General features: G+C 38.9%; 1 protein-coding gene across 1 annotated transcript; it reads right to left on the reverse strand.

The window, feature by feature from the left end:
- Window positions 1-7937: 7937 nt before the first annotated feature.
- Window positions 7938-46162, reverse strand: CHRNA4 (cholinergic receptor nicotinic alpha 4 subunit). Its single transcript, XM_053693125.1, has 3 exons — window positions 46077-46162; window positions 23274-24654; window positions 7938-8063 (listed from the first exon to the last, which is right to left on the reverse strand). Exons 2-3 carry the CDS (start codon window positions 24582-24584, stop codon window positions 7938-7940), a joined length of 1437 nt encoding a protein of 478 aa, XP_053549100.1. The 5' UTR covers window positions 24585-24654; window positions 46077-46162.
- Window positions 46163-72089: the final 25927 nt, after the last annotated feature.

Here is a 72089-nt window from a genome sequence, read left to right on the forward strand (position 1 = left end):
GTTCAGCTAGGTCTCAGTAGTGCATTGTGGCTCCTTCAACAAAGGATACCAAAATAATGAAGCAAATTTTACAATAGAAGTAAATTGGAAATATGTTTAAAAATGTATGTTCTATCTGAATCATAAATTAAAGTTATACTGAATTCAGATACAGAAGTGCTCAGATGAGGGATCCATGGAGGAAACCTAAACTGCAGAGAGAACCTGAAGAACGATGGCCATGAAGAGCGTAAAGAAATTAGAGTTTTTCACAGTACGTTGAAGGGCATCTTTTCTACAAAATTAAAGGAACATTACATATTTTTTTTTATTCAGATAGAACATTCAATTAAAAAAAAATATTCCCAATATCCTTCCAATATCCTACTTTGTTCTCATATTATCCTATGTTGAAAAGCAAATAGTTCATATATATTTATATTTAAAATAAGCTAATAGCTGCGAAGTGATGCAGGAGACAGGAAAATTGAAAATTGTTTAGAAGAGGGTTGTGTTTAAAGGGACAGTCTACACCAAAATTGTTCTTATTTGAAAAGATAGATAATTCTTTTATTACCCATTCCCCGTTTTTGCATAACCAACACAGTTATATTAATATACTTTTTACCTCTGTGATTACCTTGTATCTAAGCCTTTGCAGACAGCCTCCTTATCTAAGTGCCTTTGACAGACATGCAGTGTAGTCAATCAGTGAAGACTCCCAAATAACTTCACGGGAGTGAGCACAATGTTATCTATATGACACATGTGAACTAGCACAGTCTAACTGTGAAAAACTTTCAAAATGCTCTGAGCTAGGAGGCGGTTTTCAACTGTTTAGAAATCAGTTTGAGACTAGCTAGGTTTAACTTTTCAAAAATACCACCAAGGGAACAAAGCAAATTTGATGATGAAAGTAAATTGGAAAGTTGTTTAAAATTGCATGCCCTATCTGAATCATGAAAGTTTAGTTTTGAGTAGACTGTCCCTTTAAGGAGGTATTTGAAGGAAAGCATGAAAGAAGTTCGATTTTTGTTGGAAGTTAATGGATTAGGGGGTTGTATACAAGGAATTTGCCATGGGTGGATGCTGGTTAGCGTTAAATGGTGTGTTCTTGGGGGAGGTTACTTAGCGGATCCAGGTCAAGTTAGTTGGAATCATGGTTAGGGTTAATAACTGTTTGGCGGCAGGGTCAGACATGACTAGCATTTATTGTGATGGAGCGGTCACTATATTTTTTTAGAGAGTCTCCATTTCAACAAGTCAACTGATATGTGAAGGAATGGAACTGTTTTCAAATACATAATTTCCTTCTTAATATGAGGAGAGTCCACGGCATCATTCCTTACTGTTGGGAAATACTGAACCTGGCCACCAGGAGGAGGCAAAGACACCCCAGCCAAATGCTTAAATACTCCCCCCACTTCCCTCATATCCCAGTCATTCTTTGAATTTTGTCACAGGAGTTTGGCAGAGAAGTGTCAGAAGATTCGGAGTAGTTCCTTATGAAGGGTATCTACCCTTCGAAATGGGACTGGAGTTTTAATTAGTCTTGTCAGCCTCTTAGTGAGAGCATTGATGAATGTTAGAGTCTGGAGATGCAGGGAAAGTCTTTCTGCGAACCCATCCAGACTCGTATTAACAGCTCCTAAGCAATCAGTGTTGACGAGTTTCACTGCCTGCTTCCATCTCTCAAGTCCATGTCAGGAGCGATGCTACAAGACTGTCAAACTTGAGAGGCTGTGTTTCTGTTCTACAGCATAGATTCCGGTAAGATCGTTTAATTTTTTATAAATATGATAATGCCAGAAGACAGGGTCACAGTGTGGCTCCTTTTATCTGTATAAGAATTAAGGGTTAATATCTCATGAGGGGGGTTTATTGAACAGTGGGGATTAATCACATACATTTATTTGATTATGCTGCCACATGTGTGAGATGGTTATTGGGCTCAGGCAGACGTTGGAACGTACAGGTTTTTACTTTCGTTTTGTGAGCTGCGCAGCCTGAAAGGCTTGGGGCTTTTTTTTTTGCTAGTATAGCAGGGGCGGTCCTGCTGCAGTGGAACCAGACTTTAGATTTAGGATTGAACATTTACGCATTCTGTTGAAGGAAGTTTTGGCTACGTTAGAGGTTCCAGAGCCCAAATTGCCTGAGGATCCTTTGATTCCTAAATTAGATAAGGTCTACGAGGACAGGGTTGTACCACAAACTTTCCTGGTTCCTGTAAAGATGGTGAACATTATTAAGAACGAATGGGAAAGGATTGGTTCTTCCTTTTCCCCTTCGTCTTCCTTTAAGAAATTGTTCCCGATCCCAAACTCTCAATTGGAGTTGTGGAGTTCCATCCCTAAGGTGGATGGCGCTATCTGCACCCTTGCTAAACGCACTACTATCCCGCTTGAGGATAGTTCGTCATTTAAAGAGCCCATGGATAAAAAGATAGAAACTCTGTTAAGAAAGATGTTTCAATATACGGGATATTTGTTTCAACCGGCAGCGGCTGTTGCTGGAGCGACTACCTACTGGTGCGACTGCGTCTCTGATTTGATCGAGGTGGAGGGTCCCCTCGATGTGATCCAGGAAAGAATTAAGGCCTTAATGGTGGCTAATTATTTTATTTGTGATGCAAATATGCTAATTATTCACCTGAATGCTAAGGCTTCAGGTTTTTCTGATCAAGCCCGTGGGGCACTCTGGCTAAAGTCCTGGTCTGCGGACATGACTTCTAAGTACAGACTTCTTTCCCTCCCCTTTAAGGGCAAGATTTTATTTGGTCCAGGTCTGGACTCAATTATCTCCATGGTTACTGGAGGCAAAGGTGCCTTTTTACCGCAGGATAAGAAGAACAAGCCTAAGGTATAAGGTCCTAATTTTTGTTTCGTTCTGATAAATCCTTTTGTTCTGATAAATCAAATCGTAAGCAGCACTCTGCAAAGCCCAAGCAATCCAAGGTTACTTGGAAGCCGACTCAGTCCTGGAATAAATCCAAGCAGAGCAAGAAGCCCACTGAGACAAAGTCGGCATGAAGGGGCGGCCCCCGATCCGGTTCTGGATCACGTAGGGGGCAGACTGTCGCTCTTTTCAGATGCTTGGTTTGGGGACGTGCAAGACCCGTGGGTCCTCAAGGTCATTGCTCAGGGATACAAGATAGGTTTCAAGTCTCATCCACCCAGGGGCAGATACCTCCTATGAAACCTGTCTTCCAGGCCAGAAAAGAGAGAAGCCTTTCTGGGATTCATGAGCGATCTCTCCTCCCTAGGAGTCATTGTCTCGGTACCGCTTGCAGAAAGTTCAGGGAGGACAGTTCATGACCACTATAGATCTGAAGGATGCTTACCTTCACGTTCCAATCTACAAGGAAAACTTCAAGTTCCTAAGGTTTGCGTTCCTGGACCAGCACTTCCAGTTTATTGCACTTCTGTTTGGTCTAGCTACTGCTCCAAGAGTTTTTACAAAGGTTCTAGGGGCTCTGCTTGCAGTTGCCAGAACCAGAGGTATAGCAGTAGCTCCATACTTGGATGATATTCTGGTTCAAGCACCATCTTTTCGTCTGGCAGAGGACTATTTGAAATCTCTTCTGTTTCTTCTTCGATCTCATGGATGGAAGATAAACTCAGAAAAGAGTTATCTTATTCCCAGTACCAGGGTGGAATTCCTGGGTACTATAATAGACTCAATATCCATGAGGATATTCCTTACAGACCAGAGATATTACAAGCTAACTTCCACTTGTCGTGCCCTTCAGACCTCCTTAAGGCCCTCTGTGGCTCGGTGTATGGAGGTGATTGGTCTCATGGTGTCCAGCATGGAAATCATTCCTTTAGCCAGATTCCATCTCAGACCACTACAGCTGTGCATGCTGAGACAGTGGAACGGCGATCATTCGGATCTGTCTCAACAGATTTCTCTGGACAACCGGTTGAGAGAATCGCTCTCCTGGTGGCTCTGTCCAGATCACCTGTCCCAAGGGACATTTTTCTTGAGACCATCCTGGGAGATAGTGACTACAGATGCAAGTCTATCAGGATAGGGAGCTGATTGGGGTGCCAGGAAGGCACAGGACCTGTGGACTCAAGAGGAATCCTTCCTCCCGATCAACATTCTGGAACTTAGGGCAATCTTTAAGGCTCTGAAGGCTTGGCCTCTTCTGGGTTCGTCCCAATCAGACAACATAAACTTGGTGGCTTACATCAACCATCAGGGAGGAACGAGAAGCTCCCTAGCTATGAGTGAAGTATCTCGAATTCTGGAGTGGGGGAAAGCCCACAACTGCTCGCTGTCAGCGATCCACATTCCGGTTGTGGACAACTGGGAAGCGGATTTCCTCAGCACACAATCCTTTCATCCGGGGGAATGGTCTCTCCATCCCGAGGTGTTTGCATAGATTTGCAACAATTGGGGGACGCCGGAGATAGATCTCATGGCATCCCATCTCAATTCCAAACTACCCAGATATGGGTCGCGGTCCAGGGATCCTCAAGTGGAGATAATAGATGCATTAGCAGTGCCTTGGAGGTTCAACCTGATTTACATTTTCCTGCCGTTACCACTTCTTCCTCATGTAGTGGCCTGGATCAAGCAGGAGCAGGCATCAGTGATACTGATTGCTCCATCGTGGCCATGAAGGATTTGGTTTGCGGACCTGGTGGGGATGTCCTCATCTCCTCTGTGGAAGTTACCTTGTCGCAGGGATCTGCTGGAACAGGGTCCTTTTGTTCATCAAAATCTAGATTCTCTGAGGCTGACTGCGTGGAGATTGAACGCTTAGTCCTAGCCAAGAGAGTTTTCTCTGAGAGGGTTATTGATACTCTCATTCAGGCTCATAAGCCTGTTACTCATTGCATCTATCATAAGGTGTGGAGAGCTTACTTATTCTGGTGTGAAGAATGTGGTTTAGCCTGGCATAAGGTTAAGGCTACCAGGATACTTTCTTTTCTCCAGGGGAGTCTGAAGAAGGGCCTTTCTGCCAGTTCCCTGAAGAGACAGATTTTGGCCCTATCTGTTTTGCTTGCAGAGCTCCCTGACGTGCAGTCTTTTGTTAAGGCACAGATTAGGATCAGACCTGTGTTTAGATCTAATGCTCCACCTTGGAGTTTGAATCTTGTTCTTAAGTTTTTGAAACAGGCTCCGTTTGAGCATATGCATTCGGTTGACATCAAATTGTTGTCCTGGAAGTTATTTTTCTATTGGCTATTGCGTCGGCATGCAGAGTTTCTGAAATAGCTGTCTTGCAATGTGAGTCTCCTTATCTGGTGTTCCACACTGTCCTACGTACTGGCTTGGGTTTTCTCCCTAAGGTTGTGTCTGATTGCAACATCAATCAGGAGATTGTGGTTCCTTTCTTGTGTCCTAATCCTTCTTCTTTGAAGGAAAGTTTACTTCATAATCTGGATGTGGTTCGAGCTTTGAAGTTTTATCTTCAAGCTACTAAGGATTTTAGGCAAACTTTTTCCTTGTTTGTTATCTACTCTGGGAAGCGTAAGGGTCTGAAGGCTTCTTCGACTTCCTTATCTTTTTAGTTGAGGAGTTTTATATGCTTTGCTTATGAGTGAGCAGGGCTTAGACCTCCTCAGAGGTTTATGGCTCATTCCACTAGAGCAGTGGTTTCCTCTTGGGCCTTTCAGAACGAGGCCTCTATGGAGCAGATTTGTAAGGAGACTACCTGGTCCTCCTTACATACTTTTTCTAAATTTTACAAGTTTGACGTTTATGCTTCAGCTGAAGCAGCTTTTGGGAGAAAGGTTTTGCAGGCTGTGGTGCCCTCAGATTAGGGTCCGCCTCCCGTTATCATTCAGTGTCCTGTAGAGCTTGGGTATAGTTTTCTCAGCAGTAAGGAATGATGCCGTGGACTCTCCTCATATTAAGAAGGAAAACATACATTTTGCTTACCTGATATGAGGAGAGTCCACGGCAACCGCCTGTATACTCTGATGGGTGGACCAAAATTAGGTTTTCTCTTCTGGCACCATTTATACCCTGATATTTCTCCTACTGTTCCTTGTTCCCTTGGCAGAATAACTGGGATATGAGGGAAGTGGGGGGAGTATTTAAACCTTTGGCTGGGGTGTCTCTGCCTCCTCCTGGTGGCCAGGTTCAGTAAGAAATGATGCCGTGGACTCTCCTCATACAGAAGGAAAGGAAATTATCAGGTAAGTATAATTTATGTTTTTAAAAGCTATAGTTTCAGTTCTGTTTACAGAATGAATTCTGCTAATTAGCATTCCAAGTTTATTTTACCAGCAACAACAAAGATGGCAGCTCTAACCTCACTCTCTTTCATTTTGTTACCACAATGGGTCAAAAAAGATCAATGTGTTGCTAATCTCTTGGTAGCCTAAAGGTTAATTTCAAATTGCAAAAAAACAAAACAAATGCAGGCTGCTTGAAATTCTCCATTAATTCAGGCCTGGAGATGCAAAAATAATCACTTTTATAAAAGAGACAACATGAATATTAAACAGAGAACATGTTTTTTCATGATTTAAATATGTTTTTACTATTAGTTGTGCTGCTTTATCACAGCCCTTTGTGCCTCCTTAAAAGGAAGTTGTTTTTTTACTATGTGAGTTTTATTTAGTATCTGTTCTGTGACAAACTGAGGAAACTAATGGTGAGATTAAGGATGTTTCACACTAAACACACTCATCTCTCAAATATGCAACACTTGATTATTTCAATTTCTCACTCATTCTGGCAATAATAAAGCTACTGGCTACTCTTTATCAAGAGACACAGTGGAAATTCAGTCCAAAAACATGTTTATTCATTCACCAGCTGGGCCCCAGCTTTTCTACATGTTTAGCAGAGTGCAGCGAGCTGTGTGAGTATATAATAAGGCAAGGCTAGAGTTGCCTCCAAAAGACCTCTGTCGTTCCTCGGGGGATTCCCAAAGAGTTTTAAGCTCACCCATGCGTTTCAAACAGTCTTAAATATTTATACACTGCAGACAGTCTATCACCCTTTAGCCAGGACAGTGTTCAGGACACCCTTACATAACTTGGCTGGCTCCAGTTGCTTTATCTCTCTGTTCTCACTCTTTTCAGTCTTCCTGTTTTGAGATCTTGTCTACACTTGACACACTTTTATCCCAAACCCTACTATGTTGCCATTATCCCTACTTCTCTCTGACCTTGGGTTTTACCTTTCTCTAATGCTAACTTCTCTGTCCTCATTATGTATCTCTCCAGCTATTTGCTTCAGTTTCTAATGCTAATCTGTATCTCTCCCAACCTCTGACTCTCCTTCTCCGGCCTGATATGTATGTTTCACCCTCTCTAACTCTCCTCTTGTTATAAACTGTAATGGTCATACAGTGGTCACATCTCCCCTCAAGCTCTCTCATACCCTCTGGCACACCCCTTCTCCATCTATTCTGTTCCTCTCTCTGTACCTCTCAGTTACCCTCTACATTTCATGCTTTAATCTGTAAATGTCCCTCTTTTGCCTTATTATGTTCCTTTCACCTTATGACATATCATCTGTGCCTCTTCCTTTCTGTGTCACATTATTCTATACCTCTTTGTCCTTCTTCTCACACTCTAACATGCCTGTCTACCTTCCCTGTCTCATTCTCTGAATGCTCCACTTGCCAGCCTGACACCACTCTAAATATGCTCTCATACCCCTTATATGTTTTATCTTAACCTAATTATTATCCTTTTCTTTTGCTTCACCCATAAACTGTACCTCTCCTCTATTTGTTTCTTTGGTGTTCTGCCCATAATCTGTACTATTCCCTTAGATTCCATTCCCTAATCCTAACCTTTCTAACATATCAATCTTCCCATCTTATTCTGCCATTGTCTCTCCTCTTCCCTTACAGTAACCTGTACGTATACACGTTTTCTCACCCCTTTCCAAAATAACCATTTTATGCCTCCCTTGGCTCTAGATCTCATTTTCTTTCTCACCATGCCCCCCTCGCTCTTACACCTCTTTTATAGGCATTTCCCGTGTTATATCATCCCAGCCAGCCAGGGTGGGAGGAATAGTCCAACAGTCCCCAGCAGGCAGACAATAATGAACATCCACAGGAAGATACGATCAATGACCATTGCTACATATTTCCAGTCTTGCTTCACCTGTAATTAGAAAAACACAAATATCATGGCCTTGCACAAAACCCTGAAAAATCAGGACACTATCAAGTAATTAATATGGGTCATTAGAACACTGCTACAACGAATCCAAAGACTTTAGGTTAATTTCAGTGCTAACAGGAAACACTTTACTTCTAACATAGAAATGATCTCCATCCTAATACGATACAACAACCAAAATACAAAGATACATGGACAATTATTTAGTGATATGAAGTAAACAGTAGACTCTTAGGGCCCGGTTCTAAAAAAAAAGTGCTGGCCTAGTGTGGTTTTCCAGTCCAACACTTGCATGAGCAGCCTTCATGGAATTCTATAAAAAAAGGGGGCTGTCCTTGCAAGTGGCGAGCTGTCTCCCATAGATATAATAACTAAGAGCTCTCTGCTATGTAAAAGTTTGCAATGGAGAACAAAGTATACAGGGAGAACCCTGTGTATGTTTAAATTTTAATAAACACAGAATACAAATCAAATTACGCTGTTTTTAGTGCACTGTACTGTAAAATTGCTGTTATTTTCGTATGTATAGCTTTTACTTTTTAGAGTAATTAGTGTTTTGAATATTTTGATTAATATGGTGAAGAATTTTGTTACTATTTTTGTGCACCTTAACTGTACAATTTTTTCCTACTTATATTTGTGTGAATGTTTCAATATTCATTTTGTATGATTGTTAAATTACATTTTCATTGTGCACTTTTCTCATGTATGCATCTCCTTCCCATACAAAAATGCAGCACTGTATATGCCCCTTAGCGAGACACCCTGTTTTCAGGGTAAAAAGTGGCTTTATATAATTCCACCAGGGAATAGAAGTACTGGTGAGCACTCTTAAATAACATACCTCCCAACATTTCAAAATTCAAAAGAGGGACCCCCGCGGCAAAAAAATTGAAATGTGGTGGGCGGGGCTTAAAAAATCATAAGATTAAAGTAATATAAATAAAATTCTAAATAAAGTCATATCTTTTAATACACTTAGGCAGCAAATCAAACACAAGCTCAAAACACTGGTATGGCTATGTGAGCGCTGTATTTAATTATCCTTTGCAAAGACAGTGCTAAATATTGTTATCTTAATTGGACATTTAATAATAAATTCTTTAAAACTGCTCTCTGCATTCCCCATTAATATTCTAGATTCTGGCCTTTAAAGTCAGCAAAAATGCACAGTAGCACACTACATAGCATACACTTACACATGCAGATACACACACACTACATAACATACACTTATGCATGCAGATACACACTCACTACATTGCATACACTTATACATGCAGATACACACACACTACATAACATACACTTATGCATGCAGATACACACTCACTACATTGCATACACTTATACATGCAGATACACACAAACACACACACTTATACATACAGATACACACACACACAAACACACACACTTATACATACAGATACGCACACACTACACAGCATACATTTAAACATGCAGATACACACACTACATAGCATACACTTACACATGCAGATACACACACACTACATAGCATACATTTATACAGGCAGATACACAGACACTACATAGTATACACTTATACACACACACACGCACACATTACATAGCATACACTTATACATGCAGCATACACTTATACATGCAGATACACAGACACTACATAGTATACACTTATACATGTAGACACACACACACACTACATAGCATACACTTATACATGCAGATACACACTTATACATGCAGATACACATGCACACACTACATAGCTTACATTTATACATGCAGACACACACTACATAGCATAAATTTATACATACAGATACACACACACAGTTATGGATACAGATAGACACACACTACATCATATATGGGTATCTGTAATTAATTATATGGGATCCTGGGGTTGGCAAGCACATTAGCTGGCAGTCTGCGGCTTCCACTGTTCGTTAACCTGGTATTAGCACTGCTCATTGTATAAAAATGAAGGCATGCTAGTATTATCACCAGGGGTTAGACATCATCACTACCAGAGGTAGGTTAGAGAGGTCACCATTACCTGTGGTCATAGTGTATACAGCCTTCTTACTCCTGCTTACTCCTGCTTTTTTTTTTTTAATGCATGGGGCAAGTCGGGACAGATGGCTAGCAACCCAGGACAGGGGGACAGACCCCTAAAATCGGGACTGTCCCGCGAAAATCGGGACTGTCCCGCGAAAATCGGGACAGTTGGGGGGTATGAAATAATCTTGCCAGCCCAAAGACCTTTATAGAATAGGGCCCTTAGTGATAAATACAGAACACTGTAAGTCATTTATATATTATAGAGCCACAAGGATATCCTTATCTCAAGGTACAGGCACCACAACACTCCTAGTTCAACTCTTGCTTATACAAAGGTACATGTATAGTTTTTGCTGCTAATAAAAAGACACAGACACCCTTTCCCTCCACTGCATGGACACTGGGACACTGTCTTCATATGGAGACTCACAGTAATACATTGTTTGTACAGGTGAAACTCGAAAAATTAGAATATCATGCAAAAGTTCATTTATTTCACTAATGCAACTTAAAAGGTGAAACTAACATATGAGATAGACTCATTACATGCAAAGCAAGATAGTTCAAGCCGTGATTTGTCATAATTGTGATGATTATGGCTTACAGCTCATGAAAATCCCAAATCCACAATCTCAAAAAATTAGAATATCACATGCAATCAATAAAACAAGGATTGTACATACCTGTAGAACAATATCGGACCTCTGAAAAGTATAAGCATGCATACTGTATGTACTCAGTACTTGGTTTAAGCCCATTTTGCAGCAATTACTGCCTCAATGCGGCGTGGCATGGAAGCTATCAGCCTGTGGCACTGCTGAGGTGTTATGGAAGACCAGGATGCTTCAATAGCGGCCTTCAGCTCTTCTGCATTGTTCGGTCTCATGTCTCTCATCTTTCTCTTGGCAATGCCCCATAGATTCTCTATGGGTTTCAGGTCAGGCGAGTTTGCTGGCCAATCAAGCACAGTAATCCCACGGTCATTGAACCAGGTTTTGGTGCTTTTGGCAGTGTGGGCAGGTGCAAAGTCCTGCTGGAAAATGAAGTCAGCATCCCCATAGAGCTCATCTGTGGAAGGAAGCATGAAGTGCTCCAAAATCTCCTGGTAGACGGCTGCGTTGACCCTGGACTTAATGAAGCACAGTGGACCAACACCAGCAGATGACATGGCTCCCCAAATCAACACAGACTGTGGAAACTTCACACTGGACTTCAAGCATCTTGCAGTGTGTGCCTCTCCATTCTTCCTCCATACTCTGGGTACTTGGTTTCCAAATGAGATGCAAAATTTGCTCTCATCAGAAAAGAGGACTTTGGACCACTGAGCAACAGACCAGGGGGCATATTTATTAAAGTCTGGCGGACCTGATCAGACAGTGTGGATCAGGTCCGCCAGACTTCGCTGAATACGGCGAGCAATATGCTCGCCGTATTCAGCATTGCACCAGCAGCTCTCAAGAGCTGCTGGTGCAACGCCGCCCCCTGCAGATTCGCGGCCAATAGGCCGCCAGCAGGGGGTGTCAATCAACCCGATCGTACTCGATCAGGTTAATTTCCGGCGATGTCTGTCCGCCTGCTCAGAGCAGGTGGACAGGTTGTGGAGCAGCGGTCTTTGTGACCGCTGCTTCATTACTGCTGTTTCTAATCAAGCTACATTCGGAGCTTCATACATATGCCCCAAAGTCTGTTTTTCTTTAGCCCAGGTAAGACGCTTCTGATGTTGTTTGTTGTTCAGGAGTGGCTTGACAAGAGGAATACAACATTTGAAGCCCATGTCCAGAATCCGTCTGTGTGTGGTGGCTCTTGTGAAAGTCCCCAACACTTTTGAATGTCCTTTTCCTGACAATCCTCTCCAGGCTGTGGTCATCCCTGCTGCTTGTGCACCTTTTTCTTCCACACTTTTACCTTCCACATAACTTTCTATGAATGTGCTTTGATACAGCACTTTGGGAACATCCAACTTCTTTTGCAATTACCTTTTGAGGCTTTCCCTCCTTATGGAGGGTGTCAATGATGGTTTTCAGCACAACTGTCAGGTCAGCAGTATTTCCCATGATTGTGATTCCTACTGAACCAGACTGAGAGACCATTTAAAGGCTCAGGAACCCTTTGCAGGTTTTATGGCTTAATTAGCTGATTAGAAAGGGACACTTTGAGCCTAGAATATTGCACCTTTTCACAATATTCTAATTTTCTGAGATTGTGGATTTGGGGTTTTTATGAGCTGTAAGCCATAATCATCACAATTATGACAAATCACGGCTTGAACTATCTTGCTTTGCATGAAATGAGTCTATCTCATATATTAGTTTCACCTTTTAAGTTGCATTAGTTAAATAAATGACCTTTTGCATGATATTCAAATTTTTCGAGTTTCACCTGTATATACATCAGAAAATTCTTATGCACAAATAACAAACCTCTACATCAGGGAATTCTTATGCACAAATAACAAACCTCTCACCTCCACCTAATACAAAGACAAACACAACAGGACATATTCCTCTTATCTACCAATTAACAGACAGAAGGGAAAATATGTCTAACCTGCTCATTATACAGATAATGATGATAAATGTCTCATTAACACTGAATATATAGACATCAGTACATGATTCTTTCTTGTTACCTATATTTAATTATTAATTCATTTGTGGCAGGTGAGGTGATGTGCTTGACAAATGGAATAGAATAAATGTATATATTCATTGAAGTAAAATAACTGAGCATCGATTTGAAGCCGGACAAAGCCCCTGGCCCCGACGGCTTTTCAAATAGATATTATAAAACCTTTAAGGCCCAACTCATTCCGCACCTTCTTAATCTCTTTAACTATGTTTCAGTCTCCAATAACTTTCCGGACACTATGATGCAGACACATATCTCGGTTATCCCCAAATCGGGCAAGCCACCAAACTCCCCGGCAAATTTACTAAATGTAGACCTGAAGCTATATGCAAAAATTTTGGCAAATAGAATTAACAGTTTCTTTCCAAATTTAATTCACCACAATCAAGTTGGGTTTGTCCCACAACGGGAGGCTAGAGATAATATATGTAAAGTACTAAACCTTATAGAATATGTTAAAAACTTAAACACCCCCTCGATACTTCTATCAACTGATGCTGAAAAAGCATTTGATAGATTAGATTGGACTTTCCTTCAGGCCACCCTTCAAAAATGTGGCTTTCCCACCACATTCGTAAATAAAATATTAGCTCTTTATTCTAATCCCTCAGCCCAGGTTAGAGTTAATGGGATACTATCAGAACATTTTGAAATTCGGAATGGGACTCGCCAAGGTTGCGTTCTATCCTCTCTTTTATATGTTCTTTCTTTAGAACCCTTAGCAGAAAAAATACGCAACAATCCCGAAATACATGGCATTACAATAAGGGAAGAAACTTATAAATTAGCAATGTTTGCCAACGATATCTTAATGATACTGTCTTCCTCAACTCAATCCTTACCAGCTGTCCAACGCGAGTTGGAAGCCTTCGGTGAGATCTCCAATTTTTTAATCAACAACAATAAATCAGAAATACTCCCAATAAACTTACCTGCTAAAGATGCTTTAACAATTAGTCAGCAATACCCATTTAGAATCCAAAATCAGGCCTTAAAATATTTAGGGATTTTCTTAACGTTAAAATTAGAAGACCTATGTAAGTTAAACTATGGACGGTTAATGGAGGAGTTTGCATATTTGACCTCCTCCTGGCTCCCAAAGAATATTTCTTGGCTGGGAAGAATAGCGGCGGCAAAAATTACCCTTTTACCAAAAGCTCTCTATGTCTTGCAAGCCCTCCCAATCCCTGGCACTAACGTGTTTATAAGGAAGCTACAATCTATTATTGACACATACATCTGGCACCGTAGACCCCCTAGAATAGCCAAAAATACCATTTATAGCCACAGAGAAGAAGGAGGCTTGGGAGTTCCTAACATCCTCCTATACAAACTAGCAATATCACTAAACGTGTGATTGATTAGTGTAGGCAGGGGGAGAACTCATATAAGAGTTGTGTACACTTAGAGTCACAATTATTAGACACCCCTTATTTGGGCGGTATCTGTTGGGCCCCTCAAAAACCTCCATGGGAGAGTCTAGCTACTTACCCCGATCTTAAAAGAAATATGGTCAGATTGGGCACTCATAAGAAGTAAATTCCAACTAATCACCTCAAACTATTCACCGTTAATGATCTTACGCCCCAATAGGGAGTTCCCGGCAAACATACAGGGAACAATAACTAATAGCTCCAACCCAGCTTCCTTAACAAAATATCTACCCATATATTTACTACTGACACAAGGCCAGTTAGCTCCTAGAAATATATTGCTAGAAAGGGAACTAACCCAATTTAATTCCTGGTTGTATTACCATCAAGTAAGACACTTAAGCAAAGATATGCTACGACAACTCACTGTATTCGAAACTCTGTGTACATCACAACTGCATCCAAAAAAATAATCTCCCTGATGTATCAGAACCTTCTCAAATCATATTATCATACGAAACCGAACTATACTGTTAAATGGCAAAAATAAATTAATTTGCCCATTTCCACTAAACAATGGTCCTCATGGTTCAAGGCCACAGCTAAATCTGTCCACTCCGCAGCGGGTCTAGAAACTAATTTGAAGATTATTACTAGATGGTACTTAACCCCTAGCAAGTTAAAACATATGTTCAAAAATGCAAGCGATAGATGTTGGAGGGGCTGTGGCCGAGCAGGCACTATGTATCAAATTTGGTGGGAATGCGATGCGATCAATCTTTTCTGGACACAAATCCACTCACTGGCCTGTGATATCATAGGTGTTCAATTTGATCTCTCCCCAGAAAAGATCCTGTTCAATGCTTTATTTGATATCCCATGTAAAATTAGAAGACACCTATACCAAATCTTGATAAATGCATCTAAAAGGCTTATTCCTACACTTTGGAAAAGTCCCCAGATACCTACCATCCCTCAATGGATTGATCTAGTAAAGAATACCTTAACCCTAGAGAGGTTTCACTATTTTAAGATAGGTCGGATGAATTTTTTCCAGGACATGGTATTCTTGTAGGAACAATACCTTCATGCTAAACCAATGTCTTCTTGCTCAACATGTAGTGATCCATTGTAATAGGAGTACCAGAGGTCATTGTTACACAGAATCTTATAGAATGTCAATTTCCAGACATGTCTTGTTTTAACATTGTTTAACATGAAACTTTTGTATTGTAATTCCCTGGTTGTTTTGTTGTTGTTTGTTTGCCTTTTGTTTTTGTTTAAATAACTATACAGCCATTACTTGGACCGCAGAAGGAATTTGCTTCTTTCTTAAATATGAAACAACTAGATTCATCACATTTGGACAGTTTCCTTATAGTTATGTGATGTCTTTTGCATATGACATTTTGAAATTGGCTGTGCTTTTACTTCTTATCTAATGTATAAAATGTAATGTGTTTATGGAGCTTTGAAAATAAAGATACAAGATATAAAAAAATAAAAAATAACTGAGCATCACCCTTTTATGCAAGGTAGAATTAGAAGAGATCAAACTGGAACGATTTTTTCCCAGCAAAACAGTTTATGATGCTCAGTAAGAAAAGAACAGAAAGAATACAGCAAAGGGAGAAAGTGCTATAAGCTAAGCAGGGAAGACTTGGCACAGAAAAACGAAGGAACAGGCAGGTTTGGAAACCACCAAGAGAGACAGAGCAATAAGACAGATAACATACACTTGCGATGGAAATAGACTAAATGATTGCAGGCTGTGCACTCACTTTATCACCCCAAGAGCTGAGCTGTCACAATGGCCTACTTTACAGTTATCAGAAAGCACAGCTTGTACCAGCCTTATAATGACTGCGGCTGAATCATCCTACAAGATGGTCAATCTCAGATACCAAAAATGAAAAGACCCTGAACGGACAGCTTCCTGGAAATAAGGCAATGTACAGATATCAAGCAAATTGCCCTTCTGTAAAAATAGAGGACACATAGCTTTTATCTGTTAAAACATAGACAATAGGATATGTATTATTACATAAATCTGCATATGTACCTATCAGCTCCTCCTTATAAACATACTTGTTACCTCCTCCTAATAGACAGGTAACATAATTTGTATGTCTCAGCATCACAGAATACACATACATCAGGGCATACACTTCTTGCCTCCTCATAGCACACATACATTAGAGAATGTACGTCTCTAAATCACAGACATAAGTACGTGCACCTCTCACCTTTTAATACACAAGCATTAAAGGGACACTAAACCCAAATTTTTTCTTTCGTGATTCAGATAGAGCATGCAATTTTCTTCATAAATGGAAAGAGTCCACAGCTGCATTCATTACTTTTTGAAATTTAGAACCTGGCCACCAGGAGGAGGCAAAGACACCCCAGCCAAAGGCTTAAACACTCCTCCCACTTCCCTCATCCCCCAGTCATTCTTTGCCTTTCATCCCAGGAGGTTGGCAGAGAAGTGTCAGAAGTTTTCGATAGTCTCTTATGGAGGCTAGTACTCTTCGACATGGGACTGGAGTTTTAAGTAGTCCTGTCAGCCTCTCAGTGAGAGCATGGGTGAAAGGTAGGGTCCGGAGATGCAAGGAGAGTCTTTCTTTGAAACCATACCGACTCATATTAACAGCTCCACAAGCAATCAGTATTGACGATTTTCACTGCCTGCTTTTTTCTCTCAAGTCCATGGCAGAGGCAACGCTACTATCTGTCACACTTGAAGGGCCGTGTTCCTGTTTCATGGTGTAGATTCCGGCAAGATCGTTTAATTTTACTTTCATCATGGATTAGTTGTAATTTCAACTGTTTATCCGAGAGAGGCTACAACCTTTGGGGGATAACTTTATAACATAGGGTCTCAGTGAGGCTCCTTTTTGTATCTAGGAATCAAGGGTTAATATCTCCTGAGGGGGATTATTGAACAGGGTGGTTTATAATCATGTTTGTTATGTGATTCTGTCTGCTACTGTGTAGTGTTGCTTCGGCTCATGGCTATTTTGGAACATAACGGCCTATGTCTAGTGACGCGGCCTTTTCAGTCGGGCACGCTTTTGCATGGACTGCACGGTTTACCTTGTGATCCCATTTCCATTTTTCTGACCGTGTGGCAACGGAAAAATCCTGGTCCGCTGGTGTCTGGTTCTCTGGAGGCGGCAGTGTCCCAGTTATGGAGGATTCTTGGAGACAGGTGTCTCTGATTCAGACTTTACTTCTTGCGAAGAATATGAATTGGCCCGGGTGATACATGCCCATCAGTTATGTTCCGAATGCCATTTTAGAGTGCTCTGTTCCTCGGGATCGGGGAATCGGGTGCCCACTGAGCCATCCGTCTCTGGGGATTATATTTCTCACAAGACGAGTTCCCTACCATCAACTCTTACTACGCATGCAGGTAACCCAAATGCTACTTATCCTTTCTAGGAAGTTTGGCCTGTTCCCACCGGAGGTTACAATACGGTTCTGCATAGCCATATCTTTGACGCTGGTGCATCTGCACCTCCCGGGAGTGTGCTTATGATATTGTCCATGTTTCGTTAACCGGGGCTCGTCAGGCATTGGATTGCCTGGTCCAGTTCAGCCTTCCGGGGGAGCGACTGCCCCTGAGGCCTCAGGGGGTCAACCTTCGGGGGCCGGTGTTTCCTTTTGTCCCGGTGGAGGTATGTTGTGCCTTTCGTTGTAGACTGGTGTGCATTTGTGTCCTACGAAGGCACGTTTTTGGCGTTGCTGGAGGATCCCACTCTTAATGGGTCTGGGGATTCTCAGTAATACTCTTCGACTGGCTTGCATACATAGACATAAGGGGATGAAGTAATCTTCTTATAGTCTTTGTTATTTGTGTATCTATTTCCATTTCTGAGCCTGGAAGTCTCAGATCCCTGTTGGGCTGGTCCTGCCGGTCTGTCCGTTCTTCCTGGACGTTAACCTATGGGTTGCCTTATCTTTTGTTTTCATCCGGTGAGGATGATTTTTATTTGGTTTAAAGCTCATGTTGTGGTGTGATGTTTCCTTCAGGAACTTTCCTATCTGGAATTGATACTCGCGATTTTGTTCGCTCTGTTTACAAAAGTCTGTCTGACTGTTCTTTATCCCTCCATTATCAGGGGAGACTCTATGTGGCCTTGACAGTGCTGGGGCCCTTGATTCCAGGCTGGTCCTGACTGGGTACAAATTCTTCTGTCTTTGAGGCCTAGTTCAGACACGTGGCACCCTTTTATGTCCAGTTGGTCTGGTGAGGGCGCTCAGTGATCACAATATGATTGTGTGATTGTCTTGTTTTACAAGCTTCAATTAGCAACCTGAGAGCACTTGAGGGTCTGTGGTTGCTTAGGGGCATGGGGGATTGGTTCAGTCCTCATTCGTCTTTTAATCTAGTGGGACGGGACTCCGTCTAGATCCGCGGCGACATGCTCAGTCGTTTCTGAATTTTTCTGGAACTAGATTGTTCCTTCCCGTTGATGGTTGGAAGCTTGGAGGATTTAGGTCCTTCATACCGCCATTCTTACGGTTTTGCCTTTTATGGTCTCTTTGAAGTGTCCTTTAGGACTTATTCCTTTTAGAGGTCATCTTCCTTTGGGTCGAGACTTTCTGGACTTTGTCTGTTTTTTGTGGCGGCTTTGGCTGCTTGATTAGGAAGTGAAGGCCGTGAGGCTCTGTCTTCCTTCGGGAGTTAGTCGTCTCCATATCAGGGGCAATAGGAGGTGTTGTCTCTTAAGCTTTTTGCTTAGGGGATGTTTTTCTGCCTGGGTTCGGGATGCTTTGCATTCTTCTCCCTTGGGTGTGGTCCTCTGGAACGTTAATCTGAAAGGATTATGGAGACTAGCCTTTCTTCTACTCTCTTTCGGGTGACTCTGTTCTCATTTTCATTTCCATTAGTGCTGCCCTTGGGCCTTTGGACTCTAGAGAAATTGTGTGACTTTGTCGCAGCTTAGTACCTTACTGGGGGGGTGTTGACCTCTGGCTAAGGGTGTTGTCTTCCCTTTGGGCTGGGAATTACGAGTGAGTCCTGTACCCGTTCTCCAGGTTTCCCAGTTCTCATCCCCTGTGAGGTCTGATTGCTTCAGACAGGGTATCTTGTGTTCCCTGAGGGTCTCGTTCGTTCTAGGACAATTCTGGGTCCTGGGTCTGGAGTTCTTGTCTTGGATTCTTCTTGGATGTCTGGAGACTTATGATTCGATGGACTGGTCGGGATGACCCAGTTTTTTTCAGGGACCCTATGTTGCGACATAGGGGCTAGCTCATTGGGCTTGCAATCAGGTAGGCCAGAGTTCTCATCCACCTTCGGGTACTGGTTATAAACTTTAAGGCCTGACTTGTCCTTTGGACAGAGTGTGCTCCTCTATGGGGAGTTTTTTTCTCTGTTGGGTTAACAGTGGTGTCTGAATAAGTTTTCCTTTGGTCCATGTTTGGATCATATCATGGCTTCATGTCTTGTGGACATGTATGCTGTTCTTATCTGTGCCCTTCCCTTTGGAGGGGATAGTTTATCTTCCTTATGAGTTGGGGTTTCCTCTCTCTGGAGGGTCCTTGTCCTGCCCTGTGTGTAGGAGGTTGGATCAGGTGGCTTATTTATGTAAGGGGCAGCATCTGTTGCTCTGTGGGCTCTGTTCCACCTGTTTGAAATTGGTCTCTCTACGTAGAGACTGTCTAAGAGAGTTGTGACAGGTCTTCCTACGGATCTATTGCACTTTTCTCTGTTCCAGGTCCTAGGGGGTTCTCCTTGGGAGTGCCTTATTTTGGAGGAACAGATTGGGTTGGCACCCGAGCTCTGTTGGAGTGGGTGAGTCCCCCCTTTTTTCTTCCATTCCCTGGGGGCTTTTGGTTGGGGTCTTCTGTCCTCCTGTCTATCGGACATGTCTGTCACTTGGGCTGGTCTGGTGTTGGAGCAGGATCTGAGATCTGTTGCTCTGCTAATTCGTCCTCGGAGCATTCGAGGTACATTAAGCCTTTTTGAGGTTTCTCCTTTCTCCACATTCAAGATTTGTGGGAAGGACTGGCGGCTCTTAGATAGCCTGCAACGTTATCCGCTGGTTAGTGGATACTTAGCAATCTGAAGGATCCTATCTTCAGCTGCTTTCTACTTGCCCTGCAAGTATTTAAGTTTCAGAGTCTTTTTAGATGACTGCAGCGTGCAGTGTTTTTGCTTCAGGTGTTGTTCGTCAGACCTATCTGAGCTTGCTGCACGAGGTTTCGTTCTGAATATTTCGGTATTCTGAGATACCTTTTTGCGACTTGGGGACCTTTGTTTTCAGTTGCTTTCTAGAGTGTGGTTGCACTGTGTTAGGGGAAGATCCTCTCTCTGTTTCAGACTCCCGGCCTTATCCTGTGGTTTCTGTATTTCTGGGGTCTGGGCGTTGCCTCCCCTTGTTTCTATGAGACTGGTTGGGTCTCTGTTAGCCTGACCCGGTTTCTCGGGTTATTTGCTCTGTGTTTTTATTTAGGACTTGTTGTGCCCTTTTTAGGGTTTCTTTGTACCCTCCCGTTTTTGCATTCAGTGTCCTCTATAGCTTGGGTATTGTTTTCCAAAAATAAATGAATGCAGCTGTGGACTCTTTCCATTTATGAAGAAAAACTTAAATTATGCTTACCTGATAATTTTCTTTTCTTCAGATTGAAAGAGTACACAGCTCCCCTCCCGTATTTTTTCTGTGGGGTGTCCGTTATTTTTGTTCTTCTGGCACCTTTTCATCCTGATGTTTCTTCTACTGTTCCTTGTTCCTCGGCAGAATGAGTGGGGGATGAGGAGTATTTAAGCCTTTGGCTGGGGTGTCTTTGAACATTCGAGGTACAGTAAGCCATTTTGAGGTTTCTCCTTTCTCCACATTCAAAATTTGTGGGAAGGACTGGAGGCTCTTAGATAGCCTGCAACGTTATCTGCTGGTTAGTGGATACTTAGCAATCTGAAGGATCCTATCTTCAGCTGCTTTCTACTTGCCCTGCAAGTACTTAAGTTTCAGAGTCTTTTTAGATGACTGCAGCGTGCAGTGTTTTTGCTTCAGGTGTTGTTCGTTAGACCTCTGAGCTTGCTGCACAAGGTTTCGTTCAGAATATTTCGGTATTCTGAGATTTCTTTTTGCGACTTGGGGACCTCTGTTTTCAGTTGCTTTCTAGAGTGCGGTTGCACTGTGTTAGGGGAAGATCCTCTCTCTGTTTCAGACTCCCGCCTTATACCGTGGTTTCTGTATTTCTGGGGTCTGGGTGTTGCCTCCCCTTGTTTCTATGAGACTGGTTGGGTCTCTGTTAGCCTGACCCGGTTTCTCTGGTTTTTGCTCTGTGTTTTTATTTAGGACTCGTTGTGCCCTTTTTAGGATTTTTTTCTGGAGTTCCTTATGCTAGCTGGAAGCCAGCTCAGTATACTAATGCATTGTGGATACTCTACACTGTAGCAAACCGAGGGTTGCAAGTTCGATCTCCAGCGAGGTCTACTCAGCCTTTCCTCCTTTCAAGGTGGATAAAATGAGCAGCGCCTTGAGTCCCTTAAGGGGGGTTAGCCGCGTTTTACAAGTACAATCAAGTTTTCTCTGTGCCTTTTCTTCTTTGTGGAAGAATACAGTAGTTTGTTCCCTTTCTTTAGTTAGGAGTGTGTTGTTTGGAGACCGACTGCTGGGGAAGTTGTCTCTTGGAGGCTGTTGACTCAGTGGAGTCTAATTCCTGTGGTCTCTAGCAAGGCTGTGGACTATCTGCGGGTCAGTGTCCTTGGGCCTTTTTTTCAAAGTTTTTCTTGGCTTTGGACAAAGCGGGATTTTGTTGGGTTGGGTTTTCTGGCCAGGTGCCCTCAGAATGGGCCGCCTCTTGTACCCTCCCATTTTTGCATTCAGTGTCCTCTATAGCTTGGGTATTGTTTTCCCAAAAGTAATGAATGCTGCTGTGGACTCTTTCCATTTATGAAGAAAAACTTAAATTATGCTTACCTGATAATTTTTCTTTCTTCAGATGGAAAGAGTCCACAGCTCCCCGCCCATATTTTTTCTGTGGGGCGTACTTTATTTTTGTTCTTTTGGCACCTTTTCACCCTGATGTTTCTTCTACTGTTCCTTGTTCGTCGGCAGAATGACTGGGGGATGAGGGGAGTGGGAGGAGTATTTAAGCCTTTGGCTGGGGTGTCTTTGCCTCCTCCTGGTGGCCAGGTTCTAAATTCCCAAAAGTAATAAATGCAGCTGTGGACTCTTTCCATCTGAAGAAAAGAAAATTATCAGGTAAGCATAATTTAAGTTTTTAAGCAACTCTCTAATTTACTCCTATTATCAAATTTTCTTCATTCTCTTGGTATCTTTAATTGAAAAGCAAGAATGTAAGTTTAGATGCCGGCCCATTTTTGGTCAACAACCTGGGTTGTTATTGCTGATTGGTAGATAAATTCACCCACCAATAAACAAGTGCTTTCCAGAGTACTGAACCCAAAACATAGCTTAGATTCCTTCTTTTTCAAATAAAGATAGCAAGAAAATGAAGAAAAATTGATAATAGGAGTAAATTAGAAAGTTGCTTAAAATTGCATACTCTATCTGAATCGCGAAAGAAAATTTTTGGGTTCAGTGTCCCTTTAAGACATATATAGAAACATAGATATTGACGGCAGATAAGAGCCATATGCCCAGCAAGTCTGCCCGACCTTACCTAACAGTATAAACTTATCTAGTTCGTAGGATAGCCTTATGCTATATATATATATATATATATATATATATATATATATATATTGCATGACATATATACCTTTTGCCTTCTTATAATGTGTAGACATCAGGACGCTCTAACATTTTGCTTATTAACAGATGTTATGACACAATCCTATTACCTTCTAACACGTAGATAGCAGCACACATACCTTACATATAGCCTATAACATTAATATTAAGGTCAAATGCAGCTCATTATCTATTTACAGGTCACAAATGTCTCCTCATCCTTTTAACACACATACTGTACATAATATGACATCACTATTACCTCATCCTAATATACAGTGTGAAACATGCAAAAACATCAGGGAATGCCCATCTCCACTCTTCCTGTCAGATACAAACTGCACCTTTCACTTCCTCTTAATATATGGCAGGGCAAGAATATTTGACCTTTTAAAACACAATTGATGGCATTGGCTGCAGTTAATACTCACAGAGAAGTCTGCATCCTCTGCTCTCAGGTGATCTGCAATGTAATGGACACCTTCTATGGCTAACTTTAGAGATGGAGACATCAGTAAGACATTTTGCTCTTTGGCATTGATGTTTTTGGCAACTTGACTAGCGCCACTGGACTTCCCTTCATTTTTGGGCTTGCACTTGCACTGGGAGGTTTTACTGCTTTGATGTCCCTCTTGCATGTCATGTTTTAGTGACAGTGGAGAGCTGCTGGATTGACCATTAGTCTGGGAGGAGTCCTCATGCAGATAACAGTACTGAATACTCCTGGAACGACAGCGCACTGTACCCTCGGTTGCTTCTTTTGGACTGCACATTTGCTGGACACTTACAGAACGTACTTTGGGCATCAAATTGGTCTGGGCATCTCCCAGCAAATGGGATTGAGCTTGTGATGTTGTACAGCTTGTCAATGTGGATTCCTCACACAACATGGAATACTGCCCTGATGGAGATTTGCAAATCACTTGGGAATTGGCTGTTTGCTCCAACTGATGACAGCATGATGACGTAGGTGATGCTCTCGGGCTAGTGGGGCTAGCTGATGAAGAGCTGGGAAAAGCTGGTTCAATTTCTGTCTCAGACCACAGCCTAGGAGGAGGACTGAAACTGCTGGCATGCATGGACTCAATCAGCTTTTTGCAGTTATCCTTCATAGGTCTCTTCATAAACAGCACACGTGGAACCACATCCAGGAATATGCGACGCACCCAGGCTGGCATAGTGTGAGTGCGTGGAGATCTGTGGTGAACATTCAACACAAAGACTGTGATAATTATGGAAAGAGTCACAAAAATCATAGTGAAGAGCAGATATTCTCCAATCAATGGGATAACAAGGGAAGTGGACGGTATAATCTCTGTGATGAGGAGAAGGAAGACAGTGAGGGAAAGAAGTACTGAGATACAGAGAGTGATCTTCTCTCCACATTCTGAAGGCAAGTAAAATACCAACACTGTCAGACAGGAGATTAGGAGGCATGGTATGATTAGGTTAATTGTGTAAAACAATGGTAACCTTCTGATGATGAAGGAATAGGTGATGTCCGAGTAGATCTCTGTGCAGCATTCATACTTCTTTATATTGTAGTTGCCAACAGCATTGACAATTACCCACTCACCACTTTCCCAATAGTCTAGCTGATCCACGTGACTGTGCATGCTGATTAAATCAATCTTGGCCCGGTCATAAGTCCAAGATCCAAATTTCATGGTGCAATTTTGTTGGTCAAAGGGAAAGAATGTCACATCAATACTGCATGAGCTTTTATAGATGGCAGGAGGCATCCATTTTATCTGCCCATTGTAGAAGAGGTGAGCTTTAGTCAAGTGAGTAACTGCAAAATCCCCATCAGCACTGAAAAAAGAGAAAAAAAGAGAATACTTAATTACACAATGGCATCCATGACAGCTGACAATTACAGTAATATAAGTTCCACCTATTGTTGAGAACTAATATTAGTTCTTAAAAAAAGTAGGCGAGAGTTCCCAAATAAAGGATCATTCACAATGTTTAAGCCATTCACAATGTTTAAAGGGACACTGTACCCAAAAAAATTATTTTGTGATTCAGATTGAGCATGAAATTTTAAGCAACTTTCTAATTTACTCCTATTATCAAATTTTCTTCATTCTCTTGATATCTTTATTTGAAATGCAAGAATGTAAGTTTAGATGCCGGCCCATTTTTGTGAACAACCTGGGTTGTCCTTGCTGATTGGTGGATAAATTCATCCACCAATAAAAAAGTGCTGTCCAGAGTACTGAAACCAAAAAAAAGCTTAGATGCCTTCTTTTTCAAATAATGATAGCAAGAGAACGAAGAAAAAATTGGGTTCAGTGTCCCTTTAAGTTAAAGGATCATTCACAATGTTTAGGAACAAACACTACTCAACAGGAGACATTAAAGAATGCCATATCTTATTATCATTCCAATAGACTATAACATTAGATGATCTAGATAAAGCATACATTTTAAAAAAAAGTCCAATTTATGTATATTATTATATTTACATTGTTCTCATGGTATTCTTTGGTAAAGAGCATACATAGGTAGGTAGCTTCTGAGCCTATCTGACTTTCAACAAAGGATACCAAGAAAACAAAGTAAATGTAATAATACAGGTGAATTTGATTATTTTTTATTTTTAATTGCATGCTTTATCCGATTCATGAAAGAGCATTTGTGGTTTCATGCCCCTCTAATTTTTAAATAACAGCACACTTTAAAATGTTTTTATGTCTTCCAACAGAAAGTATTCATATTGTAATTGCTGATGTATGTGGATCCGTCAATATTCAGCTGCAACTTCTTTTGCACCACAGCAGAACACTCTGCAGCCGAATATTAGATGAGCCACACATACATGCAAGAGGGTGTAGAACTATGTGGGTTAGATTACAAGTTGTGCGCTATTTAGCATTTATACTTGCGCACACAACACAGCTGTAATTAAAATTTTAACCTTACAAGTTGAGAGTAAAATGTTTGTGAGTGAGCGAAACCCAATGCAAGCTAAATTCAGATATCTTCTCCCCATAAACTTCAATGGAACACGCTTTAAAAAAATACAACCTATATTTATTGCTTGGGCTAACCCGGCATCGCATTAGACATACAGCGTTAGACACAAACAGCTAGATTACGAGTTTGGCATTATGATTGAAAAAGCAGCGTTATGGCCCATAACGCTGCTTTTTCCCTAACGCTGCTATTACCAGTCTTGTAGGTATAGGTGTACCGCACACCTTTTAGCCTGTCATGCAACGCCAGAACCGCACTTTTTAAAAAGTCCTTTTTCAATGGGACTCCCATAGCACCGGTATTACGAGTTTGCCTGGGAGGCCAAAAAGTGAGCGGTACACTGTATACTGACAAGATCCGTACCACCATCTAAAGTCAGTAGTTATGAGTTTTACGTTACAAATCTGTAGCATAAAACTTATAACTAAAGTGTTAAAAAGTACACTAACACCCATAAACTTCCTATTAACCCCTAAACTGAGGCCCTCCTGCATCGCAAACACGATAATTAATTTATTAACCCCTAATCTGCCGCTCCGGACATCGCCACCACTATTAAAATTTAGTAACCCTTATTCCGCTGCTCCCCGACATCATCACCACTATAATAAACCTATTAACCCCTAAACCACCGCCCTCCCGCATCGCAAACACTATTTAAATATTATTAACCCCTAATCTGCCGTCCGCCCACACCGCAGCTGTAATAAACCTATTAACCCCTAAACCGCAAGCCCCCCCACAGCGAAATATACTTAAATAAACTATTAACCCCTAAACCGAAAGCCCCCACAACAAATATACTAAAATAAACTATTAACCCATAAACCTAACGACCCCCTAACTTTATATTAAAATTACAATTTCCTTATCTTAAATTAAATTAAAACTTACCTGTCAAATTAAATTAATTAATTTTAAACTAACAATTAAACTAAGATAATTATTAAACTATAATTAAACTAAAAAAATCCTAACACTACTCTAAAAATTACAAAAAATATCTTATTACAAAAAAATATATAACTAAATAACAAAACCCCCCACTAATTTACAAAAATAAAAAACAAATTATCAAAAATAAAAAAGAATTACACCTAATCTAATAGCCCTATCAAAATAAAAAAGCCCACCCAAAAAAAAAACCCTAGCCTACAATAAATTACCAATGGCCCTTAAAAGGGCCTTTTGTGGGGCATTGCCCCAAAGAATTCAGCTCTTTTACCTGTAAAAAAAAATACAAACACCCCCCAACAGTAAAACCCACCACCCCCACAACCAAACCCCCAAATAAAATAACTATCTAAAAAAACCTACGCTCCCCATTGCCCTGAAAAGGGCATTTGTATGGGCATTGCCCTTAAAAGGACATTTAGCTCTTTTACATGCCCAGACCAGTGTTCCCTCTAAGGACAGTTTTGTGCAGCCCAGCAGTGAAACAGTTAACAAGAGAACAATACCTTGTCATCTGCATTGTGCAGTATTTGATAATTGCAGGGTATGGTTACCTAATTAACTGTTTCACTGCTGGGCCGCACACAAAACTGGCCTTAGAGGGAACACTGGCCCAGACCCAAATCTAAAAATAAAACCCACCCAAAAACCCTTAAATAAGCCTAACACTAACCCCCGATGATCCACTTACTTATTGAAGTCCAGCTTGAAGGATCCATCCAGCCGGCAAGAAGTCTTCATCCAGGCGGCCTCTTCGATCTTCATCCAAGATGGCATCCCTTGCATTCCTATTGGCTGAAAGATTTCAATCAGCCAATAGGATTGAGCTCTCATCCTATTGGACGATTGGAACAGTCAATAGGATGAGAGCTGAACAAATCCTATTGGCTGATTGGAATAGCCAATAGGATTTTAGCAGCTCTATACACACACACACACACATATATATATATATGTATCTATATTTATATATGTGTTAAATGGTACTTTTAATAAAATGCCCAGTTATCGCCATTAAAAATATCTTTGTATTTTTGTAGATTCCGAGGCCAAAATGTCACCTTCCCTTAAAGGAATATAATACCCATATGCTCAATAACTTGATGCAGCATAACTCTAAACAGCTGACAAGAAAATGTCACTTGAACATCTCTCAAAAAAAAATCCCTCAAAACAGCCAATCAGCTTCATCAATGCTGATGTCATGCTTTACTGTGATCTCATGAGATTTCACTTAAATATTGTGAAATTTCACTGTAAACTTCCTTCAACTGAGCAGGGAAATAACATGACTGTACCTGCACATGCCAGATGAATGCTCCTTTGCAAGTCCCGGGACCAGCATCTTGATTGGCTGCTTAAAGACTCTTTACAATGTAAAGTGGCTACTGAGGAAATTTTGAGGTAAAATCTTCCTTTTTTTACATATAGACGTTCAAGTGATATATTCTAGTATATAGATTAGGATATATTTACAGATATGCTGCATCACTTTCAAGTGCTTCAGAATTTTGGTATCATGTCCCTTTAATGGGCATTCTGATTGACCTCAAGGAGGGTGTACAAAAAAGTTGAGTTCATTAATGGCCACAATATAGGATAAGCCAAAATGTGTTAATGGACTTAATGTAAACTGTGCCCAAATGATATTTTTTCAGTTCCCAAAAGACCTTCTGCTTCTGTACTTTGGTGTATAGAAAACAAAAATCTGACAGTCTTCTTATTATTGGCAGTCATTTTAACAGCTATTAGCCAGCCGAAAAATGTTTAACACCAGCAATGTAATCTCTGCCTTTATAAGCAGTCATTAGACATACATGACTTCAACATAAAATAGTTGAACACCATGATTAGGAGGTATAATATATCCATATCTCTGGTGAGACCCTGTCACATTATATCCCTACATGAAATCTATGATAATATCTATAACCCCAAAGTCTTATGTCAACAATATTCCCACAACAAAAAAAGCAGGCACAGCTGAAACAGAGATCCATTTATTTTAACATGCAGGACCAGCACACGACAGGTGAAGATAAAATCAAAGCTATAGGTAGAGAGACTAGGTCTTAGGCGTTTTGGCTACTTGCCGCCTTAATCATAGACCTTAGTCTCTCTCCCTGAAATCACCTATTTATAGGCTGAAAACAAAGTTATCTCATTAGTGCAACAAAACCTACTCTTAAAGTGACATGATATATAGGGGCCGATTTACTAAAGTGCAGATGGACATGATACAATGTAGCGTATCCTGTCTGCTGCACATCGATAAATGCCGACAGCATACGCTGTCAGCATTTATCATTGCACAAGCAGTTCTGGTGAACTGCTTGTGCAATGCCGCCCCCTGCAGATTCACGGCCAATCAACTGCTAGCAGGGTGTGTCAATCAGCCCGATCGTATAGGATCGGGCAGATTGATGTCCGCAGCCTCAGAGTAGGGAAACAAGTTATGGAGCAGCGGTCTGAAGGCTTGCGGGGAAACAGGGGCATTCCCTTGATAATTCAGCCTCATAGACACAAAACATATTGATAGTACATTTGAATGAGGATATTCACAAGAAATTACGTATATACATAGTTAACTCAGAAAAAAATAATACATATTTGCAAAATATTTTTATCTTATCATTTTTACCTGTTTTATATATTTAAGGCCAATGTTTATATATTATAGAAAAGAGCATGGGGTTCACATACAAAGAGTAGCACAGGACGGCTTACGCGTTTCGGCTAAAGAGCCGTAGTCATAGCCTACTGTGCTATTACACATACATCTTTAAAAAGTGTGCAAAACCATAGGATTCGTTAAAAACAGTGACACCCATATGTGTGTGAGCCAATCATAGATATAATACTCAAAATTACAATGTTACAACATTCAGCACACTATTATAGATACATGGCTGGATCTAACAATAGGAAAATACCTGAAATTGAATAATGGAAAAGGAATGGAAAATAGAGCTATAACTTGCTATAATAATAAGGAGATAGAGCGGTATCAACCTAGATGTACATAGTGAATAGGGTAAAAGGAAAACATAATACAACTTCACTTATTGTAACTCATCTCAGCATTACATTACATAATACTGTTTCATACCAAAATTTATATAAAAATTTATACAAGCATGCAGTTTGAAAACATACTATATGTGATACTATATAGACCCATTATAGAACATTCCCTTCATTTTTGGAGTAAGCTTATTACCTTCGAGGGTAAGCAGTTCAATTCGCTGCTGACATGAAAACATACCGTTGCTAATGCCGAGACAAAAGGAGCTGATGTCTCTCATAAGTTTAATGGACTTCTTAATAACTGGATTAGTAGGAGAAGAAGAGGGAACAGGAATAGAAGGGGCAATAAATCAAAATCTGTGACAATCTCTGAGAGTGACACAGATGGCTCCACTGAAGAAATACAATGATCAGACTATTATGGGTCCCCATACTAATGTTATTAGTACTAATACTGACCTCCCTAACTCCACTGTAACAACTTTACCTGCACAGACAGATTCTATGAACAAACAAAGGGCCAATATCACACAAGTAGTATCAGTAAGACCAAAATACACTTCTAATGTAATTACACTACACAGACCATGCATGTATCTGCTTTGAATAGAACAAAACAAGAGAATTTAAACCCGTTTTTTCACCAGGGCCAGGATGTGCCAGGACTAGGGGGTAAGACAATAAATACAAGCTCCAATGTAAATATCAATGATAAAAAAGGGGTGTCTCCCAGCGCTAGACTAAACAACGTCCTATGGCTCCTAAAGGCGAAGGGTCCCTAGCTGACCGTAAAGAAGGGAAAAGTGAATGAAAAAATGCTAAGGAGCACCTAATATGTGTTAAGGCAAGGAAAGGATTATTTATTAAAAGAATAATATTAAATAAATAACAAATTAATGTAACAATTGCTAAAAATCATGGATCCATGATATACATAAACCAATATAAAATTAAAATTATAAAATTGTGAAATATATAAAATTGCACAAACTGATAACAATAATATTGCACAAACAGGTGACAATGAACTGATGACAATAGTATTGCACAAACTGATTACAATGATCAAATGATAAGCAAACACAAAGTGGTTGAAATCCGGAATTATCCAAGAATTCTCTCATTCATAATTTCTGAATACCATAAGATGTCAACGCGTTTCGGCCCTGTATATGGGCCTTTTTCAAGACTGATAGAGAGAATTCTTGGATAATTCCGGATTTCAACCACTTTGTGTTTGCTTATCATTTGATTCATTTTTTCACTGAGGAACCAATCAGACTCTTTACATTCAGGATCTTCACTCACACATATGTTTGGATGACAGTTCACATTTGGATTATTTTTTGACCACTTATATTTTTGACGTTATTCTTTTTATCTTTTGACGTTTTTCACATGCTTTATACGTATTTTTTCACATATTTCACATTTTTTTCACAGTTTTTACATACACACGTTTTTTTGTACCCTCAAGGTATATTATAAGGACAATTCACTAATTTGATGAACTTTTCAATATGACTCAATATATGCTTTTAATATTTGATTCTTAAATATCCATAAGAATCTCTATATTTCCATTCATTGTTTTTTAGAGTATTATATACACTCGTGAGCCATATCATTGTAATCAGTTTGTGCAATATTATTGTCATCAGTTCATTGTCACCTGTTTGTGCAATATTATTGTTATCAGTTTGTGCAATTTTATATATTTCACAATTTTATAATTTTATATTGGTTTGTGTATATCATGGATCCATGATTTTTAGCAATTGTTACATTCATTTGTTATTTATTTAATATTATTGTTTTAATAAATAATCCTTTCCTTGCCTTACCACATATTAGGCGCTCCTTAGCATTTTTTCATCCAATGTAAATATCAATCATGAGAGATACCAGTTAAGGGGCTCACGGCCCATGACTAGTTACAAGTAAATTATGTGATCAATCTCTCCTGCACTATACTCAAAACTGAACAAGAGAAATATTACTCTGAGAACTCATCATGTACCCCAAATAAAATTAACTCGGCTCAATCAACTAACTCTAGTAATTTTAACGAGACATGTGATATAGTCTCCCTTCAGCAACTCCAAATCAAGGCTGAAACAGAGTCTGGTTCAGTGAGCAAAGGACCTACTTTCAAAAAGAAATAACAGATAGTAACTGAATTACTAAGCTAACGCTATCAGTTGCACTATATATATATATATAACGTTGAACCTAATCCTATCATCCTATGTATAGTATCCATTGTCTTTGTTGCCCCCCTCTACCATCTCCTCCCCTCTTAATTAGTTAATGGATTAGTATGATGCTTATCACAGTAGGTAATTAAAATCTTGTATGTTTTCAAACTGCATGCTTGTATACATTTTTTATATAAATTTCCGTATGAAACAGTAACGTAATGTAATGCTGAGATGAGTTACAGTAAGCAAATTTGTATTATCTTTTCCTTTTACCCAATTTATTATGTACATCTAGGTTGATACCGCTCTTTCTCTTTATGATTATAGCGAGGTTGAGCTCTATTTTTCATACCTTTTCCACTATTCAATTTCAGGTATTTTCCTATTGTTAGATCCAGCCATGTATCTACAGTATAATAGTGTGTTTATGATGCTAAATGTTATAACATTGTAATTTTGAGTATTGTATCTATGATTGGCTCAAACACATAAGGACGTCACTGTTTTTTTACAAATCCTATGGTTTTGCACACTTTTTAAAGATGGATGTGTAATAGCAGAGTAGTCTATGACTGAGGCTCTTCAGCCGAAACACGTAAGCCGTCCTGTGCTACTCTTTGTATGTGAAACCTATGATTGATCCCAGGACATACTTGAAATGAGAGAAATTTCAATGTATCCTTCCTGGTAAAATATTTTATAAAATATTTAATAAATAAATAATTGTTTGTGTTACCCAGTTTTATGCTTTACCTCAATAAACTTGATTTTATTTGCAAGACGACTTCTACCCTCATTTCTATATTATGGATACCAGCTTTGGCTGTTTGGTTGTTATACTTGGATTCAAGCAGGAGCAGGTGTGCAGTATCTGATTGGCCTCAGACCCATCACGTGACTAAGACACAGCCGTAAGCTGAAATCTACCTGTGTGGACGCTATACTCAAGTCGGAGGATCCAGTGGCGCTTGGAGAGGCACAGCTGATGCCCACGCTAAGAAGACAGTACCAGATTCAGAGTAATAAAGTGAGCAGGTAATAGAGTAACTTCTTTCTTGTCATTTGGGTGCTGGAATTAAGGCCATATAGCGAACAGAAGTTGGAGTCAATCATAGTTGGGAATCCCCGTCTGCCTGTCTATAAGACTGTGGGACTGTGCACACCTGATTACACTGAGAATTATTTGTATTGAGTATGTTTATTACTGGACACTTGGTCTCTTTTTTTTATTATCAATATTTATATATTACCTAATTATCACATTTTATAAAAAAAAAAATTCCCTATATATAAGTTGTGTTATGTAAAGGGGATATAGGTCTATAATATTACATTATCCTTTATATGCTTAACCTTTTATATGCTTAAATATACTTTGTTGACAAAACATCTTTTTTGAAATGACCTCACCAGAAATGAATAATGTCACCTTCTATATTGAAACTAAGTGGTACTCCAGTACACAAGGAAACAAATCTAAAATGCCTCTCTCTAAGTTAAGAGATTTTCTAATCTTCCCCTCTTGATATCCATCTAACTTGTTCAATAACACACCATTTGAAATTTTGTGTATCTTCCAAATGTCTATCGATAAAATGTGTTGCTAAAGCTGAGCAATGATTGGATCTCTCAATATCATTTAAATGTTCCCATATTTTTTCACAGACTTGGCAGACAGTGCAATCGACATTCTGTAATTTGCACTGTTGACAATATTCCCACATAAGGCTCCGATAATTGTCTACTTTTATGTATAGTTTACTGGACAGCCAATTAAAATATTGGACTTTCCATTTAAATACTGGGCACTTGACAACTAGAGTTGGCCCACATATGGCGGTAATGCCCTAGAATTGTACCTACATGGACTACATTATTGGTGGAAACTTCTAATTTAGTAGGGACAACACTAATACTAGATCCCTGTCTCTGGTTATTTAATAAACTACCAGAAAGATTATCCAACATACAAAGTAAACTGGTGACCATAGCAAGCAATAGTTTTAAGATTCTTATTGCTAGACACTGAAAATATACTAATTCCCCAACTGTCGCTGAATGGCTGCAAGGAATACAACCACTCGATACAAATGGAGGCGTTTTTATATAGAAATCATCATTGTATAGATACATACACATTGATAACAACTACTTGGGAGAAGTACTTGAGCTCAAGAGCTAATACTTCATAGATATAGAATTATTAAATGTCTTTTGAGGGTATGGTGCCCACTGACCAAGAATAAGTATCGGCTTTTGAAGGACATATTCTAGGTAACTAGTTTCAAGAAGAAGTAGGGAGAATATATTAGTCGGAGATGATTGGAATGTAATCTTTTATGATTTTGTAAATCTAGACACACACTGTTACTGTTGTGAACTGTTTTGTACTGTTGTGTTTTATTATGCCTTAATGTATATTTATTTATCTTTTTTTAGAGCAAAGTTTATGTATTATATGATGTACATGTTTCAATAATAATAAAAAAAAGTAAATACTGGGCACTTGGCAACTATAGTTACATATAGCCCCAATCACAAATCAGGTATCTCACTTACAGCTATCTTCTGTACTAGCTACATTTTTCAATTTATTTTAAGCAGTTTCACTAGTCAGATTAAAAGCAACATATACAAAACTGATATGTACAATATTCCTTATGAAATCAATATTTTATATAAATATACTTCTTGCATTAAGGTGCCTAAATAAAATAAACCCCTAGAATGTGAAATTGTGACAAGTCACCAATGAGGCACCAAGGAGTTCATTTTATTATACGGTTCTCTTATTTATCATCCAGTATTAGTCACACACATGTTTTATTTATCAAAAGGTAGACTTTCAACCTACATCAGCACTTATAAGACATGTTCTAGTTCAGATCTCATGACTGTTTCTTCCATTGATTTAGGGCTAGGTAATGACTTTACAGTATACTGGCAATGCTGTTTCCACTGTAATAAACATGCACTCTTTTCTCCAGGCTTGTGTTCTGACCTGCTCACCTCTACTCCAGATGCAGTTATTAGCTTCCCTTATTCTCAAAGGTGTCAGACACCCTGAATTTGCAATTCAGCAACTAAAAGTGTTAAAAGAGGGAAAAAGGGGACTTTAAAAATAAAATAAAAATAAAGACTGGAATATGTGGTGGGAGATGGGGTCTGACACCAGTATTAGCATTATCAAATATTATGGCCAGAATCACCTGTTCTTATTCCACTCTGCAGATCCAATCACCTCTGATACAGACCCAATCACCTCAGCAACAGACCCATTCTGCAGACCCAATCACCTCTGCTACAGACCCATTCTGCAGACCCAATCACCTCTGCTACAGACCCGTTCTACAGAACCAATCACCTTTGCTACAGACCCATTCTACAGACCCAATCACCTCTGCTACAGACCAAGTCAGCAGAACCAATCGCCTCTTCTACAGACCCATTCTGCAGACCCAATCACCTCTGCTACAGACCCAATCACTTCTGCTACAGACCCATTCTGCAGACCCAATCACCTCTGCTACAGAATCATTCAGCAGACCCAATCACCTCTGCTACAGACCCATTCTGCAGACCCAATCACCTCTGCTACAGAATCATTCAGCAGACCCAATCACCTCTGCTACAGACCCATTCTGCAGACCCAAACACTTCTGCTACAGACTAATTCAGCAAACCCAATCGCCTCTGCTACAGACCCATTCCCCTCTGCTACAGACCCATTCTGCAGACCCAATACAGACTCATTCAGTAGACCCAATCACCTCTGCTACAGACCCAATCACCTCTGCTACAGACTCATTCAGCAGACCCAATCACCTCTGCTACAGACCCAGTCTGCAGACCCAATCACCTCCACTACATACCCATTCTGAAAAACCTAATCACCTCTGCTATAGACTCATTTAGTAGACCCAATAACCTCTGCTACAGACCCATGCTGCAGACCCAATCACCTCCACTACATACCCATTCTGAAAAACCTAATCACCTCTGCTATAGACTCATTTAGTAGACCCAATAACCTCTGCTACAGACCCATGCTGCACGACTTGCTTTGCTGACTTATTCACCTTTCATCCAGACCAGACAAGCAAAGTATTGTCACAGGTGACCTTATTTAACGCCTTAACTACTGGGGCCATTTTGCACCCCTGCATTGAACTGTTTTGGAGATATAAGATGCGGCTCATATTTTACTGTATTTTGTTAAATGAAAATTCAATACAAACTATACATTGTTTTTTTTATTTTTACATTTTTATGCCAGGTGATCACTATTATTATAGTAATCATCTGGCCATTCCAACCTATATATGGGCTTTATTTTAAAGAGGGGCTTCTGGGTTTTAAATCAAGGGATCTTGGGGCTCTCTATACCTTTTCAATGACTTGTTATAAGTGCCTAGAGACCAAACCCGACAATAAGAGAACACACTTTTAAACAACTTTCCAGTTCACTTCCTTTATCTAAATATGCACAATCTAGGCCTTAAAGGGCCACTGTAAGTAAATATATTCTATGCCTGTTACTAACTAACTACCCCAAATATGCTTTTTATCAATAGCATTTCATTAACATATCTCTACCGTATATCAGAAATCTTGTCTGCAAATTTAATTGTTTTCCAAACCCACTCCGTGGGTATCCTTTGCTCTGTACCAATCCGTTTACAATACCTAGGTTTCAAAATGGCGCTTTAAACACAAAGTTATTGGTTTAAGTATTTTGAACACACAGTGCTAAAAATAGTGGGCAGGATAACGTGACATCATCGGCGAATAAAAGATATAACTTTTAGAACGTTATGAAACTTCGTTTTGGAGAAAATATAGGTCAGTAGGTTTTAATTAATGTTTATTAACTTTAATATGTTAGTTGTTTAGCTTAAAAATTATAACAGAAAGTAATCCTTTAAGGCAGTTGAGGTTTTTATATTTACTCTTCTTTGCCTGCAGCAGCCTAGCAAGTTTATGGGGCTTGCTGACCTCACCATGCCCACACACAGTGACACATCTCTACAACCATATATTCCTAGGTAATTCCAGACTGCTTGGCCACCTTGTAAAGGCCACCATAATAATCTCCCAAAGCAGCCCACCCCCCAGGATGACAACACTAAATGCACTAAAAGCAATATGGGGATGACATCCATGTGTCCTCATGCACACTAAAAAAGTTAATGAAAAGACTTTAGAAACATCCTTTAAAAAGGGCCATTATATATTTACAACATGGGGTCTAAGCAAGAAAAAGACAACTCTAAGGGTTCTTAATCATGTTCATTTTTAGCTGTTTAAATTAATTTTGAAACTAAATGGAAATCTATGTTTGTGCATCTCATGCATAGGGGTGCATTTATGAAAGGCCAGACGGACAATAGTGGACCTCTCCGCCCGGCATTTATCATTGCCCCCTGATGGTACACGAGCGTATAGGCAAAGAAGCATCAGCCTGATGCATTTGCAGCTTCTTAAATAGAGCCAATAGGCTGCTCACTGAACAGGGACACACCCAGTCTTTTAGCACAGCCACATATTTTGAAAAGAAAACACATTTTAAATTGCCTTTTATTAGATAAAAAAAGAAACAAAATATTTTTTATATGAAATACTGAGAGGTCTGGTACAAGATACCTGGCAATCTTACCTATTTGTTTACCAAAGTAGGAGCTCCTTATTCCTAATAAAGGATTCCCATAGTTCAGTAAATGCACAAACATGAATGGACACTCATCATTTTTAAATTATAAAGGACATCAGCCTTTTACAATTATTACCAGTCAGCTACTATAGGTTGTTACAGAGGGAGAATTTCATTGCATAAGACATCCCTTTGTTTATTATTCTGACATAGTCTTGGATTCCAAGAGTTATACATAATAGCTCTCAAATCCTCTGTTGTAGACTTATTAAAACCCTTTCTGTGTTACATATTTAAGCAGTTCAATACAACGTGTTCAATAATCACACAATGATATGGAAAAGCATGCGTTTTACCTTTCTATTTGATGCATAGTTTTCCTAAAGGACACAATTAGACTGTATGAAAGAATGCTTTAATTGGTCCCTCTGCCAGCATTATGATCTACACTTAGCAAATATTTATGTTTTCAGATTTATGCCCCTTACAACCAACTAGTTAGTTAGCTGCCTCAGACTGCTGGGAGGTTAATTATTTATCAAAAGAATAAACCTGTACGAAGCACACAGGGAGGCTGTATGCATGGGAAAACCCATTTTCTAAAACTAATGTCAGATATTTCCAAAGTCACTGTAAGCTTCCTACATTATTCACTCTGTGTGCATCTTAAATGATTTATTCCCCTTTTATATTAAGGACAATGAAGCAGATTGTGCTTTTTGGTGAATAAACACATGCAAGAAGTTCCTTGTTTCAGTACTTTGGGACTATAAATAAATGTTTATCAAAGATTTGTTTGGTTAGGTTGCAGCTTATGTGAGATTCTCTAAAAAGTCCTGTCAGTGCTACAAGATCCTTCATGGCATTTTCTAAAAGCAAATTTTACCTTAAAGGGACAGTCTACACCAGAATATTTATTGTTTTAAGATAGATAATCCCTTTATTACCCATTCCCCAGTTTTTCTTAACCAACACTGTTATATTAATATACTTTTTACCTCTGTGATTACCTTGTATCTAAGCATCTGCTGACTGCCCGCTGATCACATGACTTTTTATTTATTATCTATTGACTTGCATTTTAGCCAAATAGTGCTGTGTTGTACTAACTCTTAAATAACTCCCTGAGCGTGAGCACAATGTTATCTATATGGCTCACATGAACTAGCAGTCTCCTGTTGTGAAAAACAAATAAAAAGGCATTCAGATAAGAGGCAGCATTTAAGGGTTTAGAAATTAGCATATGAGCCTACCTAGGATAAGCTTTCCACTAAGAATACCATGAGAAGTAAATTGGAAAGTTGTTTAAAATTACGTCCTAGCTGAATAATGAAAGTTTAATTTTGACTAGACTGTCCCTTTAAAGGGTCATGAAACCCAAATTTTTTCTTTCGTAATTCAGATAAAACATGACATTTTAAACTACTTTCTATTGTACTTCTATTATCATATTTTTTCGTTCTCTTGATATCTTTTGATGACAAGCAAGAATGAATGCTTAGAAGTGCTGGAGCACTATACGGCAGCAGTTTTGCAAGAATGTTATACATTATCAAGAACACTAGATGGCAGCACTATTTCCTGTCGTGTAGTGCTCCAGACACCTACCTAGGTATTTCATCAACAGTTACCATGGAAACAAAGCAGATTTGATAACAGAAGTAAATTGAAAACGTTTGTAAAATTGTATGTTCTGTCTGTATCATAAAATAACATTTTTGTATTTTATATCCCTTTAATAGCTAGATATCTCACTAAGAAATGCAACCTACATATCCGTATGCGAAGGAGAGACAGATATATACAGTATAGTTCTGAAAAGCGTATTGAATGCACACTGTAAAAATCGTAATTACATTATGTATTAAAACTCATGTTAATAGTGTGTATCAACATTTAAATTAAAAGCTAACAGCAACATGAGAATCTAGACTAAGCTCTTAAATTATTTTTTTAATGTTAAAAATTAAAAATAAATAATGTAAGCAGTAAAATTCATATTTAAATATGTCAAATCTGAAAACAATCTTTAAAATGTAACCACAACGTCAACATTCAAAGGGCTCATGTACACCCGGAAAGGGGGGGGGGGGCAGGGGGGTGCAATTGCCCTGGGGTGAAATGCGAGGCTGGAGAGAGGTGCAGGTCTCATGGCTGCACTGGTCCCTGCAGTGTCGTTCAGTGACCGCTGCAGATAACTTCCACTGTTAGCGTGATTGCTGAATAACTCCCCTTCACAACCTAACTGATAGATAAGCTCATGACGTGAGCGGTGACCTTTCTTTACAGCTGCTATTAGGGTTACCAACCCTCCCGTATTTCCCAGGTTCTTCTGTAATTATAGGGACAAAATGAAATCTTTATGATTCAGATAGGGCATGACATTTTAATCAACTTTCCTATTTACTTGTATCATCACATTTGCTTGCTCTCTTGGTATTCTTTGTTTAAAGCTAAACCTAGGCAGGCTCATAAGCCTCTGGTCTGGCTGTGAAATACTGTCAAAATGCACTGAGATAGCACTAGTTCATGTGTGTCATAAAGATAACATTGTGCTCACTCCTGTGGAGTTATTTATCAGTCAGCACTGATTAGCTAAAATGCAAGTTTGTCAAAATGACTGAGATAAGGGGGCAGTCTGCAGAGATTTAGATACAAGGTAATCACAGAGGTAAAAAGTGTATTAATGTAACAACATTGGTTGTGCAAAACTGGGGAATGGGTAATAAATGGATTGTCTATTTTTTTTAAACAATATCACTATTCAGGTAGACTGTGCCTTTAAGCCCAAATTTTCAATGTCTCCTGGCTCCTGTATGTGTTACGCAGTCTCCCTATTTTCTCCTCTCACGTTGGAGGCATTTCTAGGCCTCCTGAATATCCATGCTAAATGCAGAGAGTGGGAATTCAGGAGGAGGAATAGCGCGTTACTTACTGAGCGCGGCAGTGAATAGGTAATCAGCATTTTTTTTATTATTGTTATTTTATTATATTTTTTTTCTGCAGTGTAGGATCCCCCTTGCCCTCTTCCTGGATGCCTCCCAAATAGCTCTCTAATGCTCCCCCCTCTAACTAGAGTCCGCCATCTTAGGTACTGGCAGCTCCAGTGATCATTGGTTAGGGACCCCCCCACACCTTTTTCTGTAGCGTAACTCCCCATCCCTCCCACTGCCTTTATTTTTATTTTCTGTAGTGTAGAGTCTTCCCACTCCCCTCCCTCTCTCCTCCACTGCTGGACCGCACACCACCTCCCGGATTCCCTTCCACACCTCCCGCCGGCATCAGCAGATGATCGTTACAGATGGTCAAACACACAGTGTCAATGTCTGTAACGATCTGGCATCTATCTTCGTATGGATCCTTAGCACCAATTGCGCTCCGGTTCCATATGCAGGCAGATGCTATGAGCTCAGGAACTCCAGCACGTGGCTGTAATTTAACAGCAGAAACTGCTGGAGCTTCCTGCAACTCCGACGTATATATGCGTTATGTGGTATGATAAACAAAGTACAGCACAACATATATATATACATCGCATTGGGTTAAGGGGTTAAATGTCTAGAGTTGTTGTTTACCTTGTCCAGAGTAGATTTAGTTGGTATTTTCACCCTGAAATGTTTTTCTTTGCATAGTCATTGAGCTATACTACAGAAGATGTCTCATCTATTTATAGAATTGTGAACGTATAGAAGCTGAACAAACACATATTTCACAGCTTTGTTTGTTCTAGATGAATATGTAGATTTTGAATATCTTTCTACTGGTCAGGATTTTTGCTAGAGGGGCTTAAAAGGGCAGCATTAGAGTCCTTGTCAAACAAGGCTTGTCTTGATAGTGTGTAAAAGTCTGGGCAGCATTCAAGTCCTATTTAATTTGCAAACTTCATTAGTCAGAGCTGTTCTGATATTCATACAGCTCTGATTAATGAATTTTGCAAAAAATTCAATAGGATTCTAAAGTATAAAACAATATTTATAAAATGTAAGATTGGTGGGAACAGTATTCTGTGTAAAAAATATTTTACTTAGAGATTTGATTTGTCTGTGTGCCCATGCAATACTGTAGTTGGATGCAGACAATTCCAACTGCATTTGGGGGAAAACCTTTGACAATTGCAGGCAGCTTTAACAGCGCACTGACACTGCAGGTCTAACTAATCCCAAAATAAGCTTTATCATTGAGGGGGGTTGGTGTCTGCATCAGAGGATTCACTGGGATAGATAGGGCATGCTGTCTTGTTTACAAAAGGGTTAAAGTGGTGATAAACTTGACATGCTTTAAAATCAAGTCTGGAATCTAAGCAATATTTTACTTTATATATTAATCACTTAATGATGTGCTGTAATTTACTTTTTAACCCCTTGAGTGCTAATGACGGCTCTGAGCCGTCACAGAGTTTCCCACTCTGGTGCTAATGATGGCTCAGAGCCGTCACTAGCACTCTCCCAACTTGAGAGAGATCTGGGGGCTCCCACCCGCTCCTACCCCGGCGATCGGTGCTGCATAATGAAAGGCATCGCCGGGGCTTCTGTTTTGCGTGGTGATGGCACGCGCAATAAACGTGATGACGTCACCGCGCAACTTTATTTAACATTAACAATGTTAAATATAGGAGCAGGGGGCATGCTGCTTAGAAGCCTGTATCTCAGGCATCTAAGCAGCTACAGACCGCCAAGACCCACCGTTGGAAAGGTAATCGCCTAACCTTGGGGATCTGAAATAAATAAAAAAAAAGTAAAAAAAAAAATATAAACCATTTAAGAAAACCTTAGAACTCAGGTGGGAAAGTGCTTAGCACTCAAAGGGTTAATATAGTCGTGCCGATCTAATACTCCGCGCTCCGGCCGCCCACATCAAAACTCATAATTTTTATGAGCTAATGGTTTAAACTGCTCTCCAATTGGTGCTCTAACTATATGGCACTTTTTGTAGCTAAAGTGCCAATTGGAGAACAGTTCAAACCATTAGCTCACAAAAAATATGAGTTTTGAAGTGAGCGGCCGGAGCGCTGGGTATTAGAATGGCACGGCTAGATTAAAAAGTAAGTTACAGCACATCTTTATTAGAAGTGATCAATTAAAGTCCATTTAAACTATTGCTTAGATTCCAGACCTGATTTTAAAACGTCACGTTTATCACCACTTTAAGTATGATGGTACTGTAAGAGGGTGTGCATGGCTCACTTCCGGAGGATATTTTTCCAAATATCTGATATTCATTTAGTTGTGGAATGGGTAGTAAGCAGCTTTGCAAAACAGAAAGAGAAGCAGTCTGCCAGGAACGAACAGCAGCATCAATAGCTTGTTCTATGGCCCGGTTGCCACCTGGTAGTAGCTTCTTTCTGCCCAATTGTGCTTTTCACAGAGGAAAACTTTCTTGTAGTATATCAGTCTGATCCCGCCGACATGGTCAGTCCAGCCCCGAAATACCAGGCAATTCTCCTCTGAACAAGGAACATGACAACCCCAGACGATCGTTTGGCCTCCTTTGGGCCTCGTCAGTGAGGTGCAGCCATATCCCTCTAAGCACATTGGGCAAGGAGTCCACGTCTGGTATTATAGTAAGCAGCTTTGTCTCCTTGGCAACAACATTACCCCCAGAGGCTAATACATACTGTACATAGACACACATACATACACACACACACGCACAAACACATATAAATACAAATACACACACATACATACACACGCACAAACACATATAAATACACATACATAGACACACGCATAAACACATATAAATACACACACATACATACACACGCACAAACACATATAAATACACACACACGCACAAACACATATAAATACACACACGCACAAACACATATAAATACACACACATACACACACGCACAAACACATATAAATACACACACGCACAAACACATATAAATACACACACATACATACACACACGCACAAACACATATAAATACACACACATATATGCACACACGCACAAACACATATAAATACACACACACGCACAAACACATATAAATACACACACATACACACACGCACAAACACATATAAATACATACACATACATACACACACGCACAAACACATATAAATACACACACATATATACACACACGCACAAACACATATAAATATACACACGCACAAACACATATAAATACACACAAGCACAAACACATATAAATACACACACATACATACACACACGCACAAACACATATAAACACACACACAAACACATATAAATACACACACATACATACACACACGCACAAACACATATAAATACACACACATACATACACACATGCACAAACACATATAAATACACACACATACATACAAACATGCACAAACACATATAAATACACACATACATACACAAACACATATAAATACACACACATACATACACACACGCACAAACACATATAAATACATATACATACATACACACACACACACACACAAACACATATAAATACACACACGCACAAACACGTATAAATACACACACATACATACACACACGCACAAACACATATAAATACACACACATACATACACACACACACACACACACAAACACATATAAATACACACACATACATACACACACGCACAAACACATATAAATACACACACATACATACACACATGCACAAACACATATAAATACACAAACATACATACACACACGCACAAACACATAGAAATACACACATGCACAAACACATATAAATACACACACATACATACACAAACACATATAAATACACACACATACATACACACACGCACAAACACATATAAATACACACACATACATACACACACGCACAAACACATATAAATACATACACATGTCGATTGCCTGCATGAATTTTAGTTAATTCTTAAGTCGCCTTTATTTTTTTCAAGAAAATTTGGTAACCCTATCTGCCGCGCACCTACCATTCTACTATCTGTTTGGATGAAAGCTCATTGCAAAAGGCAAGAGCTATGCACAATGGCAGGTAGAGGGTTTCTACAGTCTGTCACTGCTTCAGATATGTCCCCTTTCATTTAACAAAAATCTGTCATTCAGAACCATTGAGGAAAGGAAGGTGGGAGATGTAGGACTTCAGATATGGATAACACTAGCTGAACACCGAAGATAAAGGGTCAGAAGCTCCTTTCTTAAGTAATTTGTTTTAAAAAATAATCAGTTTCTGAGTGTGTGTGTGTGTATATATATATAAATTATAATGTTCATGCACTCACCCACGGATTATCTGTAAATACCTGGGTACTCAATGTATAGCTATAGAAAAAAAATAGAAAAAGTATAAAAGACACTCAGATCTTTATTGTTTGACTATTTTAAAATGAAATAATAAAGATGATGTTTAACCTGGGCGTGCCTTTACATATGTATGGGTGAAGTCCCTAAAACATCACTTTGTGAATTAAGCAATTTTCGTGTTAATGAAATCCAGAGAGTGTGGTATGATCCTTCCTGCTATGCAATATTGAGACCTGCACCCTAAACCATCTCAATGTTTGTCCTCACCATGTGTAAGTTGTGTAAGTTTCAAACAATACACTTAAATAAGTGTAAAGAGTGAATACGATTAGAACGGCATGGAAATGTTTATTACCTGTTGCCTATTGGAGGTGTGCAAGCAGGGAGGGGCTTATAGTGAGTGTATTTATAGTGGGGTTGGGCAGGAAGTGGTCACGCTAACCTTTTTTTCTGTTTTCCCACCCTAGCTCCCTAAAATCAACAAAATTAGAACAATCGACTAATCTGGAGAGGTCACGGAAGAAGGAGAGCAGTATCAGCACGTCTAGGGGCACAACGTTGACTAGTTGGTTAAATCAAAGTAAGACCGCCCGTGCTCCTCCTTATGGGGAAGAATACAACTGCAGCCAAAGGTCAGCAGGTGACTTGTGTGGTCTACGCTGTCTGGAGGATAAGTTAATTGCATCTGTTTTTTACATCTACCGTGGAATATTTGCAGGCGGTGAAGTTCGGGTCCGGCACGTGAATGGGGCAGTGAGGGGGTGGGAGGATTCCGTGGCATACCCAGCCCTGATGGGTGATCCGGTGGTCTATCTATTGGGCGGTCTATGCCTCGGGTTCTCCTCTCCCCCTCCTGCCCTGTCACAGGGGGTTGTGGTCCACCTCCCGATACGTGGGACCCAAATTCATGTTGTTTAATGCTGGTGCATTGTTTATGTTATAAGAGGATTATAATATTGCTGAATTTTGCTCTCCAATTTTAAAGCCAGGAATAGCAAAATTCAATAAAAAGTGTGACCTTTCCTTTCGCCATACAACTGTGTCCTGGTCTTTATTTCAGGTAATTAGTTACATTTTTTGGAGGCTATGAAGGGTTAATTTTGAGTAGTATGTATTGGGTAATTGGAAGGGAAAGAAGCCTCAAATACCTTATTATCCTGTGCAGTCTGCCCAGACGAGGGTCCGCATATTATTTCTTTCCATGCTAATGAGGTTTAGAGAATCTGGCTCTTCGTATGTTGTAATTTCAGAATCCATATATTTAGAAAAACTAATATTCTTTTATTTACTTTGGATTTAAACTAACAGTATCTGTAAGCTCTTATATTCTTATATTTTTCCCCTCCATTTTTCATCATTTTAATTCCTGCAATTTCCTTTCCAACAATGGCTCCTCTTAAATAAAATATTAAAATGATCCCGTTATTTATAGTGCAGGTATGTTGTTTTTTTTAACCTGTTCTATCTGTCTGCAAATCTGTACTGATCTTTAGAAAAACAATCTTCAGTCTCTGTGTCAGACAGTTTGACATCAGACGCCCTGTCTCCGACAGGTTGCTCAGCAGAATGAAAGCAATTCTCCAGCTGCTGTCAGGATCCACAGGCAGCTGCTGTTTCTCGTTTTCACTAATGATCCCAAATTCTGCGCCTTCTGACCAAACACATGTGAACCTCTGCAGCAGCAATTTAGTAGCAGCAAAGAGACTGGGAATTCCTGCACCACTGTGCATTTAGGGCCACAGGGGAGCGACTGTGATAGAGGCCCAGGGGTATGTACTGTATACAAATAGGGTAAATTACATCTCTATAAATAGTTTCTCCTTCTAAGTTTTCCCTCTGGTTATGTCACACTGTAAAAGCCTTCTTCCCATTTAGTAAAATGTATCCAAGATACACTAAGGTAGATACAAAAATGCTATAATGAATCATGTTACCATTTGAGCACAAGCTGGGTCATTTAAACAGAGCATAGCACCCAGCAGTCATAATTACCACGTACTAGGGGCTGTAATACAAATCAGTCATGAGTATCTCCATGGTCCTTGGAACTCTGCTGCAGATTTTGTTTGAGATTTAAACACTCCATCATTCTCTCCTCATTTCAGTCACTTTCCTAGATTAATTTCTGTTCTTTAAAGGGATATTAAAGTCACATTTTATTTGTTGCATCTAAAAGAGGTTATTTTTTATGAAGCATTACAGCGTTTTGTTTTTAGAAGCAGATGCTGATGTGCTATAACAATTTGCTTGTCAGGAATGTCTCTGTTCACCAATATGGTGGAGAGACTGTTGCTTATCAACTAGTGAGCTCCTATTCCAAGGACCCTTGCACTTCCTGTTAGTTTTAAAATAATAGGTAAGCTTTTCCATGAAAAACTAAATTTTTAACATGCTAAATTAGTATGCTTTTTATATCCCTCAAATAAATGTACTGAGTTTAATTAGTTTTACAAAAATAAAAAGTAACCTGTTTTAATTTCCCCTCTTTTAGATAAAAGCAAAGAAAAAAAAATACTTTTTTTGTCCCATTAAATCCACTCTGATCTCCCTTAAAAGATAATGAAATGCCTGCATTCCATAATGCATTTAATTTCAGACATTTTAGATATAAACCTATTTGCATGAATACTTACTTTACATGTAAATTGCGCGCTGGTACTATAAGTGCATCCCAATTCAAACGCAAGCTTGTATTCACATTGCCCAGAAGCTTTGTGCTCACAAGAGCGTGCTTCAATAGGCTTCAATGGGAGCCTCGTTCTGATGCAGAAATACACAGCAAACCACCTAGCGCAGCGTAGGGGGCAAATCGCACAGCGTTGGGCAGCAATAAATCAATATATATGAATATATACATAAATATTTATGTGTTTATATGTGTATATACACATATTAACATATATATATATATATATATATATATATATATATATATATATATATATATATATATATATATATATATACACAGTATAAGCATATACAGTGGGTATTGAAAAGAAACACCCCCTTGAAAATAATCACATTTTGTTTCTTTTTCAGCCTGAAATAAAGACAAGCACAGTTTTTGTTTATCCAGTTGTAATTACTCAGTGCAACTTATAACATCCAAGTGAAAGATATAACACCGACATGTCAGTCAAAAATAAAGACAATTAAAAAACAGAATCACTGAGTTGGAAAAAGGACCACCCCCTCCTAAAATTACTTGTAAACTCAATCAGGTGTATTTAATCACCTTCTCAATGGCACACACAAAGCCATGTGACCTTCAATTGTGATCAGCTGTGGGCATATTGATTAGCTCAGCATGAAAAGAGCTTTCCTGAAGCATCTCAGTCCCTGGTAGTGCAACTGAAGCAAACAATCAACTATTGGTGGCAAGGCACTGTCAAAAGATCTCCAGGAAATGTTGTGAACAGGCACAAGTCAGGAAATGGATACAAGAAAATATCAAAAGCTTTATCAATGACTAGAAGCACAGTGAACTATATTATTAAGAAGTGGAAGGTATTTGGTACAACACAGACCCTCTCTGGAGCAGGACGTCGCTCAAACTGGATGAAAGAGTCAGGAGGAAACTGGTCACAGAGGCTACAAAGAGGCCCACAGCAACTCTGAAGCAGTTGCAGGAATTTATGACAAAGAGTGGTCATTGTGTGCATGTGACAACAAAATCACAAATTCTCCACAAATGTGGCTTGTATGAGAGGGTTGAAAGAAAAAGCCACTCCTCAAGAAAGGCCACATGCAGTCACGACTGAGCTTTGCCATAACACACCTATAATATTCTGAGGCCACATTAAAAAAGGTGTTATGGTCAGATGAGGCTAAGGGGCTGATTTATCAAGGGCCCAATGGCCCCTGATTCCCCTGTTTCCATACGAGCCTTAAGGCTCACCGGAAACAGCAGTTATGAAGCAACGGTCTTAAGACTGCCGCTCAATAACTGGTCCCCACCTCTGAGGCCGGGGTCTGCAATCCGCCCTATCCTATACGATCGGGTTGATTGACACCCCCTGCTAGCTGCCGATTGGCCGCAAATCTGCAGGGGGCAGCATTGCACAAGCAGTTCCACCAGAACTGCTTTTGCAATGTTAAATGCAGACAGCTTATCATGTCCACTATAATTGAATTATTTTACCTCAACACCAAACAATATGTCTGGAGGAAATCCAATACAGCTCACCATCCAAATAACACCATACCTACAGTAAAGCATGGAGTGGTTATATCCTGTTATGGGGGTGTTTCTCTGCAGCAGGCACTGCAGCACTTGTCAGGATAGAAGGAATAATGGATGGGGGAAAATACTGTCAAATTCTTGAGGAAAATCTGTTGCCCTCTGCCAGGAAGTTGTCAATGGGAAGAAAGTTTACCTTCCAACATGACAATGACCCAAAGCCCAAATGACAAATGCAAAAATGACCACACAGTGGTTGAAGGAGAAAAAGGGTGAATGTCCTTGCATGGCCTAGTCAGAGCCCAGACTTAAACCCCATTGAATATCTGTGGCATGACTTAAAGACTGCAGTCCACAAATGGTCACCATCAAATGTAACGTTCTGCAAAGAAGAGTGGGCAAATATTGCACAGTCTAGATGTGCAAAGTTAGTAGAGACATATCCCAACAGACTAAAGGCTGTAATTAAAGCAAAAGGGGGTTCAACAAAATACCACTCAGTGATTCTGTTTTTGAATTGTCTTTATTTTTGACTGACATGTTGGTGCTATATCTTTTACTTGGATGTCATAAGTTGCACTGAGTAACACACAGCCCCTCATTGACCTCCACGTGAGGGCACATTAGGTGCTGTTTGTTTCTAACACCCGCACATACCCTCACTTTAACCTCCTATAATTGCTTTGTGCAGTTTTTTTGTTTTTTAAATAAAGATGCTCATATGTTTATTTAATGATACTCTACTGACTTCTTTATTTTGGGGGCAATTGTGGCAACTTTTTTTCACTATCTAGAGATCTGGGGGCCTATCTATCAAGCTCCGAATGGAGCTTGATGCCCCGTGTTTCTGACGAGCCTGCAGGCTCGCCAGAAACAGCAGTTATGAAGCAGCGGTCACAAAGACATAACCCTGTCCATCTGAGCAGGCGGACAGACATCGCCGGAATTCAACCCGATCGAGTACGATCGGGTTGATTGACACCCCCCTGCTGGTGACCGATTGGCTGCGAGTCTGCAGGGGGCAGCGTTGCACCAGCAGCTCTTGTGAGCTGCTGGTGCAATGCTGAATACGGAGAGCGTATTGCTCTCCGTATTCAGCGAGGTCTGGCGGACCTGATCCGCACTGTCGGATCAGGTCCGCCAGACCTTGTTAAATAGAGGCCCTGATCTCTGGTTAATGATTTCTAGCGCAAAGTGAAACCGCAAGCTCACAGTCACATTAACCAGCCACTTGTAATGGCTGGTTATTTAACGTGCGCCGGTAAACAGGCAAATTTGCCCCTTTACGGACGCACGTTAAGATAGCGCTCCACTCGTAATCTGGCCCTTAATAGTTTAAAGTTTTTTTAAATAGAATCTCAAATTCATTTTCTATCAAAATTATGTTCCAGTAAAATAAGGGCCTCATAATCAATAACTCATTGGCATGGAGAGAAATACAATTTTGGGGGCATTAGATTGTAATGTAGGTGTCTCACACATAGAATCCTGAGTGACCAGATAAACAGCTCCAAAACTAAACTTTTAGTTTCTAAAATTGTTTGAGTGACCTCATAAGATCATAATGCATTAGACCATCAGGCCCAAAATTACAGAATCAGTGAGATTCTAGAGATCAAAACAAAATTATCAGACTGTAATTAACAGCAACAATCAATAAAGGGACAGTAAAGTCAAAATGAAACTTTCATGATTCAGAAAGGACATGCAATTTTAAACAACTTTCCAATTTACTTTTATCATCAAATTTGCTTTGCTCTCTAGGTAATCTTTGTTGAAAGCTAAACCTTTGTAGGCACATATGCTAATTTCTAAGTCAGTGAAGGCCACCTCTTAGTGCATTTTGACAGTTTTTCAGTTAGACACTGCTAGTTTACATGTGCCATATTGATAATATTGTGCTCACTCCTGTGGAGTTAAGTCAGCACTGATTGGCTAAAATGCAAGTCTGTCAAAAGAACTGAAATAAGGAGGTCATCTGCAGAGGCTTAAAAACAAGGTAATCACAGAGGTAAAAAGTATTTCAACATAACTTTTGGTTATACAAAACTGGAGAATGGATAATAAAGGGATTATCTATTTTTTTTAAACAATAACAATTCTGGAGTAGACTGTCTATTTAACCTTTCAGAGCTTTCCAATACACCTGGGGCAAGATTACATATGCGGCGTCGCCAGCTTTTTTTTTACGCAATTTTGGTATCACATATACAGCACCGCATATAAATATATAAATGCAACGCGTATATTTCACCCATCACCCGCAATTTTTACTTCCATAAGCTAACATAGAACCGCATTGCAAATCGGTATCACATATTCAGCGCAAGCACTTACACAGCGTAAATGGAGACATTTTACTCCATTTTTACCTCGCCACACATAGGTAGACGCAGCAAGACTTGCACTGAGTATGTGAACACCATAACCAGGGCTGTTCAAATCAACCAATAGGATTTCAGTAGCTCTCATCCTATTGGCTGATTTGAATTTGAAGACTCAAATCAGCCAAAATAGGAATGCAAGGTACCCCATATTTAAACATGCATCTTGAATTAAATCCTCAGTGTGCGGCAGTGATCGTACAAAGAGGATCTCCATGCTCCATGACTCTGTTGTCGCCGGTCTTCAGTTCCGCTGTTGCCTGTCTTTTTTTCCGTGCTCCGTTCCGCGCTGGCTTGTTCCTGGAAGAAGATAGAAGATATCGCGGCTTGGAAGAAGACTTCACTGCCGGACTTCAGGAACCGTGAGTACCTATCTGGGGGTTAGACTTCGGTTTTTTTGAAAAATGTCTGGGGGTTTGTTTTTTTTAAATTAGGTGTTTATTGGGCCTTTGAAAAAGAGCTAAATGCTTAGTATTTTTTAAGGTAAAAGAGCTGTTTAACTTAGGGCAATGCCCTACAAAAGGCCCTTTTAAGGGCTATTGGTAGTTTTGCATTAGCTTGGGGGAGGGGTTATTTGGGGAGGTTATTTTCATAGGGATTAGGTTTAATTTTTTTATTTTTGATAAATTGGTTTATTATTTTATGTAATGTTAGAATTTTTTATTTTTTGTAATCTTAGATTAATTTAATGTTAGTTTTTTATTTTTAAGTAATGTCAGCTTTTTTATTTTAATTGTTTGTAACTTAGTATTTTTACATTTAGGTAATTAGGGTTAATTTGGGGGGGTGTTAGGTTAGGGGGCTTAGAAATTTAATTAGTTATTTGCGTTGTGGGGGTTTGACGGTTTAGGGGTTAATAGTTTTATTAGGTTTATTGCGTTGTGTGGGTTTGGCGGTGTAGGGGTTAATAGTTTTATTAGGATTATTGCATTGTGTGGGTTTGGTGGATTAGGGGTTAATAGATTTATAAGGTTTGTTGCGATGTGGGTTAATGGTGGATTAGGGGTTAATAGTTTAATTAGGCATATTGCATTGTGTGGGGGGTTTGTCGGTTTAGGGGTTAATACATTTATTGTTAGTTGTAATGTGCATATAGGGGTTTTACGTGTTGGGTTTATTTTTGGGAGGCGGGTTAGACTTTTATGGGAGAGTTGACATTTTTTTAATTTTCTTAGGTGCTGGCAGTTTCTAAAGTGCAATAAGTCACTGGCGATTACAGAAATTTGTATTTACGCTCATTTCTGGATATCGCTAGTTTATCCGATTTATGTGATACCCCGATGTCCAAGGTGAAATTACAGGCGGCGTGGGTTTTAGCAGTTGCACTGAAGCTAGTGCCGCATATGTAATCTCGCCCCTGATGTACTTTTGAAATTTATGTGACATTTTCGATTTATTGTATGCAGGTGTGTGAAACCCAAAAGATTACAATACATAAAATACTGATAAAGTGAGTTTCTGAGAGTGTGCTCTCAAATTTACATCAACAATATAAAAATCACATAGGTCATTGACAGATTTTTTTACCAACAATCCTTCTGTAGTACAATATCTATATGAACACATACTGTACCCTTCAAAGATAATTACCCATTAAAGTTAATCTATTATGTCTAACATCATCTGCACATTTTTCACTTTTCACCCTTGACCTTATTCCCAGCGAGTCCTTAAAGGGATACTAAACCTAATTTTTTTTCTTTCATGATTCAGATAGAGCATGCAACTTTAATCAACTTTCTAATTTACTCATATTATCATTTTTTCTTTGTTCTCTTGCTATCCTTATTTGAAAAGCAGGAATGTAACGCTTAGGAGCCAGCCTTTTTAGGTTCAGCACCCTGGATAGTGCTTGATTATTGGTGGCTAAATGTAGCCACCAACCAGCAAGCGCTACCCAGATGCTGAACCAAAAAGTTTTACATATCTGCTTTTCAAATAAAGATAGCAAGAGAACGAAGAAAAATTGTTAATAGGAGTAAATTATAAAGTTGCTTAAAATTGCATGCTCTATCTGAATCATGAAAGAAAAAAAAAAATGAGTTTAGTATCCCTTTAACTGGTGATTAGGATTTTGCATAAGGTTATAACACCATGACTGAGAATCACATCCATAGTTAGACAACCTGCTATCCAGGTGTGGACATCATGACTAAGGGAGCAGGGGGCTTATATTTTTCATCTAACCTTATACATGGATAAGTTTTACCACCCGATCATTACTATTAATTAAAGAGCAAACAATTTTCCTTAAATCTAAGTTCTTACCCATACACAAAAAGCATGGAAATTCAATACCCCCTTAACATAAATAATAAATGTAACCTCTAAATGCCCCTTCCCTTGATATGTTGCATGCAATCACAAATGGCAATAGACTAAATGTTCTTTCCAAGGAACTTGCCAAAAAAAACAAAACAACTTTTTCTAAGCAGTTTAAGATTTTGAACCAGGAATTTCCCTGCTTTTTCATTTTTTTGTTTTGTCAATTTAGTATTTAATTTGTATAGGATAAATATGTTCTTAACATCTGTGAATTGAGGCACTGCAAAGTAATGTGCTTCAGCCATCAAACCAAGATCTTTCCCTAGACAGACAATGCACATGAATGATTAAACTACATGAGCTGTTACTGCACATTTAGATCACTAAAACTTGATCCTTGATAAACTGTTAAACATAAATATCTATATTAACTAACCACCTTATGTAGGATTTTAGTCTTTGAACCTTGCCATAGGAATCAGTTGCTTATCTCCTAAGCTACCCCAACTAGATCCAGTCTGCAGATATACATTGCATAATAACAACAGACAAGAGAAAAAGACAAATTGTGGATTCTCTTTTCAAATATCTTCACAAACAATTTTCCTTTGCAACCCACATTCCTTAGATACAAATTATTTATCATTTGCTTTAAATCTCAATATGACCTAAAATCGTAATATTAATAGATTAAAAAGTGCTCATTACAATTAAAAAAGCTAAACCAAAACTAATTTTTTAGTTCCCTAATAACATTGGGAGATCAGTGGTCACAGTTGGAACTTCCAGTTTTATTTTGAAATTTGCAACAGTCTAGTCACATTCATCAGTTGTATAGAAATCAGTGTATTATACAACTCTGCATGCAAAATTATAGACCTGCTTTGGCTGTGGGAAATGAAAATGAATAGAAATAGCCGTAGCCAAACTGAATTAATTTAAGAGGGATTTACTGTGCATTTAACAGTATCTAGCCATGCTAGAAACCACTTCTTAATTTGTATTTGAGTATTGTAGCAAATTTATATAAATTACACTAAAAATATATACATACATTTGTTCTTATAATTTAGTTTTAAAATTGAAAATAAATGTCTTAAATTGCTGAAGTATACTTAAAGGGACAGTCAACACCAGAATTTTTGTTGTTTTAAAAGATAGATACTCCCTTAATTACCAATTCCCCGGCTTTGCATAACCAAAACAGTTATAATAATACACGTTTTACCTCTGTAATTACCTTGTATCTAAGCCTCAACAGACTGCCCCCTTATTTCAGTTCTTTTGACAGACTAACATTTTAGCCAATCAGAGCTGTCTCCATGGTAAATTCACGTGCATGAGCTCAATGTTATCTATATGAAACACGTGAACTAATGCCCTCTAGTGGTGAAAAACTATCAAAATGCACTTAGATTAGAGGTGGCCTTCAAGGTCTAAGAAATTAGCATATGAACCTCCTAGGTTTATCTTTCAACTAAGAATACCAAGAGAAAAAAGCAAAATTGGACTTGACTGTCCCTTTAAGTTTAAAAGGATATGAAACCCAAAGTATGTTCTGTTGTGATTCAGACAGACAATACAATTTTAAAAAATATTCCAATTTACTTCTATTTTCAAATTTGCTTTGTTCCCACGATATTCTTTGTTGAATAGATACCTACATAGATTTCTTGACCACTGCATAGCAGGAAGTAGTGCTGCCCTCTACTGCTCTTGCAAATGGATAACATTCTTGCAAAATTGCTGCCATATAGTGCTCCAGACATGTGCACACTGCTGAGCTTATGTCACCCATTTTCAACAAAGGATACCAAAAGAACGAAGAAAATGTGATAATAAAAGTACATTAGAATGTTGTTTAAAATCACATGCTCTACCTCAATCTTAAAAGAATTGTTTTGGGTTTCGTATCCCTTTAATAAGTTAATAGTATTATTAAATAGAAATAACAACCTCACACCACTTATGACTCCCTAGAAAATTGCGCTGTAATATAATGCAAACAAACCCCCCCCCAGCAAACATTATTTTATTTCCCATTAGTCCTAAGTTAATCACAATGAAAGGAGTTGTGAAGAACATGATCAGACGTTCTTATAAAGAAAAGAGAATTTATCCCACAAATGACTTCTATCCCAAGAGCCTCTAGATCTTTAAAGGTCTCTTTGATATTAACAAGAATCTTTCATGATAAGTGTTAATTCTCTGTTCTTGCACTTATCGGTTGAGATTGCTTTTCTCTCTGTCCCTTGTGTCCCTGAAAACCCACACAGCATTTGCAGAAGAAGCACAATTATTTCTGCTTCAACTTTTATCATTTTAATTACTGCAGAAATATAGATGGTAGTGGTTGGAAAACTTTTTTAAAAAGCTTCTTCGAGCACAAACAGAACAGGTTATTATTACTTGCAAAGACATTAAGCTGCTAGGTCCTTGCACAGCTGCAGTTTGTGAAGGTAAAGGCAAAAAGGTTATCAGCAACTATTTTGCGAAGAAGGTATATTAAAGGGACAGTCGGCCATTGATCTGTACATGCTTTGACCTGAAAAACAACAATGGCAATAGCCCTTTTGGATGACAATTGAAATGTGCCAAAAAAATTATACTGAACACTTGCCATTCATTAAATTTAAAAAAACATGAAGAAAACATATCTACAAGATATCAACAGTTGCAACATGCAAAGAGAGAAAAAATCTGCTCCTCAACAGGACACTGCTGGTGAGCAAATCACAAGAGGCATACATACTTAAAAAATCATTTTTAATCAATGTTAATATTTCTTTCATATAGGTGTCAAGAGTCCACGAGGGGATATACATTCCTACCAGGAGGGGGCAAAATTTTCCAAAACTCAAATGCCTATAAATACACCTTGCACCTTACTCATACCTCAGTTTTTAAAAAATTTGCCTCATTGGGAGGTGGTGAAGCAAGATGTGCTTGATTTCTTCAGTGAAAGGCGCTTCTAAGCATATTGAAGCCCATTTCCTCTCTAAGTGCATTGTTTGTTTGAGGGATGTGAAGGGAGTATTGCCTGATAATACCATGTTTTTGCCTATGGGAAATCTTTTCATAAGACTCTTTGTAAATTCGGTCGTGGGGATTCATCTGCTGCCTCCCTTTATAGATCAACATTATACTAGTCTACCATTACCTCTGCTGATATGTTTCAGTACTGGTTTGGCTGTCTGCTATATGTGGATGGGTGTCTTACACGGTAAGTATATACTTTTATTATATAAGACACTCTCAGCTATGGATTGGGCACTTTTTAAGTAAAGTTGTTATATATTGTTTGTATACATACCTTGAGTCAGTAATTCAGTGTTCTTTTTTAGCGACTTTAATTAGTGGCTAAATGTTTGTCAAGGTTGGTAGAGTCTGTGAAACATACAGTTGTTTTTTTGGAGCTAGTAATTTATCTTTAAATTAGGATGCTACATATTATATTAGTCTAATGGAATGTTAAAAATCACATTGTATGCAGTATAATAGAAGTATCCATTTAGGTTTTATTTAGGTACATTTAGTTTCTTTGTATATACAAATTAAATTCTTACCTGCTTTTTAGGGTGATAGGTGTATTTATAATGCGAACATAAGCGCGCATGTGATGACGCTATTTATGTCATGCGTGACGCGTCATCATTTTGCACCATTTTTTTGGCGCCAACATTTCACGCAAAATTTGCCATTATAAGTTCCACCCCAGTTCATTCAGTGCTCTCAGAAAACACTTAGAGAACTTTCATGCAGCATCATTTTATGAATCAGTTTTCACTTTTTTTTTTTATAAATATTAGCTCTATTTCCTATTCTCTCAAGTCTGATATATATATATATATATATATATATATATATATATATATATATATATATATATATATATATCATAAATAGGAGCATGGATATAAATTTGTTTTTTGCAATTATGTCTCAAACTGAACTTGCTTCTGATGTTACCATAGGATTTGAGCTGCCTGAACAAGTATCTACCAAAGCTAAGTGTGTTTGTTGTAAAAAAGCTGATCTAAATTCTTCAGCTCAATTGTTTTGACAATTTGTTAAATTCTGATAATATATCTATGAGTACAAATGCACCCACTGTTATTCCATCTCAGTCTAGTGTACACAGCATTCCTGCAGAAATGAAAGATTTTATTGCTGCAGCTATAGAGAAGGTAATGACTGCTATTCTGCCTTCAAATAAACGTAAAAGGGTTTTGCAACATTTTCCTAAACCTAGTGAATTAAGTTCTGACCTTCAGCATACTGATGTATCCTCTACTGATGGGGTTTCCTCTGATTCAGAGGATGCCACATTAGAGACAGATATAGACAAATCATCTTTTTTTTTTATTTAAGATAGAATATATTTGCTCTCTCTTAAGGGAAGTTTTGTTTACTTTGGGTATTGAGGATTTTAAACCTCCTGATGATAAAGCTAGTAATCGTCTAAATTCTGTATTTAAAACTACTCTTATTACGCCTGAAGCATTTCCTTTTCCATACGCTATCTCTAATGTGATTGCTAAAGAATGGTCTAAGCCTGGTACCTCTTTTAACCCTTCTTCTAGGTTTAATAATTGTATCCTTTACCTGTGGCCAATTTAGAACTTTGGGAAAAAGTTCCTAAATTTAATAGGGCAATTTCCACTCTTGCCAAATGTACTACTATTGCTATGGAAGACTGTAGTTCTTTTAAGGATCCTTTAGATGGGAAGCTTGAATCTTATCTAAGAAGGACATATTTACATACTGGCTATATTCCTAGACCTGTTATATCTATGGTTGATGTTGCTGCTGCTTCTACTTTTAGGTTGGACAGTTTAGCACAGCAGTTGTCTTCAGGTTCTGAATTTTCTAACATTATTGTTTTACTTCAACATGCAAATAATTTGTTTTGTGATGCTATATTTATGTTATGAAGATCAATGTCAAATCCATGTCTTTAGCCATTCTAACTAGAAGAGCTTTATGGCTTAAATCTTGGAATGCTGACATGGTGTCTAAAACTAGATAAATATCTCTCTCTTTTCAAGGTAAAAATCGTTTTTGTTCACAATTGGATTCTATTATCAGTAACAGTACTGGGGGTAAGGGAGTTTTTCTGCCACAAGACAAAAAATCTAAGGGTAAATTTAAAGCTCCCAATCATTTTCGTTCCTTTTGTCAGAATAGAGAACAGAAAGCCACTCCTTCCCCAAAGGCCTCTGGCTTTTATTGGAGACCATCTCCGAATTGGTATAAATACAAGCCTTATAAGAAATCAAATCCTGCCCCTAAACCTACATGAATTTGAGGCCCTCAAGCCGGTTCTTCTGGTAGGGGCAGACTAAAGCTATTTCAAAGAGTTTGGACAGACTCTGTCCAAAATCAGTGGATTCAGAATATAATGTCTCAGGGGTATTAAAAAGGATTCAGAATAAGACCTCCCTTGGGAAGATTCTTTCTTACCAATGTACCAAAAAACCTAGTAAAAGCTCAAGCCTTTGTGAAATGTTTTTTAGATCTAGGATTTTCAGGGGTAATTGTTCTAGTTCCACAGTAGGGACAAGGATTGGGTTTTTATTCAAATCTATTCATTGTACCAAAGAAGGAAAATTCTTTTAGACCAATTTTTGATCTGAAAACTTTAAATCATTTTGTAAGAGTCCTAACTTTCAAGATGGTGACTATAAGGACTATTCTGCCTTTTGTTCAGCAAGGTCACTTCATGTCCACAATACTTACAGGACGCTTACCTTCACATTCCGATTCATCCAGATCACTATTGATTTCTGAGATTCTCTTTTCTAAACAAGCATTACCAATTTGTCACTCTTCTGTTTGGCCTTGCAACTGCACCAAGAATATTGTCAAAAGTTCTAGGTGCCCTTCTATCTGTAATCAGAGAGCATTGTATTGTGGTGTTTCCTTATTTGGACGATATCTTGGTACTAGCTCAATCTTTTCATTTAGCAGAATCTCACAGGAAACAACTTCTGTTGTTTCTTCAAATACATGGTTGGAGGATCAATTTACCAAAGAGTTTCTTGATTCCTCAGACAAAGGTCACCTTTTTAGGTTTCCAGATAGATTCAGTGGCCATGACTCTATTCCTAACAGAAAAGAGATGTTTAAAGGGACAGTCTACACCAGAATTTTTATTGTTTAAAAAGATAGATAATCCTTTTATTACCCATTCCCCAGTTTTGCATAACCAACCCAGTTATATTAATATATGTTTTACTTCTGTGATGACCTTGTATCTAAGCCTCTGCAAACTGCCCCCTTATCTCAGTGCTTTTGACAGACATGCAGTTTAGCCAATCAGTGCAGACTCCTAAATAACTCCACGGGAGTGAGCACAATGATATCTATATGACACACATGAACTAGTTATGTCTAACTGTGAAAAACTTTCAAAATGCTCAGAGCTAAGAGGCGGATTTCAACAGTTTAGAAATCAGCTTGAGCCTGCCTAGGTTGAGCTTTTCAAAAATATCACCAAGGGAACAAAGCAAATTTAATGATAAAAGTCAATTGGAAAGTTGTTTAAAACGGCATGCCCTATTTGAGTCATGAAAGTTTAATTTTGACTAGACTGTCCCTTTAAGATTGGTTTCAGTTTGTCTAAACCGCCAGTCTCTATCATTCCCTTTATTGGCTATGTGCATGGAAGTTTTAGGTCTAATGATTGCAGCATTGGACACAATCCCTTTTACTCATTTTCATATGAGACCTCTGCAGCTTTACATGTTGCACCAATGGTGCAGGGGTTATACTCAGAAATCACAACTGATATACTTATTAATATATGTTTTACTTCTGTGATGACCTTGTATCTAAGCCTCTGCAAACTGCCCCCTTATCTCAGTGCTTTTGACAGACATGCAGTTTAGCCAATCAGTGCAGACTCCTAAATAACTCCACGGGAGTGAGCACAATGATATCTATATGACACACATGAACTAGTAATGTCTAACTGTGAAAAACTTTCAAAATGCTCAGAGCTAAGAGGCAGATTTCAACAGTTTAGAAATCAGCTTGAGTCTGCCTAGGTTGAGCTTGTCAAAAATACCACCAAGGGAACAAAGCAAATTTAATGATAAAAGTCAATTGGAAAGTTGTTTAAAACGGCATGCCCTATTTGAGTCATGAAAGTTTAATTTTGACTAGAATGTCCCTTTAAGATTGGTTTCAGTTTGTCTAAACTGAATATATAGGGCATGCCGTTTTAAACAACTTTCCAATTGACTTTTATCATTAAATTTGCTTTGTTCCCTTGGTGGTATTTTTGAAAAGCTCAACCTAGGCAGGCTCAAGCTGATTTCTAAACTGTTGAAATCCGCCTCTTAGCTCTGAGCATTTTGAAAGTTTTTCACAGTTAGACATTACTAGTTCATGTGTGTCATATAGATATCATTTTCATATGAGACCTCTGCAGCTTTGCATGTTACACCAATGGTGCAGGGGTTATACTCAGAAATCACAACTGATATACTTAAATCCCAACACTCAACTCTCTCTGATTTGGTGGTTAAACCATCCCCTTATTGTTCAAGGCGCCTCCTTTGTTCGTCCTACCTGGACTGTGATCAAAACAGATGCAAGTCTCACAGGTTGGGGAGCTGTTTGGGGTCTCTGACAGCACAAGGAGTTTGGAATCCTCGAGAGGCGAGGTAACCAATAAATATCTAAGAACTCCATGCTATTTTCAGAGATCTTCAGGCTTGGCCTCTAATAAAGAGAGAACCGTATATTTGGTTTCAAACAGACAATGTCCCAACAGTGGCATATGTCAATTATCAATGGGGGACTAGCAGTCCCCTAGCAATGAAAGAAGTATCTCTAATACTTTCTTGGGCAGAATCCAACTCTTGTCTAATCACTGCGATTCATATACCAAGTGTAGACAATTGGGAAGCAGATTATCTCAGCCGTCAGACTCTACATCCGGGGGAGTGGTCCCTTCATCCAGATGTATTCTATCAGATTGTGCAGATGTGGGGTCTTCCATACATAGATCTGATGGCTCTCATCTGAACAAGAATCTTCTTAGATACCACTCCAGGTCCAGGAATCCTCAGGCGGAAATGATAAATGCTCTTGCAGTTCCTTGTTTTTATCAGCCTGCTTACATTTTTCTGCCTCTGGGTCTTCTTCCAAGAGTGATCTCAAAGGTCATAATGGAACAATCTTATGTGTTTCTGATAGCACCAGCATGGCCTCACAGGTTCTGGCACGCGGATCTTGTCCAAATGTTCAGTTGCCAATCTTGGTCACTTCCTCTAAGACCAGACCTTCTGTCTCAAGGCCCGTTTTTCCATCTGGATCTCAAATCTCTAAATTTGAAGGCATGGAAATTGAACGCTTAGTCCTTAGTCATAGCGGTTTCTCTGACTCAGTGATTAACACTATGATACAGGCTTGAAAGCCTGTTTCAAGGAAATATATCACAAGGTTTGGAAAACCTATATTTCATGGTGTTCCACTCATGGTTATTCTAAAATAATTCCTAGAATTCTTCAGTTTCTTCAGGATGGTTTGGATAAAGGTTTGTCAGCCAATACTTTGAAGGACAAATCTCTGCTCTTTCTGTTGTATTTCACAGAAAGGTTGCTAATCTTCCTGATGTTCACTGTTTGGTATAGGCTTTGACTCGTATCAAACCTGTTATTTAATCTATCTCTCCTCCTTGGAGTCTAAATTTGGTATTAAAGACTTTGCAGTCTCCTCAATTTGAGCCTATGCATTCTTTGGACATTAAAGTACTTTCTTGGAAAGTGTTATTCCTCTTAACTATCTCTTCTGCTAGAAGAGTTTCTGAATTCTCTGCTCTCTCTTGCGAGTCTCCTTATCTGATTTTCCATCAAGATAAAGCTGTTTTAAAAATTTTTAAAGTTGTGAATTCTAACAACATTAATAGGGAAATTATTGTTCCTTCCTTGTGTCCTAATCTTAAGAATACTCATGAAATATATTTTACATTCTTTCTTTGGATGTGGTAAGAGCTTTGAAATATTATGATGATGTTACTAAAGATTTCAGAAAGACTTCTAGTCTATTTGTTATTTTTTCTGGTTCCAGAAAAGGTCAGAAAGCCTTTGCCATTTCTTAGGCATCTTGGGCTTTCAAGAATGATCAAATCTGCAAAGCAGCCACTTGATCTTCTTCGCATACCTTTGCTAAATTTGACCATTTTTAAGTTTTTGCTTCTTCTGAAGCATCTTTTGGTAGAAAGGCTGTTATGGCAGCTGTCTTAGTTTGATTCTAGTGCCTATGATTTAAATTTTTTGAATTTTTAAGGAAACTTAATTATTTTTTTGGATTTAATTTCTCAGTGGAAATAGCTGTTTTTATGTTAACCCTCCCTCTATAGTTACTCGTGGACTTCCACATCTTGGGTATTATAGCCCATCAGTAACTATCTTGTGGACTCTCGCCACCTATATGAAAGAAAACATAATGTATCTAAGAACTTACCTGATGAATTAATTTCTTTCATGGTGTCTAGAATCCATGAGACCCACCCATTTTTTGGGGGTTATGATTTTTTAGTATAAATCACATTATTTATCCTGCTCCTCTTTTTTATGCCTTTACTCCTTATACACCTAACTAACTAATGGTGTCCCTTTAATTAGGATTGGCTGATAGAATTCTATCAGCCAATCAGAATTAAAGGTGAAAAAATCCTATTGGCTGATCCAATCAGCCAATAGGATTGAGCTCACATTCTATTGGCTGTTCCAATCAGCCACTAGAATGCGAGCTCAATCCTATTGGCTGATCGGATCAGCCAATAGGATTGTAGCTCAATCCTATTGGCTGATTGCATCAGCCAATAGGATTTTTTTACCTTTAATTCCGATTGGCTGATAGAATTCTATCAGCCAATCGGAATTAAAGGGATGCCATCTTGGATGACGTCATTTAAAGGAACCTTCATTCGTCTTTAGTCGTCGGAAGAAGAGGATGCTCTGTGCTGGATGTCTTGAAGATGGACCCGCTCCTTGCCGGATGGATGAAGATAGAAGATGCCGTCTGGGTGAAGACTTCTGCCTGTCTGGAGGACCACTTCTGCTGGTTTGGATGAAGACTTCTCCCGGCTTCGTTGAGGACTTCTTGCTGCTTCAATGAGGACTTCTCCCGGCTTCGTTTAGGATGGATGTCCGGTCTTCAAAACTGTAAGTGGATCTTCGGTGGTTAGTGTTAGTTTTTTTTAAGGGTTAATTGGGTGGGTTTTAGTTTAAGATAAGGGTTTAGGCAGCAATAGATCTAAATGCCCTTTTAAGGGCAATGCCCATCCAAATGCCCTTTTCAGGGCAATGGGGAGCTTAGTTTTTTTAGTTAGGATTTTATTTGGGGGGTTGGTTGTGTGGTGGTGGGTTTTACTGTTGGGGGGTTGTTTGTATTTTTTTTTACAGGTAAAAGAGCTGATTTCTTTGGGGAATTGCCAACAAAAGGCCCTTTTAAAGGCTATTGGTAGTTTAGTTTAGGCTAGGGTTTTTTTATTTTGGGGGGACTTTTTTATTTTGATAGGGCTATTAGATTAGGTGTAATTAGTTTAAATATCTGATAATTTGTTTTTTATTTTGTGTAATTTAGTGGGGGGGTTTTGTGTGTAATTTAGGTAATTGTATTTAATTAATTTAATTTATTTAATTGTAGTGTAATGACAGGTTAGGTTTTATTTTACAGGTAAATTTGTATTTATTTTAACTAGGTAGTTAGTAAATAGTTAATAACTATTTAGTAACTATTCTACCTAGTTAAAATAAATACAAACTTGCCTGTAAAATAAAAATAAAACCTAAGCTAGCTGTAACTATTAGTAATATTGTAGCTATCCATCGCCTAGATTTAGAGTTTGGCATTAGCTGTCAAAACCAGCGTTAGGGGCTCCTAACGCTGGTTTTGGGCTACCGCTGGTATTTAGAGTCAGTCAGGAAAGGGTCTAACGCTCACTTTCCAGCCGCGACTTTTACATACCGCAGAGCCCCCTACGCCATTTGCGTATCCTATCTTTTCAATGGGATCTTTCTAACGCTGGTATTTAGAGTCTTGGCTGAAGTGAGCGTTAGAAATCTAACAACAAAACTCCAGCCGCAGAGAAAAGCCAGGAGTTAAGAGCTTTCTGGGCTAACGCCGGTTCATAAAGCTCTTAACTACTGTGCTCTAAAGTACACTAACACCCATAAACTACCTATGTACCCCTAAATCGAGGTCCCCCCACATCGCCGCCACTCTAAAAAATTTTTTTAACCCCTAATCTGCCGACCGCACAGCGCCGCAACCTACGTTATCCATATGTACCCCTAATCTGCTGCCCCTAACACCGCCAACACCTACATAATATTTATTAACCCCTAATCTGCCGCCCCCAACGTCGCCGCCACCTACCTACAATTATTAACCCCTAATCTGCCGACCGGACCTCACCGCTACTATAATAAAGTTATTAACCCCTAATCCGCCTCACTCCCGCCTCACTAACCCTATAATAAATAGTATTAAACCCTAATCTGCCCTCCCTAACATTAACCCCTAATCTGCCGACCGGACCTCGCCGCTACTATAATAAATTTATTAATCCCTAAAGCTAAGTCTAACCCTAACACTAACACCCCCCTAAGTTAAATATAATTATTATCTAACAAAATAAATTAACTCTTATTAAATAACTTCCTATTTAAAGCTAAATACTTACCTGTAAAATAAACCCTAATATAGCTACAATATAAATTATAATTATATTGTAGCTATTTTAGGATTTATATTTATTTTACAGGCAACTTTGTATTTATTTTAACCAGGTACAATAGCTATTAAATAGTTAATAACTATTTAATAGCTACCTAGTTAAAATAATTACAAAATTACCTGTAAAATAAATCCTAACCTAAGTTACAATTAAACCTAACACTACACTATCAATAAATTAATTAAATAAACTACCTACAATTATCTACAATTAAACCTAACACTACACTATCAATAAATAAATTAAATACAAATAAATACACTAAAGTACAAAAAATTAAAAAAGAACTAAGTTACAAAAAATAAAAAAAGAACTAAGTTACAAAAAAAAATATTTACAAACATTATAAAAATATTACAACAATTTTAAGCTACTTACACCTAATCTAAGCCCCTTAATAAAATAACAAAGCCCCCAAAAATAAAAAAATGCCCTACCCTATTCTAAAATAAAAATAGAAATGCTCTTTTACCTCACCAGCCCTTTAAAGGGCCTTTTGCGGGGCATGCCCCAAAGAATTCAGCTCTTTTGCCTGGAAAAAAAACATACAATGCCCCCCAACATTACAGATTAGGGGTTAATTCTTGAAGTTAGGTGTCGGTGACGTTAGGGAGGGCAGATTAGGGGTTAATACTATTTATTATAGGGTTAGTGAGGCGGATTAGGGGTTAATAAATTTATTATAGTAGCGGCGAGGTCCGGTCGGCAGATTAGGGGTTAATAATTGTAGGTAGGTAGCGGCGACGTTGGGGGCAGCAGATTAGGGGTTAATAAATATAATATAGGGGTCGGCGGTATTAGGGGCAGCAGATTAGGGGTACATAGGGATAACGTAGGTTGCGGCGGTGTACGGAGCGGCAGATTAGGGGTTAAAAAAATATGCAGGGGTCAGCGATAGCGGGGGCGGCAGATTAGGGGTTAATAAGTGTAAGGTTAGGGGTATTTAGACTCGGGGTACATGTTAGGGTGTTAGGTGCAGACATAGGAAGTGTTTCCCCATAGGAAACAATGGGGCTGCGTTAGGAGCTGAACGCTGCTTTTTTGCAGATGTTAGGTTTATTTTCAGCTCAAACGGCCCCATTGTTTCCTATGGGGGAATCGTGCATGAGCCGTTTTTGAAGCTGGCCGCGTCCGTAAGCACCGCTGGTATTGAGAGTTGCAGTGGCGGTAAATATGCTATACGCTCCCTTTTTGGAGCCTAACGCAGCCCTTCTGTGAACTCTAAATACCAGCGGCATTTAAAAGGTGCGGGGGAAATAAAGCATGCGTAGCTAACGCACCCCTTTGGCCGCAGAACTCTAAATCTAGCGGCATGGGTTTATTTTACAGGTAAGTATTTAGTTTTAAATAGGAATTATTTAGGTAATGATAGCAATTTTTATTTAGATTTATTTTAATTATATTTAAATTAGGGGGTGTTAGGGTTAGACTTAGGTTTAGGAATTAATACATTTAGTATAGTGGTGGCGACGTTGGGGGCAGCAGATTAGGGGTTAATAATATTTAACTAGTGTTTGCGAGGCAGTAGTGCGGCAGTTTAGGGGTTAATATTTTTATTATAGTGGAGCCGATGTCCGGAGTGGCAGATTAGGGGTTAATAAGTGTAGGTAGGTTGCGGCGACATTGGGGGCGGGAGATTAGGGGTTAATAAGTATAATGTAGGTGCTGGCGATGTTGGGGCAGCAGATTAGGGATTAATAAGTATAATGTAGGTGGCGGCGATGTTGGGGGCAGCAGATTAGGGGTTGATAAGTATAATGTAGGTGTCGGCGATGTCAGGGGTGGCAGATTAGGGGTTAATAAGTGTAAGATTAGGGGTGTTTATACTCGGGGTTCATGTTAGGTTGTTAGGTGTAAATATAAATGTTGTTTCCCCAAAGGAATCAATGGGGCTGCGTTACGGAGCTTTACGCTGCTTTTTTGCAGGTGTTAGGCTTTTTTTCAGCCAGCTCTCCCCATTGATGTCTATGGGAAGATCGCACACAAGCACATAAAACCAGCTCGTGCTGGTATTGGAGTGCAGTATGGAGCACAATTTTGCTCTATGCTCACTTCTTGCCTGATAATGTTGTGTTTATGAAAACCTGTAATACCAGCGCTGTAGATAAGTGAGCAGTGACAATAACGTGCAAGTTAGCACCGCACCCCTCATAACGCAAAACTCGTAATCTAGCCGCAACTTGGCTATACGTTAAACTGAGGTATGAGTGAGGTGGGAGGTGTATTTATAGGCATTTTAGGTTTGGGAAACTTTGCCCCCTCCTGGTAGGAATGTATATCCCATCAGTAACTAGCTCGTGGACTCTCGCCACCATGGCAGAAATTAATTTATTAGGTAAATTCTTACATAAATTATGTCTTTATAATTTATAAATTTACATTTCTATATATAGTTGTACAGATCCATAATTGCATTGAGCAATGATACTTTTTTTTTTGACTAACTAATCATTTATAAGATGACAAGCTTTCGGAAAAATGTTTTCCTTTTTCAAGTCTGAAGCAATACTGACCAATTTGATGGAATTTACAGATTATATCTTAAAACACAGGCTAAAAAGACAAATTGTTACAGAGGTCTGAATGCAGAGGGAGGAGGGGGTGTCGTAAAAATCATGATGGGGTTTAGGAGACAGGCAGATAGTGTCAGTAAAAGATAACAGGCAGGGGGAATATATGGTTATACACAAAGCATATACTGATATAAAGTTATATATCAACATAGCTACCTCCACAGCTACAGCTCCCACCCCAATCACATTAAAAAATCCATAATCTACAGTCAGGCCACCAGATATCACAGAATGTGCTCAGACACCAAGGACAGTAACAAACACCTCATCACACTGTCCCAATCATTCAGAGAAAAGGTTTACAAAACAAGGGTTATAAACAAACAAATCAACTCTGCCCTTAATACCCCACGTGAACACTTGCTACAATACAGGGAGAAGAAAAACATATTGCGTATCCCACTAGTAGTCAAATATAACCCTACTGTTTTTTTTTAGCCTGTGTTTTAAGATATAATCTGTTAATTCCATCAAAATGGTCAGTATTGCTTCAGACGTGAAAAAGGAAGGCATTCTTCTGAAAGCTTGTCATCTTATAAATGTATAGTTAGTCCAATAAAAAAGTATCATTGCTCAATGCAATACTCTTGTTATTTTGATATCTAAATCTCTGGATTAACATGGCTACTCCAATAAACGTGACTATGGAAGATATATATATATATATAGATAGATATTTAACAAAAAAAATAATCTGTTACATATAGAAATATATATTTTAAAATAAAATGAACATTTCTTTCATATTAGTCTTCTCTTTACCTTTGCAGTAGTAAGATGATGAATGAAGGTGCTTCTGATGTTCTTCTGTGAGAGGGGTTCTCAAATTGACTAGAGGCCCATTTCCCCTCAGATTGCTACTTAGGCAGATGGATGTATTGGTAGTATGTGGTAGTAGCACAATTACACCCTATGGGAGATAGTCACAAGCCATCCACAGGTGTTGTGGTAATCTTTTCTTAGCCTCCTCCTGTTGGGTCATCAGTATACTCTTATTCCATATCCTCTGCTGTTATGTTTCCGCACTGCTTTAGCTATCTACTGGATCCCAGTTAGAAAATGTCCAGTAGTTGGGTGCCTATAGGTAAGTGCATTTTTTATTTAGGGGCACTCATTTAGCCAGTTGGGCTATATACAGCAAGATTACACGGTTTGCGGTATGGCTATACCGCTGAAAAATTAGCCATTGCGTGTGGAATATGCAGGAGCATTTACGCCTTTAAGCAACTCTCCATTCCGCACTCAAAAAATGGCTTTTGAGTGTGGGATTTTTATTGTGCTGTATTACAGGTTGTACGGTCCGGCTATAACACTAGTGTTATAGCTTATACTGCCGCAATCCATTCCGCTATCTGAGACCAGTAGTTATGGATTTTGCGAAACAAAAATGTTTCATAAAACTCATAACAAAAATGTTACAAAGTACACTAACACCCATAAATTACACTATTAACCCCTAAACCGCCATCCCCAGCATCGCAAAATACTATATAAAACCTATTAACCCCTAATCCGCCGCCCACCCACATAGCCAACACTAAAATGAATTTATCCGTACACCGCCATCCCCCCACATCGCAAGTACTATAATAAACATATTAGCCCCTAAACCGCTGGCCCCTCACATTGCCAACACTAAATTACACCTATTAACCCCTAAACCGCTATCCCCCACATCGCAAAACACTAAACTAAACTATTAACCCCTAAACCTAACACCCCCTAACTATAAATTAAACTTACCATATAGCTATATTAGAATAAATAACATCTTACCTGTGAAAATAAAAAACCTAAGATTAAACTATAAATTAACCTAACATTATTATTAAAAAAAAAAAAACCTAAATTACAATATTAAAAAATCCTAATACTACGAAAAAAATTAAAAAACCTAACATTACAAAAAATTATAAACGAAATTATCCAAAATAATACAAATAAAACCTAATCTAATAGCCCTATAAAAACAAAAAAAGCTACTACAAAATAAAAACACCCCCTAATCAATAAACTACCAATAGCTCGTAAAAGGGCCTTTTGTAGGGCATTGCCCTAAGTTAAACAGCTCTTTTATCTACAAAAATTACAAAGTCCCCCTAAAAGTAAAGTATATACAGTATTTTGTTTCACAGTGATTTTTGATTGAGTGTCTGTGTAAATTCTTCCGAAGGTGCAGTTTTTTACTTGTTCCTCCAATATAGCATCCCACTTCACATGCAGTGCAATGTATTATGTATACAACATTTGCAGATATACATGAATATGCCCCTTTAATGTTATAGGATTTAGTATTGTATTTTGCTGTGCTGCTTTCACAAACGTGTTGACACAGTTTGCAGAGAGCTTTATAGCAGCACTTGGTTCCATTCTGAGTGTTCTTTTGCTCAAGGGGTAGCTTCCTATGGACCAGTTTCTGCTTTAGGTTAGGTGGTTGTCTGTATGCCAGGATGGGGGTTTTGGAAAGATTTTTTTGAGTGTGGCATCCTCTGAGAGTAGTGGCTGTAAGTCTTTTATGATTTTTCGTATCCCTTCCACAGCAGTGTTGTATTTGACTACTAGTGGGATACGTGATATGTTTTTCTTCTCCCTGTATTGTAGTAAGTGTTCACGTGGAGTTTTGAGGGCAGAGTTAATTTTCTTATTTATAATCCTTGTTTTGTAACCTTTTTCTCTGAATGATTGGGACAGTGTGATGAGGTGTTTGTCACGGTCCTTGGTATCTGAGCAAATTCTGTGGTATCTTGTAGCCTGACTGTAGATTATGGATTTTTTAATGTGATTGGGGTGGGAGCTGGAGCTGTGGAGGTAGCTGCATCTATCTGTTGGTTTTCTGTATACAGATGAGTGCAGTTTGCCATTTGTGATGGATATTGTTGTATCCAGGAAGCTGACACAGTCTCTAGAAAAGTTCATTTTAAGCTTGATTGATGCATGAAATAGATTAAATGATTTATGAAAATGTTCAAGGTTTTTTTCCCCTTCTGTTCATATGATGAGAATATCATCTATGTAGCGAAAGTATTTGAAGGGTTTGTGAGGGTGAGTGGCTAAGAATCTCTGTTCTAAGTCAGCCATGAAGAGGTTTGCGTACTGTGGTGCCATTTTGGTGCCCATGGTTTGTAATTGTCTGGTTAGGGCTGTCGGAGGAAAGAAAGTTTAAGCACTTCAACTTGTTTAATTCTGGACTAAATGCAGACTCTGGGTTCTTAACACATTATCAAAATTTCTTTCATGTAATTGGCAAGAGTCCATGAGCTAGTGACATATGGGATATACAATCCTACCAGGAGGGGCAAAGTTTCCCAAACCTCAAAATGCCTATAAATACACCCCTCACCACACCCACAATTCAGTTTTACAAACTTTGCCTCCTATGGAGGTGGTGAAGTAAGTTTGTGCTAAGATTTCTACGTTGATATGCGCTTCTCAGCATTGTTGAAGCCCGATTCCTCTCATAGTACAGCGAATGTCAGAGGGACGTGAAGGGAGTATCACTTATTGAATACAATGATTTCCCTAACGGGGGTCTATTTCATGGGTTCTCTGTTATCGGTCGTAGAGATTCATCTCCTACCTCCCTTTTCAGATCGACGATATACTCTCAAATTACATTTACCTCTACTGATAACTGTTTCTGTACTGGTTTGGCTATCTGCTATATGTGAATGGGTGTCTTTTGGTAAGTATGTTTTTTATTACTTAAGGCACCCCAGCTATGGTTTGGCACTTTATGCATTTATATAAAGTTCTAAATATATGTATTGTGCTTATATTTGCCATGAGTCAGGTTCATGTATTTCCTTCTGCAGACTGTCAGTTTCATATTTGGGGAATATAAAAATGAAATTTATTTCTTACCTGGGGTTTAGTCTTTTTTTCAATTGACTACATCTTACAAATTGAGGGCGGTATTAGGCCCGCGGGTGCAACAAATGCTAAACTTTATTGCGTCATTTTTTGGTGCGAAATTTTTTTTGCCGCAAAAAGGTACGTCTATG

This window comes from Bombina bombina, chromosome 1 (assembly GCF_027579735.1).
Source record: "Bombina bombina isolate aBomBom1 chromosome 1, aBomBom1.pri, whole genome shotgun sequence".
Lineage (NCBI taxonomy): Eukaryota > Metazoa > Chordata > Amphibia > Anura > Bombinatoridae > Bombina > Bombina bombina.

Excerpts from the sequence above, each read along its gene's own strand:
- CHRNA4 (XM_053693125.1), bottom strand. The coding sequence starts at position 24,584 with ATGCCTCCTGCCATCTATAAAAGCTCATGCAGTATTGATGTGACATTC. Across the intron at positions 8,064-23,273 it reads CAGAGGATGCAGACTTCTCT|GTGAAGCAAGACTGGAAATA; the intron begins GTGAGTATTAAC and ends TTCTAATTACAG.